At 36.3% G+C, this 72,089-nt stretch overlaps 1 protein-coding gene across 1 annotated transcript; it reads left to right on the plus strand.

The window, feature by feature from the left end:
* Positions 1-11,010: 11,010 nt before the first annotated feature.
* Positions 11,011-57,997, plus strand: TMEM26 (transmembrane protein 26). Its single transcript, XM_054436619.2, has 6 exons — positions 11,011-11,595; positions 28,097-28,175; positions 33,004-33,117; positions 35,226-35,446; positions 51,074-51,150; positions 53,881-57,997. The coding sequence occupies exons 1-6, from the start codon at positions 11,405-11,407 to the stop codon at positions 54,303-54,305; spliced, it is 1,107 nt and encodes a 368-aa protein (XP_054292594.1). The 5' UTR covers positions 11,011-11,404; the 3' UTR covers positions 54,306-57,997.
* Positions 57,998-72,089: the final 14,092 nt, after the last annotated feature.

Here is a 72,089-nt window from a genome sequence, read left to right on the forward strand (position 1 = left end):
GGAATGTCTGGATTATGTTTAATTTAATTGGTGTGTGGATGGTGTGGAGAACTATGTTTAATCTCAATTGTTGCAGTTAGCAATAAGAATTATAACTCTTCTGCATCAAATTTGCAAAACATTTCCAGTGTGTCCCTCAGCATTTGAAGCCTTTATGGTCAGAAATACAGACATTTCTGCTCCTTTTTGTAATTTTTCTTACAAATTCTGCAGTTTGTGGGAATTGCCACTGCAAAAAAGAGTGACTTGAAAGGGAACAAGAAATCAGACAGACTATGCGCCAAGAGAAGAAAATGGGCCAGATTATCTACCTTCCTCACCATCCCTTGCTTGTCTTCCTCCCACCAGTATGGGCATAATTAATCCTTCTGGGGATGTTTTTTTTCAATTCCTGCTCAAATTACATAGAAGAAACCAGAGTTCTCTGATTAAGTAAGCAGAAGGTTTTATATTTCCCTTTGTCACTGAGTCATAAAAAGAAACAAAACAAAACACATTCAGCTCAATCGAAATCTAACCAATCGCATAGCTTTATTAAACATAGCATCAACAGAAAGAAAATATGTAGTCTTTGCCCAGAAAGGATGGATGCCAAGAACAGAGTAATTTTTTGGCTTTGTCTTTGATATCTGTAAATTTTATTCTTTGTGCAAGTCACTACGTTCCTGAATAGCTGTTGATATTAAACATTGGGGGAAACTTACAAATGGACAGTGAAATCCACTAGGGATTACCAGATGTTAACTAGTCACACTCCACAAGGGCCCTACTCACATCTGTTTTTGACCTCCAGGGTGCATAAAATACTTTCTTTTCTCTTCCATTATTCTATCTCCTTATTTTTCTGGCCAAGTGTATATTGGATGCAAAACTGGTTCAGACCAAAACTTGGCATGTGAACTCTTGATTTGGCTGCAGTTAGGTTACCACCAATTTGCAAAATAAAGTATGAATAATAATCCACGCTGTAAGAGTGCAAAGTAAAATAAATCTTTACTTTACCATCTTATCTGGGAATGTAAATCAATCTGGCATGTAAGTCAACCTTAATTTCTGTGTAAAAGTTCCAGATGTAGTTATGATTCTATTTTATAAATATAACCAACATATTCGCTATAATGAGAACTAAAGACTCCATAGATCTCATGAATGACCCTTTCCTTATAAACATAATCCAAGCCTGGGGGCATGGAATTCAAGTGTATTTGCTTGATAACTTTGCCTCTATACAGTCTCTTCTAATCTCTTTGCTCCTGTCCCTTACTCACTTCAACTTCTTTCCCCCTCCTTATTTTCTGCCAGGTATGTGCCTCCTCCTTACTTGCAGGAATTAGATTAGCTATTTGGGGAGCAATCAGGACCAAAAAGGGAATTGTCTTTTGTGTCTGCAGTCGTGATTGGGGATGTTAACCTCCATCATTTTTGTCTTTCAACGTAGGCATAAATATTAGACATCTGAATATTTCAAACTTGATACATTATGAAAGACTGTAGTCACACTCGACCCTCACTGATGCTGTGTCTACCTGGCACCAGGATGTCGTTAGCCATCTGTCCACTGTGTGCAGGCCTTGCACAGACTTGCAAGACTATAGAGCCTTTAGCCACAGTGAAAGCTGGGGAAAGAAAACCATTGGCTCTCATTTATTAGGTACTCACTCGCTATGGTACAGGCACATTACCTTCTTTGGTGCCACAGTAGCATGTTAGGTAGTGCTCTTACAAAGGAGAAAAGGGAGGCATAAAAGGTTTAGGTTCTTTCCTGTAGGGACATAGTGCTGACAGCCTGATGCTAAGGCCTGTGCCCTCACCTTGTGCTGCTACTCTCCCTGCCATATTAGAGAGGAGCTTTTTCAACCATTCCTCCCATTTTGCAATTTTTGGTCACCAAACAAAATGCATTGCCATGGTATCTCCTTTCCTTGGCATGTTTTTTTTTAATATTTTTATTTCAATAGCTTTGGGGGTACAAGTAGTTTTTGGTTACTTGGATAGATTGTATCCTGTTGAAATCTGAGATTTTAGTGCACCTGTCACCTGAGTAGAGTACATTATACCCAATATGTAGTTTCTTTATCCCTTGACTCCCCTCCACTCCCCTCTTTGAGTCTCCATAGACCATTATATCACCCTGTATGCCTTTGCATACCCACAGCTTAGCTCCCACTTGTAAGTGAGAACATACAGTATTTCATTTTCCATTTCTGAGTTATTTCACTTAGAATAATGGCCTCCAGCTCCATCCAAGTTGCTGCAAAAGATATCACTTAGTTCTTTGTATGGCTAAGTAGTATTCCATGGTGTATACATACCACATTTACTTTATCCACTCATTGGTCAGTGGGCACTTAGATTGTTTCCATATCTTTGCAATTATGAATTGTTCCTTGTCATGCTTTTATCTCTTACTGCTTTGCAATTCTGCACTTCAACATCTGTACCTCCACCATCCCAGGATGTATTCACTTGGCACCCAGTTGAGCTCCTACCATTTTGTAAGTGTCATCCTCTTTTGAAGTTGGTGCCATCTTCTTTAATAGCCTATGACTCTCTTAACCTTCCAGTTATCTCCTTTTTTTCACTCAGATGCTTGGCACATGAATTAGGATCCTTTTCTACCAAATTTACTTTTAAGATATTTTACCTTCCCTAGTCGTTCTAGAGACATCCAATTTCTTGCTGCCTCTATTTTCTTCTAGTCGGTTGACTTCCTCCATTTTCTTTTTTGTTCTACTCCTCCTAGACTTTACAGCTGATCTCAGAAAAGTTGATACCAACATCCTTGGTTCCTTTAGATCTTCATACTCTGTTGACCTTGCCCAAGAAAACTGAATCCTATAAGAATGCCACAGTCCACTTTCTCCATACTTGGACAACTGAAGGTTGCTAGAGGAAATTGCATACCCCTACACGATGGTATTAATACAAGCTTAGAATTATTCATTAGCCTTTTGTTTACCTTTGCTTAGATTCTACTCTTTATCTTCAAAGACAAGCTTAAATCCTCACCACTCTCCTCCAGTTCCCCACCCAATGCCCACCCTTCACTATCAGCACATGGTCTCATATCCTATTACTATGATGACTGAGATCATCAGGCCCGACCTATATCATTTTCCTCTCTCACTTTAGTCATTCCCTTATCTAAACCCTCACCCTTCCTTCCTCCCTGCAATCTTGGAGGACAAGACATCCCTTCTCTTGCCTGGAATCCCTTCCCCCTTTCCTTCCATTTGGTGAACTCTCTCCTCATCTTTTAAGGCATGGCAAGTTGTCATTCTTCCTAGAAGGGTTATTTAAAGCCAGTCCCATAATTGGGTTAGGTGACTCCTTGGAGCTTTACACACACACACACACACACACACACATGCACACACTCATAATTGAAGGTTTTCTGGCAGACACACACACACACTCATTTTTTTTCTAGTATTTTGGGTATAATAAAAATATCTCTTATTTCACATTCTTAAAGCTGCTAAAAATGAAATAGACTGTGACTTTGGAAAAGTCACCTGCCCCTTCTGGGCCTCAGTTTGTAAAGTGAGAAGATTGGACTAGATAAGCTCTGTGGACCTCTTAGCACTGAGATAATGATTTTTATTGATGACAACAATCATAGAACAGACTATTTTCATGGAAGGCAGCAGAAAGATAATTGATTATGGTACTTGAAAAGTATTGTTAAAATGTCACATAATTCCTTTATCTGACATTTCTGAAGTCTATTTCTAAATGTATAATCTGCTTTGAAATAAAATTAAAGAACCAAATAAAATGTTATATTTACCTATCAACTTTTAAAAAATAAACCTTTAAATTTTACAATAGTTAGATTTGCATGAAATATTTGCAAAAATAGTACAGAGTTCCTATGTACTCTTCATTTATTTTTCTTACTAACATCTTACATTATCACATAATTTTGTCACAAATATGGAACCAACATTGGTATATTATTACCAACTAAACTCTTGGCCTTATTCGGATTTCATTATTTTTTGTTACTAATGTCCTTCTCATGTCCCAGAATCCCATTCAAGAGACCACATTACGTTGAGTCATCATGTCTCCTCAGTTTCCTCTGGTCTTTGAGAGTTTCTCAGTCTTTGCTTGTTTTTCATCGCTTTGACGGTTTTGAGGAGTATTGGTAGGTTATTCTGCAAAATGTCCCTCAATTTGTCTTTGTGTAATGTTTTTCTCATGTTAAACAAGGGCTATGAGATTTTGGGAGGAAGATCACAGAGGTAAAGTGCCATTTTCATAACGTCACACCAAAGGAGCCTGCTATCAACGTGACTTATCACTGGTGATGTTAACCTTGACCTCAATGTACAAAGCATTTTCATAATCATTAACTCATGTGATTCTTTAAATGATCATGAAATGGACAAGCTTGGCATCCTTAGCTCCATTATACACAGGGGGATCTTGAGGCTGGGATGGAATTAAGGTGTTGGGACTGCCACCCCACTGGTTCCTTTATAGCACCTGACCACCTCTTCTAAATTATACATAAACAAAGGAATATTTTGCAGTGCTTTCCATGTCAACTCACTCTAGAGCTGCTGTGGCTAGGAATGTTCGTGATTTAGCAATTCATGTTATCTTCATCCTGTAACTGTAACCTTAGGCTTATTTGAACAAATTTAGATCATCACAGAAGATGATCAAATGTTTCTACTGATCAGTGTTCTCCCTTCTTTGTGATGGAGTGAGGCATTGAGCTCACACAAATGACATTTACTAGCCCCATCATTTACAAGCAGCTGGCCTTAGAATACTCAGCTATGGTCCCAGCTGGGGAATTATACCTTTCTGTTTTTGGTGTTGTTTACCCAATCCTCACTTATATCTTTATTTATTTATTCAACAAATATTTACTGAGTACCTGCTTTATTCCAGACATTTTTCTGAGCACTTTTGAAGTATCAGTTAATTTAATCCTAATAATAGACATGAAGGTCTATCATTATTTGTTTTTATAAATGAAAACCAAAATTCAAAGAAATTAAGTAACTTTCCAACTGTCACATAAGAAGTGGAGCCAACTCTTGAAGAAGGTGGCCTCATCAAGATCCTCCACCTGCACTTTGGATTCCTATTCCTTGCTAGCTGTTGAAGTGTCTGAAAACTGATCACTACCATTGACTTATATTAGTTTCTAAAGATGAGTAATTATGATGGTTATTACTAGCTTAATAAAGATCTATTTTCCTTCCTGTTATATTATAATGTGAAATAATTACAATTCCTTTTCTGTTTAATACACACATTTTGAACAGTAAAGCAAACTGTGAGTTTTCTCTTTCAAATTGGGAACTGGGAGTTAAGATTTCACCTTTGAAATGGAAGAAAAGATTTTGAAAATCCAAAAAGATACAATAAAAGCAGTATTAGAAAGCGTGAGGGGGTGAACCTCCTTTTGGAAGAAATCCAGGAAGACAGAATACAGACAGGATTGGGTCAATGGAAAAACCAGTGCAGAGGAAAACAGACTGAGATAGCCAAGGTGGGCACAGTTCCTTCTGTGAGCACTCCTTAAGAAGCTGAAGTCACAACCTGCAAGTACAAAGAGGAGTAATGCTTGAGGTGTTTGTTCAACACATATATTGAGAACAATTGAAATGTCTGGAGATCATTTCTGCTTCTTTACTTAGAGGCTGTCACTAGTGATATTTACCCCCAAGCTAAAACCTGAGAGGTGTTCTTTAAAGAAAAGTTGTTGGGTGGGCTGTGAGGCTTCTAGTAAGGGTGTGGGTAGAATCAGAGCATTTTTATGGGTAGATATGGGTCTTCACAGTAGCCAGAACTAGGGCATGGAGTAGAAGAGAGAAGTCAAGGCAGCTCTACCAAGGACTGAATGAGATGCACTAAGAACCAGCTCCAAGAGGAGCCTTCCTTGCCTTGACACCCCTGCCTGCTCCTCTTCATTGTACCCATTAGGGAAACTGACCTGACAAGTGTTTCTTGCCCAAATATCCAGGACCACAGCCAGCTCTTCCATTTAATAGATAAACAGCAACTCATACACCTATTTCAAATATGTTCTGTAACCAGCCCAGTCCTTGGTTTGTAAATATAAATGAACAACAAAAGATCATCAGAGTATTTGAGAACCATCATGTTATAAAACCCTAGATGTAAAGGATGGAACTGAGCAACCAACCAAGTAAAAACAGAAATAACTCAGGAAGACAAAAAGGTATTGCATCCACCAGACAAGAATAAACTGCTCTAAAAAACATCTCCATTAATAAGTAAGGTTTATTACAAAATAAGTTGACCAAGAAGAAGAAAAATCACTTATAGAGCTCAACAATGAAATGAAATAATCTGAAGACTAACTTAGACATATGGAAGATAAAGGCAAGAAACATACAAGAACATAGATGAAAAAGACAAAGATGAAAAATATAAGATATTCCAGAAGGAGAAAACAGAAACAATGAAGGAGAAAAAAAGATCAAAGACATGATAAAAGGAGATTTAACTCTCTACCGAAAGACGCAAGACTACTGTGTTGAGTAGGGTATATGAAAGAAATGTGCACTATCTAGATGCAGTCAAATGATAAACATTCCAAGGTAAAAAAAATTCTAAAAATTTCTGGAGATTTAAAAAAATACTTACCTACACAAAGAAGACAATGAGACATAAAACATACTTCTTTTTTTTTTTACTGTAATATAACAACACATATTTATTGTTTGATCTATTTTCCCCTACAATCTGACTCACTTTTAAATTCTTTTATTATTATTATTATTATCATACTTTAGGTTTTATGGTACATGTGTGCAATGTGCAGGTAAGTTACATATGTATACATGTGCCATGCTGGTGCGCTGCACCCACTAACTCGTCATCTAGCATTAGGTATATCTCCCAATGCTATCCCTCCCCCCTCCCCCCACCCCACAACAGTCCCCGAAGTGTGATGTTCCCCTTCCTGTATCAGTAACATTGCATTCTAGAAAATAATGGAATCTGAAAATATCTGCAAATACATTGAGTAATAATTATATATTTTAAATATTGTTTGTTGATTTTCAATTTTTAGAACAAACCATTTGAGAAGACACAGTATGCAGGCTTAATTATAGCTGGAGAATAGAATGTTACAGACAACAATTTTAACAAATTTGGGTGGTACAGGTGGAATGAGGAAGGAAGAAGGTATTGCAGGATAATGGATTCCCCAGATTTCAAACTGAAAAATCAAGTTCTGTAAATTGGTAAATCAGGAAATAGAGGAATATAAAGTGTAATTTTAAAGGTATAATTTTAATCATCAGAAAAAAAATGAAGATGTTAATTGTGAATGATTCCTCTGGGGAATAGATATATAATCTTGTAGTATATTATGTTTCTTCATGCATTGTATTACACACACACACACACACACACACACACACACACACACATTTATGTATACAAGTAATGCCTGAATAGGATTAAATGGAGCCAAGGGAGGAATGAAGATTGCCAGGAGACTGCAGCTTCTGTGACCAGTCTGCAGCTTTGGTGGCCTCTGGATGCAGATGTGACTTTGTATCGCATCCCTGTTGGGAGACCATAACTGGGTGCACAATTGCATGCACGCACAATGTTTCAATAATATTAGGGAGGGGCATCTTTGGCATCATAGGTGTAGGATGTGTGCATGTCATCCCACAGCTGCATGGTACTCCACCTATCAATGTACCTGCCATGCCCATTCCTCCCCTGCTTAAACTCTGCTGCCCAGAATCTTATGTTGAAGGATGAACAAAACAACACTAAACTGGTATTTGCATAGGATAGCCGATGACTGGATTTCAGTCAGTGGCCTGCTCCGTGGTCTATAGTGTGACCCTGATGCTTAGAGTTAAAGGAAGTCAGTTGAATTCCTTATCTCAGCAATTAGAATTCAGAGTGGAGAAATCTGGCTGGAAGACAAGAGTGTCAGAGAGTTGCTGTGCAAAGGTCTGGAAACTGCAACCTTGAGATCCTTGCTGCCACCCAAGTCCACAGCTGTCCCCAGCTCCCAGTTCCCAAGGCCCTGTCTTCATCTACCTCCTATTCTTCAGTCCCAGAGATTCCATCTTCATTTTTAGACCACACATTCCTTTCCAATAACAACTCCTTTTACGTGAGCGAATTGAGAAAGTCTCTTCCTTGTAGCCAAAATCACCCAAATTGAAAGAAAATCCTGACAACTATGTTCAGTTTGCATTCAGAAGGGAAGGGAGACCTGTTGATAGCTGCCTCCTGGGATAGTGGAACAATCTGGCTGCATTTTAGTGCAACCCCAGCCTGTACAAGACCTGGGTGCATCAACTGAGATTGCTTTTTTTTCAAGAAGAGTAAATTTTTAAAATTGCTTATTTTTTCTTCCTGTTTAAATATTGGGCTATTTGCCTGACAGTTTTAAGACATTTCTGAAAGCTTCCAGTCTTTAAAATGGACTTAGGAGAAAATTAAGAAGAAAAATCAACCTTAATTCTCTTTAATGACAATTTTGTTTTTCAGATCCAGAGACGACAGAATCTAATTTGTTTCTGAACCTTCAAAATAGGGAACAAGAAATGATTGGAAGATGTCAGACTGACTGCCTTCCCTTTTTTAAAGCTCTCCTAGAGATCCTTTCCTAGTAGGCTTGAGAAAGACAGAAGTTGCTGGATGCGGCGGCTCACCGCACTTTGGGAGGCAGAGGTGGACAGATCACTTGCGGTCAGGGGTTCGAGACCAGCCTGGCCAATATGGTAAAACCCCTTCTCTACTAAAAATACAAAAATTAGTCGGGCATAATGGCGTCCTCCTGTAATCTTGGGAGCCAGAGGCACAAAATCGCTTGAACTTGGGAGGCGGAGGCTGCAGTGAGCAGAGATCACGCCACTGCACTCCATTCTGGGTAACAGAGCTGGACTCCGTCTCAAAAAAAAAGAAAAGAGAGAGAAAGAGAAAAACAACCCCTGACCGCAAGCAAGTGGTCTGGCACCATCATCCAAGCATTGGTATCCTCCTCTTGAACATACAAGTTTTACAAAACATCAGGTAAGGCCACTCTGAGATCATGGTTGATCAAATAGGACTGCTCCAAAATTATGTCTGAACGTGAATATTGTACAAACCACAAACATCCCTTTCTATATTAGATTTATCAACATACCCAACATAAAATTAACCCCGCTTCCTAATAGCATTCCATCTAGAGTAAAGCCCCACTTCTGTAAGCCCCAAAATCACCTAAGTCAAGCCCAAATCATGTCTAATAAGTTATCGCCAATGCTTTTTAACCTTTCATACTTTCATACTGAGACACCCCACAGTGGCCCATGGAGTGTGCCCCCTCCCTAAAAAAGTAATAAACTCAACTTGCTCAGTTCCAGATGTGTTCATCTGGGGTTTTTTGACAGGAATGTCATGTTGCTCCACTCCAATCTTGTTATTATTTGTCTCAGATCACCAAAGAGCAGCTCCCCTGGCGTAACTTTCTTGGTCCTCCCAATAATCACTGATGTCTACCAAGCATTTACCACTTGCCAGGCCCTTCATATGGATTAACTCATTTGATCCCCACAATGACCCTCTGAGTAGATAGGTTTAGTACCAAATTTACAGAAGGACAAAAGGCACAATACTACTAAGTGACTTAGTGAGCCGTCTAAGTTGGCTGGTTGGTGGGTGCAGGGCTTTAACCCCCACGGCACACTGCTTCCTTCCACGGCATTCGTCTGCCACACTATGATCTTCCGCTTCACTGAATGGCGTGTGGTCACTGTGTCATCAGCCAACATTGAAGGACACTATAAACTAGAATAAACTGCACCAGGAAATCATTGCTGGGTTTCCTGTAAGATGTGGGAGAATGCTGACCCACAGGAGAAAACAAAAATTCTCTCAGCTCTCAGTATCGGAAATAACTTCTAAGCTTCTTGTGAGCAGTTAGATATTTCTCACCTAATGGAGACATTAATCATATAATTCGCAATTTTTCAACTTGATTTTAAGAAAAGTATGACATGATTTTAACTTGACTAAACCTAACCAGGAAATATATTCCCTTTGCACTTTTCTTTCAATGTTACTAATGTGGTCAAGGGAGCATTCCTGCTTGGTATTATAGTAATATGACTAATTAATTCTATATCTCCCTCTGTAACAAAGAAAGAGGGAGTTTGCGGCACAGAGCTTTGGAAGGCACTAATTAATATCTAGAGAGATTTCAATAACTTAGTTCATCATATTTTAGCTATTTTTGTAATTACCTTCCAACTATAGCCAATTTTACAGGCTTTCCATTTACAAATGATACAAAGTTTCTTTTTAAAATAAATTTATTTGAGTAAAAATTTGAGGACATTTAAAGAAAAATGTTAAGTCAATAGTAGTACAGGTGGTAGGACACCAAACAAGGAAACAAAAATCATGAAGGTGTTTTGGGAAACCCCGACTTCATTTCTTGTGTTGGATGCTGGAAAGAGGAGAGTTTAATTCATGGTCATTGATCTCCAGAGCACAGGTCCTTGAATTTGAGAGTGCATGCATTTTACCTTCTAATCGCATTCCTGGTTTTATCATCCCTCTCCTCCTCCACTTTCCCCTCTGCCGTCTTATCTTGCTACCCTGTATTTTTTCAGGAAAAAAAAATAACCAACAGGGGTGGGGTGCGGTGGGGGATGGCACAATAAGGAATCTTCGAGTAGTAAAAGTGACCAGGGCTACCCACTGGCCCAGGGAGGTGCGCTAAACTCGCAGAAAGCCCGGAGGGTCTGACTGCCTCTGATCATAGGAAGTTTTAATTCTTCAAGCTGGGCAGTAACGGGGTTTCTAAAATTGCTTGGATTCTTTGGCCCTCCTGCGTCGCGACTTCGGGTCACCATGACAGCGTGAAACGTGTGAGTGAATTAAAGTACTTCGGTGGAAAAGTAAGGAGGAGCTGCCAGAGATGCGCTCCTCCTCCGCCTTTCTGGCTGTGCTGCACCTTGACCTTCAGTCCTCCTCCCTCCTCTTTCCGCCCCCTCGTGATGGGGAAGTTCTTGGGGACCTCACGGAGGCCCGGGGGCGGGGATACCGGACAGGGATGGAGACTGGCCCTGAGATTGGGAGGGGGATGGGCAGCGCCGGAGGATAACGTCCTGGAGCCAGGGCAGCGCAGCCCCAGACTCCCTGGAAAACCCAGCAGTCTGGAAAAGCTGGGTTTGGACTCGCCCCTCTTTGAAGAGTTCTCAGGAAGTTTGGGGGAGGGGCGAGCCGCGCACCAGTTCTACCGGCATCGGGCGCTGAGGGTGAGAAGGGACCATAAGCAGCAGCAGGTCTCAGTGCTTGTCATATTCCTGCTCACGGGTGGGCTCCGGGCACGCCCGGCAGGGTCCTGGGGGCGCAGGCAAGGGGCCGTAGGCAGAGTGCTCGGGCCAGCATGGAGGGACTGGTCTTCCTTAACGCCCTGGCCACTCGGCTGCTGTTCGTGCTGCACTCGCTGGTCGGGGTCTGGCGAGTGACCGAGGTGAAGAAGGAGCCGCGGTATTGGCTGCTCGCGCTGCTCAACCTCTTGCTCTTCCTGGAGACTGCGCTCACCCTCAAGTTCAAGCGCGGCAGAGGCTACAAATGGTGAGAGTGCCCTGGGAAAGCGAGGGCGCACGGGGCCCTAGGGTATTGTCCCCCACCGCACTCGCGGGCAGCCCTAGAACCCATCTTCCCGCAACCCGCAGATTCTACTCGAATTTGGACCCCGTTTGTCCTCGCTGATTGCTTGGAAGGCGCGAGATGCTTGCGCATCTCTTGGGCACGCCAGGGCTACCCTAGGGTCCCAGTGCAACGCTGGGAAGGCTCGATCCGTGAGCCTAGGCAAGAGTCACCCAGTCTCAGGTTTGGAAACTTGGAAGATGAGTAAAGAGAGGAAGCGCTGGTCTGTTTTGCTGAATGTGCCCCCAAATAGGGGAGTCTTGGGACAAGGAGGTTGCCATATAGTGTGCCTTCTGAAACTGGGGTGTGTGAGTGTGCGCGGGTTACTCTGCGTGCGTGCACGTGTGGGAATGTCCTTCGCTGGGCATCAGTGACCTTCGCAAGAGCTGAGCACACTGGCCACCCTCCTAAGACGAGAAGACCCTCGCTGCACGTCTGTGGTTTCGTCCGCTTCCCTTCCCTCCAGCCGCTGGCGTCGCGAGCTCTCTGGCACAGCGCCAGCTTCAGGTGTCTGGGTTTGCTGGCTTTGGGGCTTGGCTAACGGCCTGCCTATCTTGCAAGGAACGGGTTGTAACGCTGGTGAAGGGACCAGCAGGTAGTGGTTCAGTCCTAACCTCTGTGTGCAATAACTACAAGCCACGTGTGGTGCTTATTTCCTCCCCGAAAGGCTTGAATGGCAATCAAATAATTGAGAAAAAGATTCTCTTGCCATTGACCAAGAGCCTCCCCCAACCCCCGAGGAATCCATCTGGAAGTTCATCCAGAAACTTCTCCAAGTTAGGCCTCTTTCTGTATTAATTCTTAAAATAGGATGTGTTTTCATATATATATATCAATACATTAAAAATATCTCATGCTATGAGAAAGGAGAAAATGGTATTAGGCAATTTACAATCACATACACAATGGCATTATAGTCATTGTGTTCAAAAAAATGAAACAACCCCTCTACAGTTTTACACACTAAACTACAAAAGGCTTTGTATTGCCTGACAGTTCACGGAAGAAAACATGTTGCCTCTGAAGATGATGTGAATCTTGCTTACATTTTCTACCGTTGAAAAATTTCTAGAATTATCAATGCTCAAATTATTCAAGAACAATCCTAATTTAATACGACCAGAATGGGAATGTGACTACCCCTGGCTCCACCTCCCCACCCCCATGAAGAATTTATTAAGCGTGAGACATTTGAGGTACTTTCCAGTGTGCCTTTTGGAAATCTCCAAGAAAAATGGTGTTAGTTTCCCAAATAAGCCTCAGGGTTAAAGAAACAAAAGGGGAGAAAAGTGTTTGTTCACTCAGCAGGTCATATAACATTGATTTAACTTTGACTGAGTAGGTTTAATAAGCCAGAGTGGAAATATCTTTGGTCACAGAAAGATGAAGTCTGAGGCTGAAAACTGTTCCATGGAAAATAGTCCTGCCACCAACCGCCAGAGATTCTAGGAGACCTTCAGCCTCAGAAGAGGGGCCTGCTCTCCCCCTCCAAGAGTAGACCAGGGGACTTAACTCGCATTAAGTTAAACACTCCTGTTGTGTGTAAATACTATAGCCAATGGAACTTCACCTTCACGTCTACATCTTTGTTTACTGCTGATTGGGACTGACATGTAACTTACAACTGAGAGTGGAAAAATGGTTGGGATAAAAATGAGTGATGGTCAATAAGTCAAGTTATACAGAGAACTGGGGATATACTAGTGTTTAGAGTATGCACCTCAAAATCAGACAGATAATGGGGTAAAATCTGGGTTTTCCTGCTTGCTTTCAGACCTTGAGCAAGCTACTTAATGTCTCAGCCTCAATTTCTTACCTGTGAATACTTACCTCATAGGTGATTAGAGAATTACATAAAATAATATATGTTGATTGGTGATGAATAAAAAAGCAATGATCTTTTCTAGATCCAAAGATTTTTCTTTATTTTCTTCTTATTAAAAATATTCTTGTATCAACTAGGCATATTTTACATCTGCACAAGTCAGACAAATTTACTTGAATGACTAGCCAATAAACCATTGGTTCCAGGCAAAAATTTCAAAAAAAAAATTCTCACCTTTATTTTGGAAGAACAGACCCATTATGTATATTGTGCATTATAACACGAATTCAAGGAAAATCTTGCTGGCATAGTATCTACACTCGTATTTGAAAATAAGCAAAGAAAAAAGTTGATTGATTTGACTTAGTATAAAATTTCAGCAACAAATGAGTCTTAGTAAATGGTCTAAATAGGAATATGATTAATAATGCTTTATTCTATTGATGTTACCAAATACAACTGAGTATAGAAATATGTTCATTCTTGTGGTGGAAAAAGCCCACACACTACTCTGTCATAAATGTGAGAAAAAAAGTCAGAACATGGGCTGCTAAAACATGTAGGAAATTATCCTTGAAATAATATGGTAACAATGAAAAAACGTTCAATTTGGGGAACATTCCCTTTCTAGGTGAAGTATTCTGCATAAAGCAAGGTATAATTTTTGTTTTTGAGTGTTAAGAAAAAATTTCCATTCGAAAATCTAGGCTGATGGAATTAAATAGAGATGAAGTAAACATTATGGCAACATCTATACCTCTGTATAGAAAAATATTAATATGCATTAATCCATATATAGATAAACCTTTGTTCCATTGCTTTATAGTCTTATATTTTGGAATCTACCCTATAGAACTAAAGGTACCCATATGTGAAGACATGAGCAAAAATATTAATATCCATCTTGTTTGTGGAAAGTAAAGCTGAAAGCATACTGATTATCCATCAGAGGAATAGTTAAGAATTGTGAAATATTCATACTATAGGCTATTTTGCTGACATTAAAAATAATGAGCTAGATCTTAACCACTAAACTCGAGGAATGTCCATGATATATTATCAGGACACTAAAGTTATAGAGTTGTGTATATTATGGTTACATTTTTTAAAAATGTAAAAGAATTGCCCTTTGTATCAATTGAAAGCATTGTTTCTACAAGTTGAAATGAGGAGCAAAGGAGGAGGAGAAAGGGAAGGGGAAAAGGAAAAAAAAAACTTCCATATTGAAAATAAATAAAGAGGAATAGATTAGAACAGACTGAATGATTGACTAAACATGAATGATGGACTAAAATATATACATATATAAGGTGGAAAAGTTCTTTTCTTTGAAAATCAGATCCACGAAACTCCTTTGGACTGCTCTGGGCTACTTCGAGTATTGTTCTTTTAATTTAAATTTACACTTGGACCCAAACGAGTCCAATCTATAGAAATTGTGGAACAATAAATAGAGCTATAAGGGAAAATGTGAACTAAATATTTTGAAACATAGCAAACATATGACACTTATCCAGTGAATGTTTCTTTAGCTATCCTTTGGAAGAAACATGGAACTGGAATTGCTGAGCTCAGCTGTCCAGGGACAAGCAACATTACGTCAACACTACTAACTCGCCAGTTGGAGAGGTTTAATTTGTTGGAATCCTATAGAATAGAGAGGGTGAGCCAACAACACGTCCCCCGTTAAGCTAAAAAAAAATGTGTACTCCTGGAGTTTGCTTTTTTTCACCTAATATTTATCTGTTTCACCTGCATATTTAATTACACTTCTGTAAGATGAAAATGAATATCACTTGGCTTAAGCTTTTCTTGATTTTATTTTCTATTGTCTGGGCAACAATCCAATGGATCTCTGAATTACCATTTAGGTAAAGTCAAATAAAAGGCAACATTTCAGCTGCTTTCAAGCCAATAAAATATTCCTCAGGGACAGAAAAAAGTTACTAAGATTGTGACAAGTTTGAAGCCTGTTCACTCAAAAGCAGGCATTATCTGAGAATAAGTAGAAAGCTAAGTTGAACTTACTGGCAAAAGTGTGCAATTTTAAGCCCTGAGTTTTCTTCCCCAGATAAATCCAAGGAAAATATCATTTGTGAGTTAATAAATAATAACTCACCTATTTGGTCACCTTGCTTTGTTATCTCTCATTTCCTTTTACTTTATTAAGTTCAATGAGACAAGTATTTTTGAATTGCTTAATAAGCAAGCATGATATGATACTATGCTAAACATTGTGTAACCAGACCAAAAAAAAAAAAAAAAACCCAAAAAACAGAAAACAAACACGGTTGACACTTTAAAAGGTAGCATTTTGATACAGTACTCAAATGTGCTGGAATCAGAATAATTATGAATATTTAGCATTTCCTATCTTCCAGAATCTTCCAAGTGTTCCACACAGACGGTCCCATTTGATCCTTTCAAAAACTGTAGTTTATTTTGTTTCTCTGTTTTCTCCCATTTTTAGATGAGAAAACTGAGGCACAGAGTTATTAAGTCATCTCTTTTGGGACCAGTTAGTTGTCAGTTGAGAGAGAAGAGTGAAGACTCCAGGCTCCCAATCTTACTCACTCCAGCAGTTCAGGGGAGAAAGGATATGCTGCAGAATACTGGGTTGGGAACAGGGAACTTGACAGCATTTGAGCTGTCGCAGGAAGAATGGGTGAGAGCTGCATCCGGAGAGAGGTGTGCGAAGGCCATGTAGGGAGGGAACCTCCTCGGTGGGCAGGTGAATTAGGCAACCTTGAGTAGTTTCCTCTGAAGAAGGCACAGAGTCTTTTCACTCTTCTTTCAACGACAGTGTATGGAACATCTACTGTATTGTGTCAGGCATTATTCAAGTACTGAGAATATGGAAGTGAATAAACAGGCAAAATTCTGCCCTCGCAAACCTCACATTTTAGTTAAGGGGCTCAGAAAATAAAGATGTAAGTAATTAATAAACAGATGAATGAATAGGTAACAGAAAACAATTGAACAAACGAGTGATCAGAACTCTGAAGGCCCCAGTGGTTTGGGTGACAGAGTGAGGGGAGTGTGCAGGGGAAGGTGCCACTGGATGGTCAGAGAGGCCTAGTTGGGGAAGTGACCTTTGAGCTAAGGCCTTAGAGAAGAGAGGGAGCCAGCCAGGCATGGGGAGGATAAGAAAAAGGGACAATCGTCATGAGCCTTGAAATATTTCTGACATACCCTCAAATGACCGATTAATACTGTTTTTCTACTATTCCCTTTTTCTTATTATTCCAGTATCCCTAGACTCCATGTTAAAAACTCTTCCGAATTTCTTTAACTTTATGATACCTCATTTTAAGCACTGTGTATTTGAAATTATCTGGATGGCTCACAGCTGAAAACAGAAAAGACAAGTTAGGAAACAGAAAGGATTCTATCCTAAATCGATCTCAAATTCAAACCAATTTTGTAAAAAATTCACTGAAATCTGTTTAGATCATTCAATTGCATTTGAAAAGTTCAGCAGTGAAATTGAAAACCTAGACTTGACAGATGCATACTGTGTGAAATTTGATCTTGATGTATAAGTTTTAAGCAATGAGGGAGAACTTTGTATGATGTAATTCTGTAGTATGTGATAGTATGTGCTTTCCTCCATCAAAAATGTTTATGAAAATGCCAGAGAGAAGGTTTGGAAATAAAACTCTTCCTCCCCACTCCCCACCCCAATGTTTTTGGACCCCACAGAGGATGAGATAGAGGAATTTGAAAGGAGACCCTGTGACTTCCATATGGCCAACTTGGGCACTGGAAATTCTCCCAGAAGATAAACAATTTCTCTCCCTCTTCACACTTTGTGTCCAAGTTTCCTGAAATCTCTCTTTAGCTTTTTATCTGAGGTTTTATACTACAGGTGTACCTCATTTTATTGTGTTTGCACATAGTGCATTTTTTTAAGGTTTGTTGTAGCCCTGATGGGAGCAAGTCTTCATGCTGTTTTTCCAACATGTGTGTTCACTCTGTGTCTCTGTGTCAGCATTTTCTTTTTTAGCAATAAAGCATTTTTAATTATTATTATTATTTTTTGAGATGGAGTCTCGCTCTGTCACCAGGCTGGAGTGCAGTGGTGCTCACTGCAACCTCTGCCTCCCGGGTTCAAGCAATTCCCCTGCCTTAGCCTCCTGAGTAGCTGGGACTACAGGTGCATGCCACCACGCCTGGTTAATTTTTTGTATTTTAGTAGAGACGGGGTTTCACCATGTTGGCCAGGATGGTCTCAATCTCCTGACCTCGTGATCAGCCCACCTCAGCCTCCCAAAGTCCTGGGATTACAGGCTTGAGCCACCGCGCCTGGCCCAGTATGTACATTTTTTAAGACATAATACTGTTGCACACTTAATAGACTACAGTATAGTGTAAATATAACTTTTATATGGACTGGGAAACCAAAAGTTTTGTGTGATCTGGTTTATTGAGATATCTGAAACCAAGGTATGCTTGTATTTGTTATCTTCCTGTATGTTTGTGGGAATGTGTGTTTTATATCCTGAGTCTTGAACTCACTGCAGAAGGGTGACTTAAATGTGCATCATTTTGGGAAGCACACACTGAATGTTATTAGCAAATGACTTTGTTTTTAGTAATCCAAGTCATGGTTTAGGAAGAAGAGTCTTCTTCAAGAATTAGTACCATGCTTTACTTCCAAGAAGAAGTCATATTTCCTTCTTTCGCCTCACAGAAGACTTCAGACCAATGTAATAATTATGTCTGCAAGTAGAATGGGAGCTCCAAGAAATGGAACCTCTGAATGATGGCCATGCTTTCTTTATGATCATGTTCAACTGAGACATTTAGAACTGAAAATTAAGTTTACTGATACAATTTTTTCACTTCTTGTACTTGACTGGAAGAAAAACAAAGTACAAATTAGCATGGGCAGCTCCTATAAGTCAGTATAAATATATTCCTACTTTTAAATTTCATGCATTTCTTCTCATGGAAGTGACATTATGCATACAGCATCAGGACAAATCTGAATAGCTTAACTTTTTTTCCAACAGTAGAAAAATTCACGTTTACATCAAGGTTTATTCTCCCCATGTGTATGTTCCCCACTACTCTGGAAGTTCCTGTAAAGTCTTGGTACTAGGACAAAAAGGCCTTTGGTATATAAAATGTTTTGTTAAAAATAACAGTTTCTTTCCTTTTTTTAAAAAAAATTTAATGTAGGCACTTTATGAAACGTACTTTTTTGGAAAGTCATATTGAAAATATATTAAGAATGTAAGGTTTGTTAATGTAGCATGCCAGGGTGAATGCCAATTTTGTTACTTTTCTCTGAACATAAACCTATTACCTATAGTTATTTAAGGAGATGGGTTATATTTTATCTTTATTTTGTCTGACTGACCTCAGAGAGGTAGATAATGTACAACTGACTTAATGTTATCCACTTATTAGAATAAAAATCAGTCATCCTTAAGCACGTAAAGAGGTTCTCTAACATCAGTGCTGCTGTAGCCCTGGATGAGGAGGTGGGGTTGTTCCTGTAGTGTTCCTTTGCTTTCTTATTTCCCAGATTGAGCTTCCTGTCCCATACACATTTTAATGTACCTGAAATAGCCTCAAAATAAATTGGCTTGTGCCATTCTCAGACAGTCTCTTAATACTAGTGATGACGATGATGATGAAGGTGATGATGGTGATGATGATAGTGGAGGTGGCACCACTTATCAATTATTGAATACTGACAATGCTTCAGCCTGCTTTCTTTCCCTTATCTCGTGTAATCCTTACAATGACCCTATAAATTAGTTGCCATCTTAATTACCATTTTAGGGTGAATACGCTGATGCACACCAACACTAAATCATTTATCCAAGGTCACAACTGATAATAATAGATAATGAAAACAATGCCTAGCATCTGGTGAGCACTCACGTTTATTGAGCCAGGCATTGGCATTGCACACATCAGCTCATTCAATCCTCACAATAGCCCTGGTAGTGCCTTTATGCCTCTGCTTGCAGATGGGGAAGCTACAGCTTAGAGGTCTGGAGAAGGATGCTTCTTCCTAAGATGGAAAGCTTGGTAATCCTGTGTTGAGTCCTCCCCTTACTCCATCAACCTATTTGTTATTTTTTGTATTCAGTAACTACATTACCACATAATTTTTAGGGTCAAGGATTTTCTGTAGTAGAGAAAGGGTCAAAGTTCTGTTGGTGTTTTTTGTTTTTTGTTTTTTCTTTTTTTTTAATTATGTAGGTAAAACTCAAGTGACCAGCTAAAGGAAGACTGTGATGATTTTGCTTAGAACACAATGTAGGGAAGTCCACACTACATACAAGAGTGTCTGGCTCAGACATACTCTTGCACAAACAAACATTCTTGTAAAACCAAAACAGGACGTAAAAGGGAGAAAAGGGGGAAAATTCTAGACTATTTTAACTTTTGTCCTAAAGAACCAATCTCCTCTACAGAACAGAAATAAGTACTATCATCTTTATTTGGAATGAAATAAACTAAAGCCTTACACAAATAACAATTATAATGCATTTTATTTTCTCAGAGAGCATTAAAGTTCCTGTAGTCGGCAGCAATGTAAGTTCATTTGTTCATTAAATAAGCATTTATTGTACGAGATGCTGTCATGGTGGTTTTATAAAAAAATAGAAAATATATATAGTTATATGAAAACAGTATAAAATGACATTTAGAGAACCAAATAATTTTTCACAAATTAAGTCCGAGAGTGTGGAAAGCCTGCAGAATCAAGATACAATCATTAAGGTGGGCTTGTTGACAAGGAACATTTCAGAGGTAAATGATTTCTGAGGTACTAGTGGTTATGAGTGCAGAAAAGAAAGATGTGCTTTTCAGGTTGAAAGAATATCATGATGGTGACAGTTAGGATTTCAATTGGAACAATTCATTTAGGAGGATGCCATGTTTTTCTTTTCTTCTGAAATATTTTATGAGAAAGATAGCATGTAGATCCTCAAATGGATTCATATTTTGTTGCTATAACTAGTTTAGTAATAGTGAAACATATTGCTGGAGTTTGTGAACAACTTCAATTGTAATAAAGCTTGTGCTTGCTTTAGGCCTACTCTTGGAAAATTTTAGATTGAGTGAGGTATATGGGGTACTAATTTTGCTATCAGTTTATATCATTATTTGGGAATATGACTTTTTAAAAATTGCAACAACAAACAATGAAAATTATAATTAAGAGTCACATTCAGTAGTATCTTCTCTTTACAAAATCTGAATATAGACAATCTTCAAGGGCTTTGGAAATACAAAGAAAGATTTCATTGCAATGGATTTTCTCAACCCATTTGAAGTTCCTCCTTGTCTCTTCTGTCATTATTTGTCTGGTCTATCCTTAAGATCACTGAATAAACAAACCTATCCACTGATCTTGGCACTTTTTTTTTTTTTGAGATGGAGTCTCCCTCAGTTGCCCAGGCTGGAGTGCAGTGGCCCGATCTCCGCTCACTGCTAGCTCTGCCTCCCAGGTTCACACCATTCTCCTGCCTCAGCCTCCCGAGTAGGGACTACAGGCGCACGCCGCCATGCCCGGCTAATTTTTTTTTTTTTTTTTGGTATTTTTAGTAGAGATGGGGTTTCACCGTGTTAGCCAGGATGGTCTCAATCTCCTGACCTTGTGATCCACCCGCCTCGGCCTCTCAAAAGGCTGAGATTACAGGCGTGACACACTGCACCGGGCCTGATCTTGGCACCTTTTAAAACATTCTCATTTATATTCAATTTTCCATTTTGAGGGGAATTCTCATTAGCTCTTGGCCATTTAGTTGTGGCTTTCTTGCCAGGGGACAGGCACATGCAAAGGGCTTTGGGAAGGGACGTAGTGATGAGGGACATGCTAGTTAAAAAGATTAATGGGTGGTGGCTGGGATCACACTGGTGACTTCCCAGGCATTCAGAGGCTTTGTGTTCCACAAAAACAATGGGTTCACTTTGAGGTGTTGAAGAGAGGTAGAGGAAATACTGAGGTTGTTATATTGGTCATCATATTCCCCTTACACACTAACAGAAAGCCTTTGCCAAGCAGCCTTGATGGAAATCGTACATGTTAAGGCCCACTTAGACAAATGAGTCTACATGTAAGAAGGACAGACAACCTTTGCATTGTTAGACAGGTTTAGGGACTTACAAAAGAATATCATGACCTAGTTTTTTGATTTCCATGAAAATAAACTTTTATAAAGTGCTCCAGAAATTTTACTGAGGACATGCAAAATCTCACTTAACATGAGATTTTGAAAGTTGGGTCTAGTATTCTTACAACTTCACTCTGCTTTTGTAGAGGAGAAAATGTTGAGAAATGAAATACAAATAAAATCTGGATTCAATTGAAGTACATTTTGAATATTATTTTTGCTTCACTTAAATATTATCCATTTTCAGATATATACATATGATCAGAAGACAGAGAAAAACTAAACAGGGTAGTGATATGGCTAATTTTTCTTCTATAGGCTTACTTATACTGTTGTTTGTTTATAAAAACGAATGGATGTTATTTTTTTCAGTAAGAAAACATTAATAATTGTCATTTTTAGAAAGAGAAAAATGGAATCCTAATTCTAGACTAATGGTGAGTCAAAGTAAATAAAATCTACTGCAGGGCTAAATTGCTAAATGTCATGACATATCATTTTGTAGAAAACATTATAATTTGTTGAAATGACAACTTTGTGTGGTAAATAATATTTTACTTTTGGATGAAATGAACTGACAAAAGCAATGAGCAACACTTTTAAAAAGCTTGGAGCAGTGTCTAATATGTAGCAAGACCTATATATATACATATTTCATAAACAAATAAAACAAAACAAATGAATTTTTAAATAAACAAGTAAATATATAAAGAAAAAAATCCTTTGAGATGGTGCTCCTGCTTGTGTACTTGGGAGAGAATTGGTAGGTAGGCTAAGAGCTATGGAATTAAAACAAAAAAACACAACTTCATGGAAAAAGATTTTAAGAGGGCTTTATATGAAAATATAGTTGAGCAAAGTAATTTGGCATTAAAGAATTCATGTTGGACAACTTTGGTATTCTGACAGGTAATTGGGATTCTAATAAATCTGAGTTTCTAAGGGCAGATAGCTAACTGGTAATAGGGTATTGTCCATTGTAAAAATTTTTCACTTGGACATGTCTTAGTCATTGAATCATATACTTATCAGCTTTTTATTAGTCCAATATATTGTATGTTTATAAACAGTTATCCAGAAACCTGATATAAATGATTTGTGAGTTGGCCAGATCTTTCCATGGTATTAGTCATCATACAAGGTACTCCACATCTCATTACTCCTAATGCCATCACGACAAAGACTAAAATAAAACCTGGTTTATTAATTTTTAAACTTCACACTCTTCTTTGTTCTAAAAATGAATTGCACTGACAACACATGATCAAGAATACTGCAAACCCTCAAAATAGTAATTAATGGCAATGATATCACGCTAAAATATTAAATCTTTCATAGGAGCAGAACATATAAAATTAGTTTTCTTCTGTAAAACTTCCAATAAAAATCAATTTATGATGATATTTCAAGAAGAAATTTTTAGTCAAACCATCAACAGAGTGTCAAGAAAGTAGAAACTGTAAATCAACCAGAGCCTTATCGAATCACTAAATGTTTATGGTGAGCTCATCATATGCCAGATACTCTGGAAGGAGCAGAGAGTATATGGTCAGCCCTTCATATATGCAGGCTCCACATCTGTGGATTCAACCAACAGCAGATCAAAAATATATGGGAAACAAAACACAATAAAATACAACAATGTGACACTAAAACATAATACAAATAAAAAACAATACCATACAGCAATTATCTACATAACATTTACAGCTATATCAGGTATTATAAGTAATGTAGAGATGATTTAAAGCATAGGGAGGATGTGCATAGGTTATACGCAAATACTACACTATCTTATATAAAGAAGTTAGGCATTTGTAGTGTTTGCTACCTGCAGGGTTTCTAGAACCAATCCCCCCCCAGATACTAAGGGATGACTGCAATTTTGAGCAGACAGGCACAGTTCTGGTGCTTGCATTATTTAGAATTGCTTGGAGTCAACACTTAAATGATATCAAATACACACATATACATATGCACATATGTAATTATAAATATTGAAAATCTATGGCATAAAAGTGACCAGAGAGGGCTAATTTAGACTTGAAGAACAAGGAAAGTTTTCTAATGTCCCATGTAACTGATATGAAATAATCAGGTTAAAAGTAGGAGAGAGGGGGTATTTCTAAAGAGAGGAATACATATGTGAGGGCTTCAGTTGGGATAGCACTTTGCTTTTTTTTTTTTTTTTTTTGAGAACTGGAAGAAGAACACTGTTATATGAACACGGTTGGAAGAATGGCAAGCAAGACAGCCCAAGAGGTGAGCAGGGCCCTGAGTGGGCAGCATCTTGTAGGTAGCGATGGGCAAATGCTCCATGCAAACCATGGCAGTGTGACAGTAATTGCCTCAACATTGATGGTGAAGTTAAGAATAATGATGTTTGTGTTCAACAGTACAAGAAGGGCCCTTGATCCTAGGAGTTTTATATAGGTTTAGTTTTTGTTGTCTTTTTTTTGCTTTTTTTGAGACAGTCTCACTAAATTGCCCAGGTTGGAGTGCGGTGGTGTGATCTTAGCTCACTGCAACCTCCACCTCCTGGGTTCAAGCAATTCTCCTGCCTCAGCCTATGGAGTACCTGGGATTACAGGTGCAAGCCACCATGCCCTATTAATTTTTGTATTTTTAGTAGAGATGGGGGTTCACCATGTTGGCCAGGCTGGTCCCGAACTCCTGACCTCAAGTGATCTGCCCGCCTTGGCCTCCCAAAGTGCTGGGATTACAGGCATGAGCCACTGTGCACGGCCTTATACAGGTTTAGTTTTGAGAATCATGGTTTAAAAATATAAGTCATTATCAATTATATAAAGAAACAGTCTCCTAATTGGGTGTCCTCTAAGAGTCCTTCATTAGCATAAATAACAAGTATGTAGCTGTGAGTACATTTTCAGAGCTGAGTCTAGGAAAAGCAGCAAGTACATTTATTGAGCACCTAAGGTGTCAATCTCATGGCATACATTGTCTTATTTAATCCTCATAACTACACTATGAGATGGGTATTATTTTCCCCATTTTACAGATGAGGACATTCAGTTTCAGGGAAGATCGTGAATTTCCAAAGATCAGTGCATGGAAAAGGCCGGATTCAAATTTGGGTCTTCTAAGTTTCTGAAATTTATACAGGGTCTTACTAACATATAATAATTCAAGGGTCATAGCTGGAAGAGGTTACTTGATACCGGACCTCTTGAAATGAAAGCTCCTTGTAGATATCAACAGTCTCTATTCACTTTATTTGCTCAGTCCTTCCTTCCTTCATAAATTCAGGCATTCAAATATTTAAGCATTTGCTTAATAAGCATTAATTGGAGACTTAGTAAGACACTGTGATTCCACTGGGGAGAAAAGAAAATGAAGGAGTGGGAAGAGGAAAGAGATATAAGGAATATATAAGACCCAGGACCTTTCTTCATGGAACTTACATTAGGAAAGCGAAGTCTTCTATACACATAACTATAAAACAGTACAGCATGTGTTGGGCCACAAGAGAAATACAGGTTAAGATTAATTCCTGCTGTGCCTTTAAAATACAAGTAGAATGTTGGTGGATAGACGTGCAAGAGAAGGACATTCCAAAATAAGCTTTCATAATTTTGGGAGATATTTGCTGTAAAACCATTGCAGAACCTCTCTCCTTAGATTAACCAAACTAAAAGAGCAGAGAGCACTTTTGTTCTTACCAGAGACATGTGGTTAGTTAAACAAGGCTGAGGATTGAGTTGAATATAATTAATTCTTGGGCCCTCAATATGATTCCTTTTTCCTTACCCCTTTCTTCATTAGGTCAAAAATCTAATGAAGAGGACTGAAGTGAGAGGAACTTTCCAAAGCTTTTTGTTTGTTTTATTTAAAATACGCAGTCGGTTGTTAACTACTGAGTTGCTCAGCTTGATAGGATGTGGTAAGGGAAGAGGAAGGAAAAGTGGAGATAAGATCAGATAATGAAGTCTTCGAATATCAGATTATGGAGTTTAGATTTTCCGTTAGGCAACACAAAACATCTTGAATCTTGAAGTTTGTTTGTTTATATAACCAGTTTCCCAATTAGAGGAAATACGTTGAAACAGGATAGTACTTTTTTCCAATTATAGAAATAAATCTTACGCATAGAAGATGTTAAGGGTATTGTTTGTTTTATTTTTAACCTCTTTCAAGAGCTATTGTATGTTCAGGCTATGGTTTCCCTAGATTATTATTGTTACATTATTGTTAGGGAGGGGTTAGTCTCAAAATTAATCCAAAGAGACTCAATGAAATTGCAATCCAGACAACATTTCATGTCTCCAAACAAAAATATGCATATTCCTACTGTCCCTCTGACCTAGAATTCACTTTCTTTCCCAATTTCACAAGGGAAATATTATCTCCTGATGTTTCCTTTGATATGTGAGGTCAAAAAGTTAATTGTTCTTTTTTTTTTTAAGAGCATGCTAAACATGGGCTTTTGATATCTCTCTACAGCTTCACCATCCTCCAAGTCAGATTTTAATAATATCATGACCCATAACCTTTTGTTTCAAAATTGGCTTTTGCAGGAAATCAAAGGTGGGGGAGTATCTATATTAAATATTGATTTTTTAAGAGACCTCTCTTTCTCTTGCCCTTTCTCCCTTCCTCTCTCTAGGAATTGAAAAAATATATTAGTGAAAGGGTTAATAGCCTTTAAAAAAATCATTCTAAATTTTCTCTTTTCATTTCACTTTTCTCTCCTGAATTATAATAACATACTTTGGGTAACATTTCATCTCGAATAATTCTATTTGTTGAGCAATTAACATGTCTATTTTCTAGGTCATTTCAAACTATTGCGGTGTGTTAAAAGCATTTTAATAAAATTATAGTGACATAATTTTGACTTTGAGATGTTCTGCAATGCAAGAGTCCTCTAAAATAAAGTTCAATTTGTTTTTTTGTTTGTTTGTTTTTTCTTGAGACGGAGTCTTGCTCTGTTGCCCAGGCTGGAGTGCAGTAGCTGATCTCAGCTCACTGCAGCCTCTGCCTCCTGGGTTCAAGCAATTCTCCTGCCTCAGCCACCTGAATAGGTGGGATTACAGGCCCAGACCACCCTGCCTGGTTAATTTTTTGTATTTTTAGTAGCGATGGGTTTTCACCATGTTGGTCAGGCTGGTCTCGAACTCCTAACCTCAAGTGATCCACCTGCCTCGGCCTCCCAAAGTGCTGGGATTACAGGCCTGAGCCACTGTGCCCAGACCAATTTGAAGAAATAAATGTAGAAAGTATGTTATTTTTCTTATTTCAGCATTTTAAGGACATATTTGTGTTGTACCATGTCTGATAATAATACTAGTAATATCTACCTATTATTGAATGCTCACCACTGCCAGGCACTGCTTTACGGGAAGTAAATTAAAAACCCTGTGAGATAAATGTAACTGCTGAATTGTCTCCTCTTCCAGATTCTAGACTGAAGTCCTAACCCCAAATGTGACAATATTTGGAGATTAATTTGGTCATTAAGGTTAAATAAGGTCTTAAAGGTAGAGTCCTAATCCAATAAAACTGGAGGCTTTATAAGAAGAAGAAGAGACGGATATCTGAGAACACATGGAGAAGGCACTGTCTACGTGTCAGGAAGGAAGCCCTCACCAGAATCTCACTCTTCTGGCTCCTTAATCTCAGACCCCCAGCCTCCAGAGCTACGAGAAAATTAATGTCTGTAGTTTAAGTCGCATAGTCTATGGTATTTTGTACAGCAGCCTGAGTTGACTGATACAGTGACATTTTTGTGGATAGGAAACAAACTGAGAGGTCAGTGGCAAAACTGGCATTTGAACCTGAGTGTTGGATCACAGAAGTCCACCCTTCGGATTCGTCTCTGAATTTTGAATGAGAAAACAGTGAATATAGATAACTTAAAAAAAATGCCAAAGGCTTATACTGTTGGTTGTTGGTGTTTTTATTTTATAGGTTTAGCAAACCACACACAAAGCCAATGGGTTACTCTCATTCCTAGTCCTTATCATCTGATTTTTGTGTTCTAGCACCATATTATTGTTTGAGCTCTCAGAGTTCCCGGTTAACGTTGAAAAATGTAGCCATATCTTGAAATTGTAATGTCTAATAAATCCAAGATTTACTCCTGCTGTATTTGCTTTTTGTAAAACATATTAAATACAAAATATCCGGTGTTGTGCCTGAAACTAATTGGCAGTGTCCCATTAAACCATATCAAAATTAATTTCTATTAATTGGATTAGAAATTCAGCGAGAATGACAGCTGCTAGTGCCTTTTACAGTTACTTTGTTTCTTTATAATCCATATGGCAGGAATCACATAATGCTTTTTTTCTTCATTGAAATAAACACTTTGAGGGTACACAAAAAGGTTTGACTCAATGTGGTCAGAGTATGTGCATTTTTTTTCATTCTTCCTCTTAAATTTTTTTTTGAAAAATTAGCTTAAATTAGCTAAACTGTTTTTTCTTCTCTCTTTTCACAGGTTTTCACCAGCCATATTTTTATATCTGATTAGCATCGTTCCATCATTATGGCTTCTTGAATTGCACCATGAGACCCAGGTACTTCTTTTTGGAAAGTAGGAATTTACCTATTCAGCAATAAGCTACTTTCACAGTATGATCCAGTTTATTTTCGGAATGCACTTTTCTAAGAAACTGGAGTTATCAAGAATTGAATAAATAAGAGGCTATCAGCAAAAGGAAGTGCCATGATTTGCCAAAAAAACAAACTCCAGTAAAAAAAATTCATTTATGTAAGATTTAGGATTATATAGTGAATTAACATTTTGTGTTAGAAATCTTATTACTAAGACTTCCCCTGTCCTCCACCCTACAGGATGGTAGAGTTTACAAGGGGGTGTGGAAATTTGATTTTAACCCTTCCAGCTTCAGTGAGTTTCTATGTTGTGCTAAGAATGGGCACGCCTCAATGATCTGGCATCCTGTAAAGTGACACTTATAGGAATTTCAAAAACAAAAACAAAACCCTTATCTGTACTCAGCTATATAAATACAATTAAACTTATAGGAGCCATTTCAAATAGTCTCTTTTAAAATGCAGGTTATGCAGATTACAGGAGATTAATTTTTGGGAGTCCCACGGGCTGCCTTAGTGAAATAGAAATTCTTTTCTAGAGCCCTGAAATTAAGATTAAAGGGGAGGAGTTGTGGGACCCACCATGTGGAAGGTGAGCTTATATGTATTAGAAGACCACATTGTCCTAGAAATAAAATAGTAACTTCCGGCCGGGTGTGGTGGCTCATGCCTGTAATCCCGGCACTTTGGGAGGCCGAGGCGGGTGGATCACAAGGTCAAGAGATGGAGACCATCCTGGCCAACATGGTGAAACCCTGTATCTACCAAAAATACAAGAATTATCTGGGCGTGGTGGCACGCTTGTGTAGCTTCAGCTACTGTGGAGGCCAAGGCAGGAGAATCACTTGAACCTGGGAGGTGGAGGTTGCAGTGAGTCGAGATTGCACCACTGCATTGCAGCCTGGCAACAGAGCGAAACTCCCTCCCCAAAAAAAGTAGCTTCCAATAAGAGTCCCTAATTTATTACAGAAATTTTTAATACAACTATTTTCTACACAGACAACTCTAATAAGCAGTCTCTAGGTTGGGTGCAGTCATATACTGCTGTTGATGTTCCTGTACAACTCTGGAGAGGCCAAGTTACTGAAGTCCATCAGATTCCAGCTTTGAGTTCATAGTTCAGGTTACAGGACTACGTTACAGAGAAATGTAGTTATGACCTAATAATATTTTGGTACCTTCACTGATAAACTACTTTAGAAAAGATCTGTGAGAATTTGGACTTACATAGATTTCTTTGTTATAGTTGGTCACTTTATAGCAAGGTTAAGCCTCCAATATGTAACCCTATCTGCCTCCAATGTATAACCTTATCTGTAAAAGGCTTGCTCCAAATTATAGGCAAACAAAGGGGAATTTAGTTCCGTGGACTACTTTTGAAGAATTCCACAAGCAAGTACCAAGAATGTAGGGATGAATAAAACATTTTTCTCCCTTCAATCTCCTGCTAAAAATCACTAAAGTCATATAGGCTATCCCTATGTCTGTAGCAAAAGTGTTTTTGTAACTATATATCTTTGGTTCAAGTTATCATGGCTTTTAAAAACTATACTGTAAGGAGTTAGGGGACTGTTTCAAATCTCTTTACTACTTACTGCTTTCAAGGGTATGAAAATAAGCTCTGGTGATTTGAATCAATTGTTTCTTTCATATCCAATTCTATGACATGGCTATCATACACAATAACCATTCATTTCCCTAAATGCTTTTATAATGTAAATTTGTTGCACAATTAATTGATATACGGGTCAAATCCCGTTACAACAAATAACGTGCAACCAAAAGTTCCCTTTTTAATAAAAAAAGATTTTTGAGCCCCGAGCAGTAGCTCTCTAATTTTCATACTACAAAAGAAATTGAACCTTTAGTAGTAATGGATTTGACTCATATTGACACTGAGAATTAAAATGAATGCCAGAGATTGAAATTGGGCAGACTGAGCAGAAATGAAAGTAGAAAAATAGTAAGAGAGAAAAAAAGTATTGGAATTGCAGTTAAAGAAGGAAGAAATGGCAGAATAAAGGGAGTTACAGCAATTCTTCTAGTCTACTCATTTAGAACATTTTGGGAGTGATAATAATCACTTTTCTTCAGGTAGTCTCCTGTACTTTCACAAATGTTTTCACATATATGGACCCAGCAACTCCATAAGTTAGGCATGATACATACATTTCTATTTTAAAGACGAGGATCCTGAGACTCAGAAAGGTTCAGTAATTTTCCTAAGTTGATACAGTGAATACACAGTAATGCTGGGGCTTAGAACCTAATGGATACCTAGTTCATTAAACCATATTGCCCTTCTCAGCTATGTGTTCTGTGTTTTAGAGGAGTTTGCATCAGAATTATCTGAGTTGTTCATTGTAGAAAAGAGTAATTTAATTTTCTTTCACATTTTCCATTTACTCTGTATACTATATGTCCTAACCTATGACTTGGCATTAGGAAAACATCCTGACCTATTTCATGAGACGTTTCTCCTAGATGACTAATTTCTTACCTTCATTCCTGAATCTGGTTGGGTCTACATGTATGGGAACAAAACATTTATGACAATGATTGTGACCTTAGTCCTTAGGTCCATTTATGAAGTGGCAAGATTAAAGTAGTGGAAATATTCTGGTCATCTTGTTGTCACAGTCTTGTTGGACCCAAAGGAATATTTTTGAAGCTAATAAGGGTTTAATAGACACAGTCTATTTTTAAAAAAGGCATGTTGGTACCCAGATAATCTATGTGAACTCACCTATACAAGGCAGAATGTAAACAATATAATCCCCCAAATAATACAAGTCAGGCTAGGTTTTAAGAGTGAAGTCACTTGTTTACTGCAGTCCAAATGTAGAGGTCACTTGGAGGAAAATCTCATAAATCTATAACAAATAGAATAACAAGAGTGGAGAGCAACTCAGATAAGTCTTAATACCATAATATGGACAATGAAGCTATTTGCTTCCAAGTTATCTTCTACTGCACTAAAGCATGGCCTTTTTTCTTAAATAACAAGATGTTTATGTATTTTAGTGGTAAGAATGTCAAAAACATATTAAGGTCACCATTTTTAATACATAGTCTGTTTTCATACCTACAAAATGGTCAAAATGTATTTCCTATTGAAATAAATCTTAAATAAAGTCACCAACATGCTTTGCAATGAAAATTTGTTGCTTGGTTAAAGATTTAACCAAGATAAAAACTTCATTATCTTTTCTTGGAGCCTTAGCTGCACACATATACACACACAAAGTGTGCAAACAACTGTATTTTTGCTCCTACAGATATGGAATATGGCCATTTTTCTTAATTATTCTTGTCATTTCAACCATAATACTAGTCATTTGGGAAGAGTAGAAAAAAACAACTTCTTGCAGACTTTCTTTTCTGCTTTTTCAAGTAGCTTATAGAATAGTCGATGATGTATCCAGAATAATTAAGAAAAATACACTTCTTACAGCTTTAATTTTTTTTAAAAAATAAGTCCTCTCTAAATACAAATGTGTGATCGTGGATGTGTGGTGGTTGTAGTGGCGGTGGTGGTGCACATGTATGTGTTTCAAAATATGTTAGCACTGCAGATGTTTGAAAAACCTTCAACTTTTTTTTAAACCAGTTTGTAAAATTTTCACTGGGTACAGCTACATTTTCAAGTGCCACCCCTTTCTTCTCTTATATAATTTTTCCTTTTCTTACTTTACCTCGGATTCCCAGCATCTGGTGGATAAATATCATGCACAATTCACTTGCAGAAATTCTCATACAAAATGACGAAACAAAAAAGGAAAAATGCCATTTTTCATGTCTATTGTTGAATTTTCCATAAACCTAAATTGGCTTTTACACTCACTAAAATGTATGTTTTTGTGGGTGAACATGCTAATTTTTTAGGTTGTTACAGTACTTGACAGTCAGGATTAAAAATGATTGGATTATTTACTTAAGCAATATGATATTTTAGATAAAGAGGCTTCTGGATAAGAAACAAACTCTTAAAATACTATATACACACACATACACACACACAGACACACACTGTGGAATACCACACAGCCATAAAAATAGCAAAATCATGTCCTTTGCAATAACATGAATGAAGCTGGAGGCCAGTATTCTAAGCAAACTAACACAGGAACAGAAAATCAGATACCACATGTTCTCACTTATAAGTGGGAGCTAAAAACTGAATACACATGGACACAAAGATAGGAACAACAGACACCAGTGACTACTTGAGAGGGGTGGGACGGAGGGAAGTGTGAATTGGAAGGCTGCTTTTCAGGTACTATGCTCACTACCTGGGTGATGGAATTCTTCACACACCAAGCCTCAGCAACATGCCAGTTACCCATGTAACAAACCTGCACATGAACCCCCAAAACCTAAAATAAAAGTATAAAAAGAAAAAAAAAACCACCATAATTTCCTTGACCAGGATCATATATGTTTTATTGTTGTCACTGGTTATTTGTTTGGTTTTAAATTCTTGCAGGGTTTAAGAAAGGAATCTCAGTTACCAATCTATAAATTCTACAGCTCTCTGCAATGACTCAGAGCATTTGCATCCTCATCGACTTACGGAAAAATAAGATTTGTATAGTTGACACTCTTTTCATATTGATTAAAAAGTGGTTTTCAATCTCAGGCCTATATTCCGATTTTTGGAAATGTTTATATATATGCTGTATAAACTCTGCATATCTGCTCATAATCTCTTGAACAGATTTAAGTCATTTTGATCTCTACCATATTGTGCTAATTTTTTGCCATAATTGCCTTCCTTGACCCTGTTGTTAGTATTGCAGTATCCAGGCTGAAGGAACATCACAGAATACCAGCAGAAAAGAAGCCTTCAATCAAACATTGGCATCCAGTGAACAAACCAGTAGAGCTGATGATCTCATTGAGACGGTGAGAGCTTTTCCACTGTATATGAAAGGATCTAGCAAATGGTGGACTTGGTATAATCCTCAATTACCTGCTATACATGCTTCCCAGCTAATTCTTTCCTGAAGAAAGTTATCCATTGTTTGGCTTAGGAATTCACAAAATAATTATATTTTTAAATTATTAAACATTTAATATGCATAAGTATATACATTGATACATTTTATATATATTAATACATATATTTAACCTGCATCATTAAGGAACACTTAAAGAGGTTAATATGTGCACAATGAGAGACGTATACATTTATGAAGCAATGATATAATTAAAAAATTGGGATATGATAATTTTAAGATTTATTTTTTAGAGGAATTTTAGATTTACAGCAATAATTGAGAGGAAGGTACAGAAATTTCCCATATACTCTGTACTAATGTACAGCCTCCCCATCCATCAATACCCTGCACCAGAGTGGTGCGTTTGTTAACACTGATAAACCTACATGACATTTTTGGGGATAGCAATAAAAGTGGCATTTTGTTTTTAATTTCAAATTTCACTTATTCTTTGCTAGTATATAGGAAAGAGATTAACTTTTGTATATCAACCTTTTATCCCACAACCTTGCTATAAATGTTTACTAGTTTCAGGAGGTTTTTTTTTGTTTTTTTTTGTTTGTTTGTTTGTTTGTTTTTTTTTTCAGTTCTTTGGGATTTTCTACCTAGACAATTATGTCAACTGTGAACAGAGGCAGTTTTATTTCTTCTGTCCCAATCCCTACACCTTTTATTTTATTTTCTCGTCTTATTGAATTATCTAGGAACTCCACCATATGTATTTTGTAGATGTTTATTAATAACATAGAGAAGATTTCTGACCAAAACAGAATCCCTTCCTTTTTCTTCATAAGGCTGTTATTTGGCAAACTGACCATGACCTATTTAAAAAGGAAAAGGCCCCTATCACCAAAATGTATTTTCAATAATAAGATGTACTATTAGTTCTGTGAGGTTTAATGGAATGAACCTTGGGTTCTAATTCAAGCTCCAATCACAATTTATATCAGTCTGGACAAATCACTTAGTTTCTCTCTCAGTTTTTCATCTGACAATCAAAAATATTAATCTTTATTCTACTAATGTGCTTCCTGTATAAATTAAATATGATGTACATAAAATTTCATAGTACTAATATAAGAAAGCGTACAGATGGAATATTCTTGATTTTCATGTATGGATTCAATCAGGATAGCATCATGCCTTGTCTTTTATCCGTCCTTGTGCATTTGATATCAGCAAGTGATGGAGAGGGGTAAATAAATTTTGCACAAACACAGTTAAGTCACTTGCATAAATAAGTTGGAATCATTATCCACTTGAGACCTAAGTCCTTGTAGGGGCAATAGTATACTTTGAGACTTATTTAGAAGGTAATTGGGCAAGTTGTCATCCAGAATACATTGGTGGGATGTAAGTTTTTCTTAGTCTAAGAATAATGGCAGTGTAAAATTTGCTTGCTGGCTTATGGATTATTGAATAATATGTTAAGTACTCAGAATAAAAATAATAATTTTACAGTTATTCTCTTTCTTTACATTTAGGTAATCAATAAGCATTATTACATTTTTATGTTTAGCTATAATAGAGTTTTAAAGCAAAAAAACAAAGGGAAGATTTGTACAATGCTAAAAATATTTCAAGATTAGTACATTCAGGTTTAAAAATTTATTAAAGAAAAATATAGGAAGTTTTTGTGATATTAATGTGGGTTTTATAAAACTTTGCTATGTGTTATTTTTCATTACACAGTATAATAAAATGAGACATGATCTTTAAAACATTGTAAAATTGGTTCTTTAAATACCATATGGTACAATCCCACTTGTAAGTTTAAGGCTTAAATTACTTGCTAGTTATAGGCACCCCCATCTTAAGGACCATATTAGCTTTTTATTTTTTTCAGAGTGTTCAGCTGAAAGGCATTTTACTTTCTTTAGTAAGTAAAGAATAACTCCTGAAAATTACTGTCTACAAAAGCAAACTCTTGGTTGAAAGCACAGTGAAGAAAATATTTCTCTCTCAGGTGGTGTCTCATAATCCTTCTGTCTGTATGACATTTCTGTTAAACAGGCCAAAGTTTTTGTGAATAACTTATCTACAGTATGTGAGAAAGTTTGGACATTGGGACTCCATCAGACATTCCTGTTAATGCTAATAATTGGAAGATGGCTTCTACCCATTGGAGGCGGGATCACTCGAGATCAACTCTCTCAACTTCTTCTTATGTTTGTGGGGACGGCAGCTGACATACTGGAATTCACAAGTGAGACCCTAGAAGAACAAAATGTGAGGTGAGCATTCCTTGCAACAAAAACACCTTGTTTTCAGGGTTAAGACCATGCACCTGTCTCTTTGTTCTGTGACTTGTATTTCACATGAATAAGAATTTTTAGTATATTTTATGTGCAACGTTAGGATCAGAGAATTTGCTGCTATTTACATATTAGAAACCAGCACAGTCTTTATGTTTTTTAAGAAATACACAAAGGAGATTTCTGCTAGAGAAAGAGACACAATATTCTCTGTGGGAGAGAACAGAAAAGCTCTGCATGTTTTCATGACCACAGGTTAGATAGAGTCATGGTTCTCTGAAAACCTTCTGAAGTGGAGTGACCATCCCCAGCTCCTCTTTTCCATTCCCAATTGTCAGAAGCATAGCCAATCATAAAATCCTCTCCTAGAACACAGCATAGCTACAGTTTAAGAGAGTGCTGAGAGAAGACATGGAGAAGTCTCTCCCTATCCATTTGGGGATTTGCATTCCCTGGTGTAAATGGAGAATGGGGCAGATGAGGTTTTATTTAACTAAATTTTATTTTTAGTCAGTTTTGTTCGAAGTGCCCAAAGGCTTTCTGGTGTAGAGGCCTATAAATTAAAACTTATTGAGTTGGTACTTTTTTTTTGCCACAAGCAAATAAATTCAGAATCCATAATCACATCTGTTTATGGAACGACTTTCTTACCGTTAGGGATTTAAGTCTCAGTGCCTGAATATACTTTAATCTTGGGTTTTTTTGCACTATGCCATAAAAATAAATTGGAATGAAGCTGGCTTTTAATGCTACAGTTTACTTTATGCTGTGCTTCTCAAACAACAAAACATAAAGCTCAACAAAATACACTAACTTACCAAGTAAATTTAATATCCCAATTATAGCACAAATTATATTTATAACCATGAGCTACCTTTATATGATAATTTCCTGTTTCATCTATACTAATTTTTCTTATAGCTTATTAAGTTGACATATTCTTTTAAAAATCCAATATAAATTGATTCATTATATTCAAAGTGTTGATTTTAGTTCTGTAGTTTTAACGTCTTAAGTATGATCAGTGCTTTACATTGTAAAATGTATTTTCAAATAGAATACAATGTTGTTACAAGAAAAACATCAAGAAATCATGACAGAGCACATAAAAGTGACAGGGACATCACAATAGAAAGATAATCAACTCCACCTATATAGAAATAAACATGACATGCAAAACATTTAGGGAGTTGGGAGGGAACATAGGATAGTAGAAGAGGTAGTAAGAAGGGATATGTTTTGTGGGGCCAGTCATAAAATTGTAAGAAATGCCTAACTCAGTTATCTTAATGGACTGTTAGTCCCATCCAGAAGTGACACCAAGGAGCAATTTATAGATCTGTGTTTTCCAATAAAGGTTGAATATTAAATAATTTCATGAATAAAAGTAGAATTGCCCAGCAAAACAAACAAAAAACCCAAATGAACAAAAAAACCCAAATCTTGAAAACCATAAGGAATTTTTTCACTCACCCACTACTGATTGGTTATCTAATATGTGTCAAGCACTGAGCTAGGCAGAGATTGGGGCACAAATTGTGAGCAAGTATTAGTAGAAGGACACACAATCCTATCTCAATCAAGACTGTTTCAATTCAGCAAGAATTTAGAGAGCACTTAATGTTTCAAGACACCATAAATACTCCAAATTTCTTCTATCACCTACAAATTAATCTGAATGCTTTATAAATATGTATTTTTATAATTTTAAACTTGTATCATATCCCAGGAAAGCTGATGTTTAATGGAGCCCAATAGATTATGTTATAGTTTTTATTGGTTAATGTTTTTAAAATTTGTTTTCAAATTTCATTGTCTCAGGTTGAAGTCATTTTCATTTTTAATATTACCACATTGTAACAGTAGCCTTCTGTAATTCCCATTCAAGTCCTATGTGCCTCTATTACTCAAATATCCACTCTCCCAAAAACCCTCCCAAAGTCAAAGCCCAGGAAGAATATAAAATTTTTCTCTCTCCTAAAAATTAGCTTCCATGTTCTGATTTCCTGTTTTGGTTCTCGCCTATACTGCAAGAATAGACACTGCAAATATCTATCTTTTCAAAGAAGGAGACCCTTAATCCTTTCCCACTGGGACATAAGCCTTCCCTTTTCGGCTCAAGAGGATAATCATGGAGAATAATCTTAATACATAAGTAAGAGATATTTATATCTAACAGAAGAAAGGATCACTTCATTGTAGTCTACTCAGCATTGCCTATTATTATGACATTTTACTTTTTCTAATGTTTTATTTCATAGTTTAGGCTGATAGATTTAGGAGAAAGCCTGCAATGATATCTACATCACAAAAATGTCTAAATCTCTTCCCTATTTTCTAGCTAATATGTCAAATTCTATTTTTTATTAAATAAATTTCCTTCCTTTGGCTCACATTAAAGTTCATCTACCTAAGTTTTATGGATTTACATAGGTTTGTAAAGCTTCTGATTCTGCAACTTTTTCTTAACAGCTTTACGAAGTTATGGTTTAAATAACATAAAGTTCAACTGTAATTCTATAGTTTAATGATATTTAGTAATTATAGATTTGTTTATCCATAACCACAATCCAGGTTTAAAACATTCCTATCACTCCAAAAAGATTACTGTGGCAGTTTGCAGTCAGTCTTCACTCTTAACAGGCAACCACTGATGTCGTTTATGTCTCTGTGGATTGTTCTTTCCTAGAAATTTCATGGAACTTGAATTATAAAATGTGTACTCTTTTACGTGTGGCTTTTTAATGTAATGTAATGTTTCTGGGATTCATCCGTGTTGTTTCATGTTTAGCTCCTCTTTAGTTGCTAATGTTCCATTAAACGCATATACCACATTTTGTTTATCCATTCAGTAGTAGATGTACATGTGGATAACTTCCAGCTTTTTCATATTAAGAATGATGTTGCTAAGAGGATTCACTGACAGTCTTTTGCCTGGCTGTTTTCATTTCTCTTTGGTAGACACCTAAGAGTGGAATGGCTGGTTATATGTTAAGTATAGCATTAATTTTTTAAAAATCTGCTGAGATGTTTCTAAAGTAGCTGTATTAATTTATATTCCCACCAGCAATGTATGAGGATTCCATTTTCTCTGCATCCTTATCAACAATCCTTTTCCCTGTAGTCTTTTTTGTTATACCCTTCTGATGGTTGTAGAGAGGTATCTCACCAGGACATTAATTTGCAGTTCTTTAATGACTAATGTTGCTGAGCATCTTTTCATGGAAATATTAGCTATTCATATATCTTCTTTGGTGATGTGTCTGTTTAAATTTTTCTTCATGTTTTATTGGATTGTCTTTTTACTATTGAGTTGTAAGAATTCTTTATATTTCCTTGATACAAGTCCTTTATCAAATATCTAAATATAAATATTTCCTCCCTGTGTTCAGCTTGTTTTTTAATTTTTTAATGTTTATCTTTTGAAAAACATGTTTTTAAAATTTTGAAGAAGTTCAAATCTATCAATATGTTCTTTCACATTTTTGGTGTCATATCTAGGAACTACTTTCCTAACCCTAAATGAGAAATATAATTTCTTTTGTTTTCTTATTGATATGGTTTTGCTGTGTCCCTGCCCAAATCTCATCTTGAATTGTAACTCCCACAATTCCCAGGTGTCATGGGAGGAAGCTGGTGGGAGGTGATTGAATTATGGGAGCAGGTCTTTCCTGCACTGCTCTTGTGATAGTGAATGAGTCTCACAAGATCTGATGGTTTTAAAAATGGAGGTTTCCCTGCACAAGCTCTCTTTGCCTGCTGTCAGCTACGTAAGATGTGACTTGCTCCTCTTTGCCTTCCCCCATGATTGTGAGGGCTCCCCAGCCATGTGGAACTGTAAGTCCATTAGACTCTTTTTCCTGTATAAATTACCCAGTGTCGGGTGTGTCTTTATCAGCAGCATGAAAATGAACTAGCACACTTATGGAATGTTTTAGTTCTTACATTTATTTCTGTTATCTGTTTTTACATAATTTTTGTGTACAGTGGGAGGTAAGTTTCCAAGTTTATTTTTTATTTTTGGCACTGCCCCATTTCAGCTGGGACCAATTTTCCCAATACCATTTGTTGAAAGGAGTCTTTATTTATTATATTGCCTTAGCATCTTTATCAAAAAATCAATGGATCACAGATGTAAAGCTTTTTCTCCGGACTTTCTGTTGTGTTCCATTGTTTTATTTGTTTGTCATTATACCAATACCACACTATCATGATTATGTAGCTATAGTGTGTTTTGAAATTGGATATTGTAAGTCTTCCAAAATTGTTCTTTTAAAATTTGTTTTAGCTATTGTAGGTGCTTTGCATTTTTATATAATTGTTATAATTCTCTTTTCAAGTTATAAAAAAGAGTAAAAAATTAAAAAAAAGTACTATGCTCTTGGTAGAGAATAAATTGAATCTAAAGATCAATTTGGGAAGAACTGTCATCTTAACAATATTAAATTTTCCAATCTGTGAGCACAAAATATCTCATCCTTTGTTTAGGTGTTCCTTAATTTCTCTCAGCAAAGTTTTATAATTTTCAGAGTGCAAGGCTTGTACTGCTTTTCTTAATTATTTCGTAAGTATTTTATTCTTTTTGATGCGCTTACTAGTGGAATTATTTTTTTAATTTTATTTTCACATTTTTCATTGCTATAATAGAAACGCAGTTTACTTCTGTATGATGATCTACTACCACAGCCATGCTCAACTTGCTAATTAGTTTGATCCCTTAAGTTTTCTCCTTACAGTATCATGCTGCTTGTGAACAGACTGTTTTGATTATTTCTAATCTGTATGCCTTTATTTTTCTTGCCTTATTGCACTGGCAAGAACTTCTTTCAATTCAAATAGAAGTAGTAAGAGTAGACATTTCAATCTCAAAAGATAAGCATTCTGTCTTGCTGTATTAAAGATGATGTTACTTGTGGGTTTTGTATAGATGCCCTTTACCAGTTTGAAGAAATTCCCTTTTATTTCTAGATTATTGGGAATTATTTTTTTGTGGGTGTTAAATTTTGTAAATCCTTTTCCTGCTTTTATTGACATAATTATGTGTTGATTGTCTTTTATTCTATTAAAACAATGTATTACACTAATTAATTTTCAGATATTAAACCAACCTTGACTTCCTGAGATAAATTCTACTTTATTATAACATATAATCTTTTTTTATCTTTTGAGACAGGGTCTTGCCCTTTAGCCCAGGTCTAGGCACCACCCAGTGTGATCACCACTGCATTGACCTCCTGGACTCAAGTGATCTTCCCACCTCAGCCTCCCAAGCAGCTGGGACCACAGGCACATGCCCCCTGCTGGCTAATTTATTTTATTTTTTGTAGAGATAGGATCTCCCTATGTTTCCCAGTCTGCCCTTGAACTCCTGGTTTCAGTCCCCCTGCCTAAACCTCTCAAAATGCTAGGATTATAGGTGTGAGCCACTGTGCTCAGTCTGTAATATTTTTTACATGTTATTGGATTCAGTTTGCTAACATTTGCTTATGAGGCATATTGATCTGTAGTATTATTTTCTAATGATATCTTTTTCTGTCTTTGGTAATGCTGACTTCATCAAATACCTCAAGAAGTATTCCTTCTTTATTTTCTGAAAGATTTTACATAGGTTTGGTCTTATTTCTTCTTTAAATATTTTATAGAATTCAGCTAGGGAGCCATCTGGACCAAGTTTATTTTGTGGGAAGATTTTTTAAATTATCAATTTAATATCATTACTTTTTATAGGTCTATTTAGATATTCTATTTCTTCTTAAATCAGTTTTGATTACATTTTCCTTTCTAGGAATTTTTCTATTTTATGTAAGTTGGATTTTTGTCATAAAGTTGTCCATAATATTCACGATACATGTGTTAATTTCTGTGGAGTGAGTTGTGGTACCCTCCTTTTTCATTCTTGAGTTTAGCAATTTCTGCCTTTTCTCTTGTATTTTTAGCGGGTGAGGAGATAGGCTGATGTTTACTTTTTTGGTTTGATCAGGTTTATTGATTTTGTTGATATTTAAACATAACCAGCCTTTGGTTTTATTGATTTTCTCTATTGTTATTCTGTTTTCCACCTCATTGGTTTCTGTTCTGATGTTTAATTTTTCCTTCTTTATGCTTGCTTTGGATTTAATTTGCTCTTCTTTTTTTTTCTAATTTCTTCAGATGGAAACTTTCATTACAGACCTTTCATATTTTCTATTATATTTGAGACCTTTCATCTCCTCTATTATAGACATCTAAAGTATGAATTTTCCTGTAAGCACTGCTTTGCTTGCATCTCAGAAATTTGATATGTCTTTTTTTGTTACTTAATGCAGTTCAAAATATTTTCCAATTTCTTCTGTCATTTTTTTTGACATGGGTTGTTTAGAAATTGACTGTTTAACTTCCGAATATATAGGGATCTCTTAGACTTTTTTCTGGTGTTGTTTTCTGCTTTAATTCTATTTTCATCTGAGGATCTACTTTAAATTGTTTAAGTTTTTTTAAATTTATGGAGACTTACTTTGTGGTCTATTATATGGCCTATCTGGAGATCCATGTGTACTTGAGATGAATGTGTCTTTAATTCATGTTGGGTGGGGTGTTCTATAAAATGTTAGTTACATCACCTTGGTTGATAGTGTTGTTTAAGTCTTCTGTATCCTTACTGATTTTGTGTCTAGTTGTTCTATTGATTCCTGAAAGTAGAACACTGAAATCTTTCATTCTAATTGTTGGAATGTCTGTTTCTCTTTTAAATACTGTCAGTTTTTGCTTCATATATTTTGGGGCTCTGTATGTAGGTGTGGAAAATTGAATTGTTAACATCTTTCCATGTAGTAACATTTTATCATGACTGATCACTTTTTCTTTAGTAATATTTCTTTTCTGAAAGTCAATTTTGTCTCCTACAAATATAGGCACTCCAGCTTTCTTATGTTGGCATAGAGATATCTTTTTTTATTCTTTTACTTTCAAATTGTATGTATATATATGTCTACATTCTGTCCCTTATAAACAGCTTATAGCTGGATCTTGCATTTTCCTCCCAGTTAAGTACAGTTTTTGTCTTTTGATTTAAGTGTATATTAGTTTACCAGGGCTATTATAGCAAAATACCACAAACGTGGTGGCTTAAAACAACAGAAATTTCTTCTCTCACAGTTCCAGATGCTAGGAATCCAAAATGAAGATGCTGGTTCCTATTGGAGGTTCTGAAGAGGAATCTGCTTCATGCTTGTCTCCTAGTTTCTGGTGGCGGCTAGCAACTCCTGGTGTCCCTTTGTTTGTTGATATATCACTCCAGTTTCTCCCTCTTTCTTCACATGGCATTCACCGCAGTGTGTCTGTCTGTGTCTCCAAATTTTCCTTTTCTTATAAGGACACTAGTCATTGGATTAGGGCCCACCCTAATCCATATGACCTCATCTTAACTTGATTACATCTACGAAGACCCTATTTCTAAATAAGGTCACAATCTGAGACTTGGGTAGACATGGAATTTTAAGGGACGCTATTCAAGCTGGTACACTGTGTTTAGACCATTAATATTTAATGTAATTATTGATATGGTTAGAATTATAGCTGCCATTTTGCTATTTGTTTTTCTCTATGTCTCACGTCCTTTTTAGTTCTGTGTTACCCCTTTACTCTTTTGTTTTTTTGGTGGGGGTGGTTATATGAGCATTTTTAAGTCAATGATGTTAATTTCTCCATACATTTTTTGAATTATTTTATTAGTGGATGTTTTAGGGGTTACAATATACATTTTAAAATTTCACACTCTATTATAGGGTAAAACTAACTTAATTCTGATAAAGCCTAACAATGTGGCTCCATTTGGTCATAGCACTGTTGCCCCACTTGCTCCATTACTGATAACTCTGTTTCCTCCTCTTCCTTTTTGCTGTTATTTTTATACATATATTATATCTTTGTATGTTATAAATCAAATAATCCAGTGTTATAATTATTATTCTATATAATCTTTTAAGGTTTTAAAAAGATATTAGAAAATATCTATATGACTGCATATTTATATATTCTTTTGATTTCCCACACATTTATCATTTTCATGCACTTCATTTCTCCATGTGGATTTCAGTTACTATGTGGTGTAATTTCCTTTCAACCTGAAAGACTATATTTAGTGTTTCTCCTAAGGCAAATCTGTAGTAAAAAATACTCCAAGTTTTTTTTTTTTTAATCTGGAAATGTTCTTATTTTGCCTTCATGTTTAAAGGATAGTTTTGCTATATAAAGAATTATTGGTTGGCAGGTTTTTCATATATATATAATTTGAGGAAAAACATAGTTTACAGGTGTAAGAAGATCAACAAAGCCGTATAATAAGTAAAAACAAAGATCCACCATTTTACATATTTATACAAATATATAATTTCACTGTCTACTGACCTTCATTGTTTCTGACCAGAATTAGCCATTATAGTTGACCTTTGAACAACATGAGTTTGAACTGTGTGGGTCGATGTATATGCAGATTTTTAAAAAATAAAACTTACATTGGGTGTGCCTGCCTCTCTGGCCTCTCCTTTCACCTCCTCCACCTCTTCCACCTCTTCTACCCCAGAGATAGCAAGACCAACCAGCCTCTCCTGTTCTTTCTCCTTCTCAGCCAACTCAATGTGAGGATAATGAGGATGCAGACCTTTATGATGATTCACTTCCACTAATGAATAGTAAATACATTTTTTCTCCCTTATGATTTTCTAAATAACATTTTCTTTTCTCTAGCTTACTTTATTATAAAAATACACTGTGTAATACATATAACATATAAAATATGTGTTAATTGACTTTACGTTATTGATACAACTTCCAGTCAGCAGTACACTATTAGTAGTTAAGTTTTGGAAAAGTCAAAATTATACACAGATTTTCAACTGTGTGTGGGGAGGTCAGTTCCCTTAACTAACCCCCACTTTGCTCGAAGGTCAACTGTACTTATTTGTTGTTACTCTGTACATGATGACTCAATTTTCTCTTGATGTTTTAAAGATTTTCTTTTCCTCTTTGGCTTTTAGTAGTTTGAGATGTGTCTAAGTGTGGATCTTTGCTTTTACTTATTCTGGGCTTTGTTGATCTTCTTACACCTGTAAATTTTGTTTTTTTCCTCAAAATTTTCATCCATTATTTCTCTAAATATTTTGTCCTCTCTTTTCTATCTTTCTTCTTCTGGGTCTCCTGTTAAAAATATATATGACTGTGTTCCACAGGTCTCTGAAGCTCTGCTGTTTTTTCTTCAATCTTTTTTTACTCTGTGTCTTTCAGATTAGATTTTTATTGATCTATCTTCTAGGTCACTGATTATTTTTTCTGCCATCTCAAATCCAGATGTAGAGTCCAATTGTAGAGTTCATCTATTGAATTTTTCACTTCAGTTTGCATATTTTCAATTCTAGAGTTTCTATTTAATCATTTTCAGAGTTTCTGTATCTTTATTTACTCACTTATTGAGTCATTGCCGTGAGACTTTTCTTTAACCAATCAAACTTAGTTTTCTTTCATTCTTTGAACATATTTATAATAGTTGCTTTGAAATATTTTTCTGCTAAATCCAATATCTGGACCTCAGTAGAGACAGTTTCTACTGACCTGTTTTCCCTCTTGATTGTAAGTTAGATATTTCTGGATTTTTTCTTTCTTTTTTTTTTTTTTTTATATATGTGTGTCAGTGTGTGTGTGTCTACATGTTCCTCCAGAGCTGTCTTCATTATCCAGCTTCTATGCATGGTCTGTGACTTTGGCCTATATTTTTCTTTTTTTTTTTTCTTTTTATTATTATTATTATTATTATTATTATTATTATTACACTTTAGGCTCTATGGTACTGCACGTTGCGCACATGTACCACGGATTTTTTCTTTTATATATCACATACTTCCTTTGTTGAGAACTGGGCATTTTGGATAATGTATTATAACCATATGTTATCTTCAGGCTCCCCCACCACTGCCACCACTTGAGACTTCTCATTTTGTTGCATCTGTTTTCTTAATTGGAGGAATGTATCTCTCCTTGGGTTGTAGTCACTGATGTCTCAGATTTTTAAAAAATTCCTAGTTTTATTTTTAGTTCGATGTCTTAGTTGTCACACCTATAGCTACGTAGTTTTTGGTCAGTCAATAACTTGGGCAGATTGGAATCAAATACTGTGAGCCCTTATGACTTCTGCTCTTTGATGATCTGTGCATGGAGTGGATAGTACATTTAGAGTTCAAGATGTTTTCACGTCTGCCTTAGCTTTTGATTCCCACGGGCCCTCTTTGGCCTTCCCTGAACATGCCTGCAGTTTCTTAGTCAGCCAAGCCTACAGGAGTACTCATCTAGCCTTTCTATAGCTCTCATTTTAAGAATCTCTCTATTAAATTTAAAGTTAGTTCATTACTCACTCCAGTTGGGATTGCAGTCTCAAAGTAGCAAGCTACAGATTTTTTAAATATTTCTAATCAAGTTTGTTACTTCTATTGACCACAGCGCTGAGTGTGAGATTTCATACTCCACTCCAAAGCTGTCACTGGTAAAATTACCACTTTAACTGATCAATATGGTCTTACCATTCCCACAACTTGAATCAACTTAGACAGGGTTTTTTTCTTTTTTCTTTTTTTTTTTTTTTTTTTTTTTTTGCTGACTATAGGTCCCTAATTTATCTTTTCATAGAGCATTTACTTGAGAAATTTGATATCATAAATTCTGTTTCTGCCCCTTTGAAATGTAAATTTCCCAGCCTCTTGCCAGTTTGCAAACCAACAATATCTTTCTCAAGGAGCTGGGAGCCATCTATTTAAAATGCAGTCTTAAAGAAAGATGGAGCTCCTATCTCCCAGCCTCTGTGAGAGGGTAGGATCCTAACTTTGAAAAGTGCCAGTTACCAAACACAAGTGGCCTAATCAAATTGACCAACCTCCATCCTAACAGTCTCTAGTACTTTTCCAGTAGGTCACGCTAGTTCTTGAAAACTCTGCTACTTTTTGTTTTAGCAGAGTTGAGTTTAATCTTTCTCCTGTATTGCAATAGTCTTGAATAAATTCTTCCTCATCTGTTTAACTTCATTTAGTACAATTAAAAAAAAAATAGCCAAGCTGGGGATAGGGGAATGAATATCTGTGGGTAAGAATGCTTCAGATTCCCACTGTTCTTACCTGAAGCTTGGCCAGCTTTTCATGAATAAATGTTACTCAATTTGTTGTTTGACTTTGGTTGATTTTCACAGCCCTGATCATTGTTTTTGACAATTTTTGACAATTTTTTTAGTGTTATACATGTTTGTTGGGGAAAGGATTTGCTGACCTTTTCATTTCACGACAGCCACCTTCCAACATTTTCACAAGACAGAATTTCAACATCATTGCCACGGAGAGTTCCCTGGCCATTTACACCTTTGGAGATCATTTTGTGCAGTCTTTTTTTCCCTCCAACATATTAATAGATCATGTATTAAAAAGAATTCTATTCTCACAGCATTAGTAACATTTCCCTGTGAATACTTGACCATACAAAGGAGACTCTTCTTATGTTTACATTGTGTCTTATCTTTATTTTGCAGAGTTGAGGCTAATCTCTCTTTCACCTGGAAGAAATGGTGAAATATTTCTTCCAGAATAGGTTAATACTTCATTTTTTTCTTCCTTTCTATTATTTTTCCTTTTCTGATGGTATTTGTCATTTTTTTAAAAAAAAACAACTAGATGAATTCTATCCACTGATTCTGTCTTTTCTACAGGAATATTTACACTTCCAAAAAGAAATAACTAAGCAAATTGGTAAAATATGACTTTTTATTTTTATTTTTAACCACCAGATTGAGTGTGCTGATATACCAAATGCCAGTCTTTTGTCTTACATTTTTTTCAAATAGAAAAGTGATACTAATGTCAATAATTAAACTTCCCAAGATTTTTTTGTCTCTCTCTGAATCAAGTTCATTGTGTACTTACATGCTTCTCAGTTGACATTTCTGAAGGCAGATTACACACACGGGACAGTGGTGAATAAATCCACACAAAATTCCTTTGCAGATCTTGAGTGTTTGCCATTAATCTCCATGATTTATTTACATTCTAACATTTAACCTTCCTGAGAATTTTTACTGTCTGATCTAATAATTCATATTTGCCTGCTTTAAAAATTTTCTGACCTAGTTTTCCAAAATTTTGTTTGATAATTTCACTAGTATGTTTTTCAACACCCACATTCTTCCATATTTTGTGTGTGCATAGATAATATATGCATATGCAAAAAATGTGCATCTATTATTGTATGGTTAAAGTTGGATTTATGTAGGGCTAGTGTTAGTATATCATTTATCCCTATTCTGTAGGATGATATACAAAGATTTTAAGAAGCATGTTGACATACTAGTAAAATTACTACTGCTACAATTATGTAATGTTTATTTATGACTTGTTGTGTGCTAAGAAGTCTTAAATGCTTTAAATTAGTAAGTTATTTTGCATTTACATTCACACTATGAGGTAAATTTTTTTATTATCCCAATTTTATAAGCAAAGACATGTCAGGCAAGGAAAATAAAGTCTCAAGATGACATGAAACCAAAAATAACTAATTCGTAGTGATCTACCATAATAGCTTGTGTCACATGCTGTTCTAAGAGCTTTATGTGTTTAACATGTTTAAATAATATACTTAATAAAATTATTATATAATCCGATAATTATTATTATTGTCTTCCTCATAATGTAAATGGGTAAACTAAAGCATACAGATGTTAAACTACTTATGCATATTCATATAACTAATAACTGATCAATCTGGAATCAGAGTCTCACATCCTATTTCCTTAGTGAGAGCTGGAGCTGGTGTTAGAATTCTGGTCACTTGGCACCAAAGCTCCCTGCTTTGCCACTGCTTTCTACTACCTTGCAGGCAAATTGCACATAGTTTTTGGTAGAATTATTGAAGTTTGGGATTAGATGAAACTTCAAAAGATCTTGTGAAAAATTTCTTTTGCATCTATTGAAAAAACCTTGCGAAAATATCCTCAACAACTTTTTCTACAGGCTCTGTTGGAAAAATTCCACTAATAGAAGTCATACTAACCCCAAGTGGCAACTTGTTCTATTTTGAGGTAATATTATTAGAAACTACTTTCCTCTATTGTGATGAAATTTGAATTCTCACAGGTGCAACTGAAGTCCTTTGAGCCTGAATTGGCCATCTCAAGTCAAAAGAAATGTTTCATTCTTTTTCCACATTATAGTCCTTAAACATATGAAATAAAACTTCTAAGGAATTATCTCTAGTTTTCAGTTTCTTGAACTATCTCACATAGATCATGATTCTGAATGCTTTATCATTCTAGTTCTTCCCCTTTGGTACAAGAAACTTTATAAATGTTTCTCCTAATATATGAAGCACCACACATAATATTTCAGGTATGTTCTGAACATTGTAGAATAGAGCAGACCTAAAAGTTTCCGTTTCATTCATGGAAATAATATAATGTAATGGCCAAAGGAGTAAATGCTGAAATCAGCTGTCTAGTTTTGATTTCTGCTCTCAACACTCATAACTACATCATTTTGAACAAATTTCCTCAACTCTCTTTTACCTCCTTGATAAAATAGAGATAAGAATTTTGTCTACTTTGTTGAGCTGGTATGAGGATTAAGTGTGATCATAGAGTTAAGCATTTAGAAAACTGCCTGGCATGAATGTCTGAAATCAGAAACTGTCCATAACATTATTTAAAAATTCAGGCACTTATTGAAGATCTGTTGTATATAGACATTGACTGTGTAAAGAGGGAAAAGTTACAGTCTGCATTCCCAAGGCATTTCCACTTAAAATTTTAGACTTTATATTTCTTGTGAAGCAACCTATGATTTTATTTGATTTTGGTAAATCATAAATCATGTCATACTGTGGACTCATAATTAGATAATAATTAGGGAAAACCTTTGAGCCCTTTTTTGTGGCTACTGCTGTGAAATGCTCTCTCTTCTATCCAATTCTATTCTAATCTAGGTCATCCAGTTACTTCTTTTGGAATCCTGATTGTGTCTTCCAGGGTACTGGTTTTCTATCCATGCTCCATGCCATATGTGCCTATGAGAAGCCTTCCATCAATGTCAACCAAGTCATGTAAAATGTGAAGTAGAAAAGAATCAAAAGCGCAGCCTTCAACAACCCATTGGAGAGTCCCCCCTGTGGGGAGCCATTTACACAGGAATCCACCTAACAGTATTCACACCTGGAATATTTCTTAATTTTGTTAATGAGGATACTATGGGAGACTTTTTCAGAAGCCTTGTTTAAATCTGAATGTCTGTCATCAATTTACATAACATTACCTGCTTGATAATCCTAACTATATTTTTTAAGAGGAGGAACTAAGTTTAGTTGAGTGCAATTTTTCTCAGAGGACCTGTGCTGATGCTTCGTAATAACTGTGTTCTTCTAAAAGGGCTCTCAGAAATCTTTTAAAGGATCATTTATATAATCTAACTAGAGATTAATAGTAAATGTGACTTTTGTACTTTACGACATATTTCTGCTTCATTTTGAAAGCTGAGACTTCATTTTTTAATCACCAACCTTGTCTCCACCATTAACTGCCAAGACAGATAATGATGGTTTAGAAATCTCATTTACAAATTCTCTCAGAGTTTTGAGATTTAATTTTGTATTTAATGCCTCTACACCTGAAGCGTTTAAAGATATCCCTTACAATCACCTCATTTCTTTTGGTTTCAATTACTCCTCCTTGATGCTTTTCAGACCTCTTCAATCTGAAAATCTCTTTTGACAGAAGATGGAAACAAAATCTATTATTATGCCACCAGGCTTAAATTGATAACTTCCTTTCTATCTTTGCTAAAAATAAATGTGACCCTGTTTAATATCCTTTGCATTTCTGTAACCTCTGTTCTTTCTGATTTTAGCCTTCATGACCATTTTCCTAGATCTAGGACATTTGTATATTTGTCTGAGTATGGACCCTTCTTTTGTGCATTTAACCATTCCTTCCATAAATATATGTTGTATCCATCAAGCACTGTTCTAGGCACTAAGGATACAGTGGTGAATGAAATAGGCTTATTCCTTGCCTTACGTCCTACTATCTGGTATAAATCTTTGTTTATTGGATTTATCTCCTTACCTTTTTCCTATCTAATGACAATTTTATTTCATTGTTGAGTTTTTAATCTTTGAGCATCATTTAGCTCTTTTGAAATGTCTTTTCAATTAGATCCCTGGTTTCTTAGAATAATTATTAATCCCCCCACTGACATTCCTTGAAATCAGCCATTTGAATATCCATGTCAATATCTATATTTTCTCCCCTATCATTTTTCTCCCATAATGTTCCCATAATTTTGTAAAACTAAAGACAACAATATGGGACCAAGAGGCTTTGTCATAATTCATGCATATGTTGGGCTTTAAGTCTCAGATTATTTATTTTTCACTTCTTCATTATTCCATTATTATCATGTAAGGATTTTTTTCATTGATTTATTAAATCACCAAGATATTTTGGCCACAAGAGGTTTATTAGGAATATACTAAAAAAATGGGCTGAGAAGACTTTTCTCTTCTGCATGTGATCATACTTTTTATTACAAATTTAACATTTTGTCTGTATTCTAGGAATAGCCCTGCACTAGTCTATGCCATCCTTGTTATATGGACTTGGAGCATGCTGCAGTTTCCACTTGACCTGGCAGGTAAGTATCCTGATGTTTGTGCAAAGAAACAGAAAATTACACCTCTTGATTATAAACTATGCTAAAACTAAGAAGGCAAGTGAAAGGATTATCATGTCTGTATCCCAATGTTAGTTCTAGTTCAGCTTAGAAGGAAAGTAGCTTGAAACTTAATAAGCCAAGAAGAGTGGATCCACTGTGGTACATGGTGAGCTTAAGATAGTAGAGCAGGTAATTGCATGGGGTTATATTTACTTCAAACAGCAGTTCCATCAGTTATGATTTATAAGACCTCCTGTAAACCAGATAATACATCTGTGTCTCAGCTTTCTTTCATCCATGAAATAGGGATGATAATCATAGTCACTAGGGTTGAAGATTCTTGTCATGACTCAGTAATACACAGTTTGCTTAGCAAGTTGCTGCCATAAAAGTTTTATCTCTTATTATTTGTAAGAAGTAATTTTCATTCTTTTTTCAGACCCATGTATTAGAACTTCAGAAGGCATAGGAGCAGTTAAAATTGTCCTCATTGGAGGTCCTTGGAATCCTATTGGTCTTACTTTAATAAAACATCAACCACTAAGATTTTGCAAGAAGTAATCTGTTTCCCAGGCATTTTATACTAGCAATAATCTAGGGCTGCATTGTCCAACAGGGGACCCACCAACCACACATGGCTCTTTAAATTGAAATTAATTAAAAATTTAAAACATTGAAAGTCCAATTCCTCAGTCATACTAGCCACCTTTCAAGTGCTCAGTTGCCACAAATGGCTACCATATTGGACAGCAGTAATATGGAACACTTTTACCATCACAGAAAGTTCAATTGAGCAGTGTTCATCTGGAGTCATCTGAAAACTTCTTGGAACCCTAGAATTTTGATTTGAGAATTCTCCTGGATGTCACTTTACTCCAAAGAAATTCTAGAAATTAATAATTATGTTTTCCTTAGCCTGACGTGTTTATTTATTACACCTTAATTGCTGGCCTCAGGATTATAATTAATCCTTAGGACAGAGATATTTAACTTTTTCTCCATCTTTTTTGGTTCACTTTTGTAGGCTCAGAGGTCTGAGGCCATTTTAAACATAGCATCCACTTTTTGGAATTATTAACAATTTGGAATAGATGGAAAAACTTGCTGTGGCTTTTAAGAAATACCAAAAATGGAATCACTGATTAATAATTACAAACAAATGTATGCTAACATGCACACACACACACACACACACACACACACACACACACACAGATTTTCTCATAATGTGCCCTGGAAGGTATGCTATACTCATTGGTCAAGCTGGTGTCCACTTACAGAATATTAGGTGCCATCACATTAGGTATTGAGTTAATACCTTTAGAAGGTCCTTTGGGAGCCATTTCCTGGCCCTCATTTCTTAGGAAAGGCTACCATTGATATACTTTGGTTTCTCTTTTGTCTTTCACTCTGCCGATCCTCACCCTCCCATATCTTATGGTTTATTGCCTTGCTAAGAAAATTTGTATTTAAGAAAGACATTTTGTAAACTTTCAGGGGTGATAATGTTATGCAGCTGTTTGAAAAACAAAGACCAAATGTTACTTCTGACTAAATCATTATTGTATTTTCCAACAAATAGTACATTATATTTATCCATATCAAAGCAGCTTCATAATATTTGCAGGCTCCAGTAGACGAAGGCATTCTTTGTTTGAAAACTCCAAATGGAAAGCTTCATTATTATAAAAGGATTATTTTCCGCCCTTGACCCTGAATTAAATTTACATTTGAGAAATTAAGACAAAAGTTCTTCTGTTGATTGGACCTCCTTTTGTTTAACTAGAAAATCAGTAATTATATCCATTCATTATTGTAAACTGTGAAACAAACACAAGAAATTAGGACAAAATAAAATAACAATGGCATTTATTCAGGCTTTTTCCCTCCATCATTTGAAAAATGTGTTCAATATGAATTAAGTTTGAATTTGAATATAAGCACTTGAATTTTCACAGCACAATTTGCACACATGCTTGAGTGTGTAAACCAACAAACAGGCAGGTCCTAAAAAGAGTATATAGAATGATCAGAGCCACGTACACTTTGCTCCGTTTCTCAAGCTTATCAATCAAGCAAATCATTCGTGATCCTAAGGGGAAGACTGAGGGAAAAAGTGGACAGAAGGCAAGGCTGTTATTCTAATGGAAACAAAATGAGCCAATGAATAGGGACCCCTCTCCTCACTGATATGATTGTTATCCCAGTTTTCAAAGGAAGAAACTGTGGCCCAGGAAGTCTTAGTGACCCCGCCAGCAACTCACTGCTGGAAAATGTGGCAGTCATGCTTCCTGACTTGAGGCCTTGAGCACGCAACTGTGAGGCTTCCTTGTGGACCCCAGGATCACAATGGTGGCTTCCTTTATTTTTTATTCCCCCCATGGTGCAGCCTCAGCCTCACAAGGAGCTTGGGCTATAAGCACTTGTGACCATGACTGGCTCCTAGAATCTATTTAATTGTGCTTTGCCCAGGGTGAGAACTAGATGATCTTACATTTTCTATGTGGATGTGAGTCACAGGGCAGGGTGCTTTCATTTGTTCCACCCAGAATTAAATTACTGGATCATTCCATTTGATTTCCATTCTATAATTAAATCACAGAATTATTACTAACACAGTCCCCATTGTTAATGACTTGTCCCCATGTCATTGTCTTATATGTCTACACTTCCAAGAGAGATAGTAACTAGTCTGTCTTGTGTTTTCAGTACAGAACGTTGTGTGCCCTGTGTCTGTGGCAGAGAGGGGATTCCCCAGCCTGTTCTTTTGCCAGTACAGTGCCGATCTGTGGAACATCGGAATCAGCGTCTTCATACAAGATGGCCCCTTCCTTGTCGTGCGTCTCATACTGATGACCTATTTCAAAGTGATCAATCAGATGCTGGTGTTCTTTGCCGCGAAGAACTTCCTCGTGGTGGTGTTGCAACTCTACCGCTTGGTGGTGCTGGCATTGGCAGTCCGTGCTTCGTTGAGAAGTCAGTCAGAAGGCCCGAAAGGAGAACATGGTTGCCGGGGACAGACCTCTGAGAGTGGGCCCTCTCTGCGGGACTGGCAGAACGAGTCTAAGGAGGGCCTGGCTATTCCTTTGCGGGGCTCCCCAGTCACCTCCGTCGACTCCCACCACACCCCTTAGTTATTGATTGACAGTGGTCTGCGACTAGAACCTGACTCCCTGGTTCTTCTTATAGGGAGGATCCTTTTTCTCCCCCAACCTTGGCATATAATAATTATCAAAAGAACAACATAAAAAGGTGATCTTAAGCCAAAGCTGAGGAATTTTCTTTTTTCAACTGAATAGAAGGAACTTTGATTAGCGACTATTGCTACAACTTCTGTGTGATGGTATCAGATGTTATAGTTGTTCAACGACTAAGTGATTTGTTTGTCTTGAACTGTTTGAAAAGCTGTGGAAGGGGTTACAGTGACATGCCCTCGAAAGATTTGGTGCAGACCAACTGTCGCGGCTGTTACCTGGAAATAGAGAAGCTTTGAACTTTGGCTCCATTGTCAGACTATTTCGTCTGATCTTTTCTGCAATGTCCCTCTGACATCAAAAAATGTACATTCAGTGAATGCAGAACAAATGAAGGGAAAAGTGCCTTTAAAATTACCTCATTGTGGGCTGGAAGCAGCGAAAATCTCTGCCCAGCTTCCGTATCATAGAGAGCCCTATTCAACGCTGCACAGGCCTTCCCAGGAAAATCATTTTTCTGGGCTGATGTTGTATTCTTCCATGGCGCATATATTCTTACAGAAATTTTATTGCTTTTGGCTTGGGTGCTACAAAATTCACAGCAAGCCATTTTGGTTACATATCTACTGGTTGCAAGGCAGGAAATATTGGTGAAGTGCTGGCAAAGTCACAATTTCTACTCTGAACATGATTTGCAGTGTTCATCAGTATTTTTATGAACCCTACTTTACCATTTTCTATATTGCCAAGTTGAATCATGTGGGCTGATGCAGGGAAGCTCTGAAGCAGTGAATAAAGGTGTTTCGGGCCCTGTAAGTGTTTCCATGGTTTCTGGTGTCTGCCAGCAGTAGTGAACAAAGCTGCAGCTTCTCTGAACCGCCACTACTGGAGGTGGCTTTTGGTCTCAGGGAACATGGTGATGGAGGGTTGCATCAGCTCCACCCACGGCCAACAGCCCTTGTTGAGTGACAGGAGTCGGAATGTGCTACCCCGTTGTGGGAATCAGGCAATTCGCTTTATTTTCTTGCATTAAGACTTCATTTTCCCAGTATTGAAATAGCCATACTTTTCCTTTACATACCTCTATACTTTCCAGATGGAGGTGATTCAGAACCTTTTAAAGTGATTTTTGCCTTTAAAGATACAGTGTGAAAATTTGCTAGGGTGTATAGCAGTAATTACAGAAGGCAAACAGTTCCAAAACTGTTCTTTTAGGTTCAAAACCTAATTCCCTCGGATTAGTATACTTGAGAATTCAAAGGGACATTTAAAGTGGGGTATGCCCTTAATTTGGTATGACTTATTGACAACCAGTTGGGACAAATTTATCTGTAACTCTCCGGGTGACATGATACCGATTCGAAACATTTTACACAAACTTTTATAGACAAATTCTGTTTTTATACAGAGTCATGCATATTTTCTCATAAATGGCTTCTTCAGCACCATTGTTATATGTTTTTATTTCTTTCTTCCTTGTGCTTCTAATTTTAACAATATAATGACTATAAAATGACACATGGAACTAATGGAATACATTTATGATTTTCCATAATAATTTTATGAAAGTTAAGATCAAGAAATTATATTTATATGAAGTAAATCACTTGACAACTTTTAAGGGCATGTTATTTAAAGTGCTCAGCAGTTGAAAGCAAAATAATAACTGCTATTTATAAAAATGCCTCAGCAGAATCTGTTTTTATGTTGACTGCTTTATGTTGAATATTTTCTTCCACAACATGTATGTGCTGCTTATTATTGCAGATTTGCTCATGGCATACTTTTCATGTTTTAATTTTTTTCTTCCAGCAAAACAAACACTGAGGTCCTAAAAATAGATAAAGTATAAAGTAGTACGGCTGTTGCAAGGATATTTTTAAATGCTTTCAAATCTGAGACTTGGCTTGGCTTCGTGAATGAGTTTCTAGTGTTTAAATTAAAGTATTTTGTAATTAGCACTCCTCGTGGGCTTGAGAAATAAAAAGCCTGTCCAAAGTCTAGCTTTATTTAGAGGGTCAGGAAGTCAAAGAGCACCCAGGACCATCTTGGCAATTAATAGCGGCAAAAATAGACCCAGCTTCTGCAAGATTTTCCAGGAAAATCTTCTTGGGGCAGCATTTGTTAACCTAGCTGCCAGTACTCCCACTCTCTTAGACTGGCTGCTTTTATAATAGGAAAAAAAAATCTGCATTTGCTTAGTTTATTTGAAAAAAAGCTCTAAACCTAGGTTATATATTAGCCATTCCTAAGACTCCTGATTAAATATTACAAATTTGTTCAGTTCATAGTTGTTTTTAGTGTAGACTGCTAAATACTGTAATGTTTCAAAACATCCAAGTGTTTGTTATAAAGTGGCTAGAACATCAATTACCTCCCATGTGTGGATATCCTGGGACTTGTTTACATTTTATTTGTAATAAGATAACTGACTCACAACACCTGTATAATGTGATGCAAGCCATCCTCTCTATCATAACCCCTCCCTGCAACACACAGCAGGTCAATCCCCAACCCCTGAAGAAAGTGGCTTATTTGAGGTTGTTGGTGCTGTTGGTATTATTGCCGTAGTTGTTATTTAATTGCTTGATTAAAGCTCAGTCAAATGTCCTTCCTGAAAACATGTCATTCCACTTGTGAAAGAAAACACAATGTGCATGTTTCAATGATACTGTGCGGAAACACACCTCATGATCATCTTGTGGGTTTCCTTTGCCCTTACTGGATGACTCTCAGAGGACATGACTCGACATAGTAACATTAGTAAACTGTCTTTGTCTTTGATTATTCCTTTAATTTTTATTTGAGCTGTTTCAATAGCATAATGAAATAAAATTTTGAATTGGCCAATAACATGCTTTATAAACTTCCAGTGAAGAGTCTGATACAAATTTACTCTTGGCTCTGTTGTAGTTCCACTAACAAATAGCACTTCAGTCCTTATAGAACCATATAGATATGGCCAAGGAATAGCAGGACTCACTATTATAATATTAATTGTTAACTCATTATTTAATTGAACATTTTCAAAGCTCTGGAAAGGCATGCATTTGTAGGTGCACATGCTTTAAGATTTCTATACATCTTTCAGAGTTGAATGTAATTATGTTTGGCATTTAATTCTTGATAATTCTTAACCAACTTTTCCTGTTAAAAGAGAGAAAGAATTGCAAATGCCAGGCGTCTGTCCACTTTAGCCCTCCTCCAATGCTAAGAAAGAGGGATGGTGACGTATACTACAGAGACGCAAATGAAATACCAAACAGTCTTGCATTACAAGAAAAAAAAGGGGATTTTTTTTTTTTCTAATTTCAGACTTGGCTTTTTACTTAGTGGACATTCTGACTTGCTCTCAGAAACATCTGATTTGGGGCTAAACTAGGCAGCTGGAGGATGTTTACAGCTCTGAGGCTTCAAATAAGTTTCCATATGCAGGGAGTAACTTTAAACAATGTTTGAATAATTAACTGCTACAGTCTTGTATTTTATGTGTACCTATTTCATCCTCTGACTCTTTGTTACTGGAATACCATATAAGAATATTTTCTCTGCAGTATTTATATTTATACTATTTTGCTATGAGTGGCCTTTGTATTTTATTACATGCATTAAATAGTGTGTGCACAACTTTATCTTAATGTGGATTTTTGCTGGCTTTTCATGTCTTTGTTCTCTACTGCAATTCATTTCCTTTATGGTTTTTAAGCTCTGGTTTAAAAAATAAAACTCATCTATTTAGAATATGATTAAACTGGCATTTCAAACCAGTGAGGAAAAGCTGACCAATTTTACAGATGATGTTGGGAAATTTTGCAATCCATCTGGAAAAAATAAAGTTAGATTTTTATCTCCTGCAATATATAGAAATAAATTCCAGATGGATTAAAGATGTAAATGTAAAATGAAAACTATAAATATTAGAAGAAAATATGCAGTCTGTCTTTAGCCTGTGGGGAATGGGAAAGATCTTCTGAAACAAGACATGGAACCCAGAAGCTACAGAAGAATTGACAGATTTTTCCTACATAAAAGCTTAACGTTTCTCAATGGCAAAAGCTATCATAAATACATCACTCTTATTGTCTTTTCTGGAGAAAGGAGTCAGAGAAATCAGACAAGAGAAATGATAGGTATAGAAATTGGAAAGAAGGAGCCAAATTTATCATTTATTCATAGAAGATTGAGTCTTGAACATCCAAGGAAAACATATTAAACCTAAGAAACTTTTAAAAAGAATCTGAAATCACACACAAAAATCAATAGCTTTTCTACATACAAAATCACATAGAATATATACTTGAAGAAGAGATTTCCTTTACAATATAAACTAAATCTATAAAATACATAGGAATAAACTTGGGAAATATATAAGATCTATGTGAAGAGAACTTAAAAATGATTGTGAGGGCCATACATGAATAATTTAACAAACAGAAAAACATTATTTTATGGGGATTGGTAAGAAGACTTGATTTTTTTTTAAAGTTGCAATTTTCCCTAAACTGATCTATAAATAGATCAAGTAGCACAATCTTCATCATGCTATCAAAAATATATTAATTTTTTTGTGACTTTACAAGTTGATTCTAAAGATTTCATGATAAAATAAGCATGAAAGAATAGTTAGAAAATACCAAAAGAAGTTGAAAAATGAGAGAGATATTTAAATATATTTAAATATATTATACAACTATAATAACCAAGAGAATTTGGTTCTGGAATATGAATAAGCAGGCCAAAAAGCTGAAAAGAATAAATTTAATAAATAGACGGAGTTACCCAAGGGATTCTGATATGTGATAAATCATTGGGTGGGGTAAAATATTATAAATGGTTTAGGTTTTGGAAAATATTAAATTGGATCCTTACCTAAATCCTTATGTCCAAAACATTTCCAGTAGAGCAAATAATTAAACATTTAAAATAAAATAAACACAGAAAACTTTGTTTTTATAATTGTGATGGTGAGAATGCTTTTTGAGCAAGATATGAGACACCATAGAAGATTCATAAATTTCAGCTCATAAAATTAAAAAGTTTAGCATTGTAAAAATACCATAAGCAAATTCAAAAGTTGAACAATGAACCGAGTTAATTTGTTTGCAACAAATATAACAAAACATTAGTTTTCTTAATGAACAAACAGTTCTTACAAACAAGAAAAAAAATCACTGAAAAAATGAGCAAAAGACGTAAGTATATGATTCACTGCAAAAGGAATAGTTGAAGAAATGCAAATCAAACCACAATGAAATACCATTTTTCAAATGCAGACTCAACTACAGGGTAACCATTTTTCACTTACTTGGTTGGCAAAGACCCGAAAGTTCTTTAGAATGCTGTATTAGAGGGAAACAAGGGAAGTAGGCATTCTTATTCATAGTTAGTGAGGGTGTAAATTGGTACAACTCCTTTGTAAGACAATTTGGCAACATCAGTCAGAACAAAACACATTTATCGTCTGACCTAGCAACTCCACTTCTAAGAATGTATCCTGCAGATATGTGTGTGCAAAAATGTGCATATAAGACTGTTCAGTATTTTCCATAGTTGCAGCATAACGTCCATCAATAGAGTCATGGTTAAATAATGTAACCTCTATACTACATAATACCATGTCATTTTTTAAAAGAATGAAATAGAGCCATACTGTTGATAGGAAACAATAGCTTAAATATTCTGTTAAGTAAAAATAGGAATACAAAACAAGTTAGTATGTTACTCTTTTTGTAAATGTTATCCGTACCTTCACAAGTGGCTAATAAACATGAAATGGTGCTCAAGTTTCTAATGATCATGGATATTCCCTCCTGTGTAAAACTACTTTTATCTATTTGATAGCTTGAATTTTTAAAATTACGTATCATTTTTGTAATGTTAAAAGTAATTATGACAAAGGAAACCTCACCAATTTGTGAGTTTTACTTCGGCCTACTGCTATGTACAGATGTTTTGATATCACTTTGCAAATAAAATAAAAGCACATCATTTATTTCCACCCAAGAAAATAAAGACCTTCTCATTATAACTAAGGATGATCTTGAGAAGTTTTAAATAAATCAAGGCCTTAAACCATGTCAAATTCTGCTTGCCTTATGAAGTGTCTAATACTAGGGAAATGAAATAATGCATAGATACAGAAGAGCACTGAAAAATCCAACTGACCAAAAAGATTCACTGGGTCTTTCTTGATGAGTACCATGGAGACTACTTTGAAGCTGCCAGTCTAACACTTCCACACTCCTGACATTTATGGAGTCACCAAAACAAACCATCAAGAAATTTCACTTTGAATGACACAGTCATGCTGATTTCCCCAGAAGAGATTGAGAACTGAAGGAACCCCGACAGAGAAAACTTCAGAAAGAATCTATGCATCTGTTTCCCTGTCTGTATTCACAGCCCATCTAATTTGTGTATGTAAGCTTTTATGATTTTGCCAAGTATTTACTAAATTTATAACTGATTGTGGTAAGTGATCAAATGGATCATATGCAAATCTGATCGACTTATTGAGGAAAGCAAACATTTCTAAACCAGCCATATGTCAAATATCATATAGTCTTTGTATCCAAACTAAGAATTTTGGGCAAGGAAAATTGGATCTACAAGACAAAATATGTTTTCTGTATGGATGCTGGTGTTCAGCTTCTGCCAAATGCATAGCTGAAGAATTCAGATGGTTGTGGCTCTGGGATCTTGGGGGTTGCTTCTACCTTCTGGCAAAGAATATTTCTCTCTATTATGCAAGAGTCCCCATATGACCTACGTGGCAGTGAACAGCTGGGTCAAATGCTATAATTATTTCATTGGATCTTTTGGTTTCAACTAATTCCTATAACTAGTGATTTTTATTGGTATCTGTAACCCCAAACTCTTTTACTTCCTGTACTCTATGCCCGGATTTGCATCTCCTCTGGATATTCTGCAAGTATTACAGACTCAATTTTATATATATATACATATATATGTGTATATATATACACACACATATACACACACATATATAATTATATGTGTAATTAGATTGGAGTAGATTGGGGGTTGAGTGTGGTAAGAAATATATAATTATATTCATATATAATTATATATATTTTTATATATTATATATATAATTATATAATGTATAATTATATATAATTTTATGTGTGTGTGTGTGTGTATATATATATATATATAAAATTATATATGTCTTACCACCCTCAACCCCCAATCTACTCCTTTTCTGTGTTCCAAACAATAACTAGTAGCATCTCCAGCCACTTAGGCACCCATGCCAAAACCAGATGTTTCCTAGGTCCTTGTTTCTTTTTTCTTATACCTTCTTCCTAAGTAATCCCTAAATTCTGTCAGTTATGCTGCTTATACTTCCTCTCAGTCTTTATCCTACATTCTCTATTCCAACTGCTACTATCTTAATTTGGTGTCACGTCATTTTTTTCCTCAGTGATTGCAATTATTTCCTAACTGGTCTTCCAACCTCCTGGTTTAATCCTCCATAGTGCATTCCAAACTGCATTCAGTGCTGGCTGTTCTAAAACGCACATTTGATCACATCTCTTCTATTCAAAACACTTTCATGATGCCTCACTGCCCACAAGATTAAACCTAAAGTCCCTCAAAAATCATTCAAGAACTTTCACAATTTGCCCCAACCCAATTCTTCAACTTTGTTTCCCATTACTGCGGTCTGCTCCCCAACACACATAACTGCCACCATAAGACCATAATAAACTACTTGTGTTCCCCTAAACATGCCATTATCCTTTACATTGCTGTGTTTACAAGCATAATTCTTTTTTCAGTGATGCTACCTCTCCATTACTGATGGCATAATTTCTCCATCCAGAGTTGATAGCTAGGGAAGAAAGAACAATCCCAGAAAGAAAAATTGTTCTGCGTCCTCTGGGAACTCCAGGTGAGTAAGTGTAGATATCCCTTGTCCTGAGAGCAGAGACATCCTTCAGTCCTGGGTCTCTAATTTGTGGGTTTCCTTTGAAGCAGCAATCCTAAGGATGCCAGGTAAGGCAATGTGGATATAGAGCTGTGGGATTCATCACTTACCATGAATCTTGACTAAAGTCAGCAAGAGAAGCAACTGGCCAATGGTCTCCAGAAGTTTTATCCTATTATTGAATCTGGCTGAACTATGCAATTTAATCTGTGTTTACTAATCCAACAGCTTATAAGTACATTATAAATATATTGTCTTATCCCTTCCCCTTCCAGAGATTCTCCTTTCTAGCAATATCTCCCACTCACTACTTACCATCTTTTTGGCAAAATCCCTCATAAAAGGTTCAGAAGGCTTATGAAAAATATTACACCCTTCTGCTTCCAGAACTGAATGTCTCCCCTCTATTACTGTGCATTTATAGCACTCATACTTGTCTCATCTCTATCCCTGTGCTTACCATAATGTATTGGAAATATTCGCTGCTATGTCCGTCTCTCCCATCAGACTGTGAGCTGTCTGAGGGCGCAGGTCATGTTTTATACTCTGCTATAATAACCACAGAACTCCAGATGCATTGAAATTTTGTCTATTCCCAGAATTCACCAACCTTCTTTCTTCTGTGGGACTTTGTATTTGCGGGTGCTGCTTCCTGAGATGCCCGTATCCCACCCCAACCCCACCCTAGAGAAGCTCCTTCTCATTTTGATTCCAGATGGAATGCAAGGTCCTCCTAGGGGCTGACACACATAGTAGTTGCCTCCACTCCTATGGTTATATGAGAACCATCATCTCCTGGTTCCTCATTATTGGCTCCTTCCATGTGCAGAGGTCTGTTTACTCCTTTACTCTCTAAATTTACAAGCCCTATCTTGTTCATTTGGACTCATCTGTCTCTCTGACTCCACTCTCATGAATGCCCTATTAAATCTGCATTTCCAGCCTTGTTCTAAGCTTCTCTTCAACATTTCCATGCAGAAGCACTTCTGGCACTTCCAACTTAATATGCTCACATTTGGATTCCAAACTTCTCTTCCCCCACATCTATTTCTCTTCTTGATAGCTCAATTTCTCTTAATTGAAACATCACCCATCCAGTCACTTGGGCTCAGACTAAAGAGTTATCTTTGACTGACTCTCAAAGTCATTTGCTGCATCCTATACTCTGTTTCATGTAATGAATACAGTTTTATTGCTTTCTCTGATTATACAAATCATATGTGATCAATGTAGTAATTTCAAACATACAAAAGGATAAAATACATACAGAGGGTAAAACATACAGAGGGTAAAAATCACATGAACTCCCACCTTATTACAATTCATTATTAACACTTTAAAGGTTATTCTTTTGTGAACCCTTTAACATAGATAGATAGACAGATAGATAGATAGATAGATAGATAGATAGATAGATAGATAGATATAAATGGAATAATACACTTGTTCATTCTTTAAAAATGAAAAAAAGTTTTGAAAAAGTTCCCAAAACTTTGGCTTAATATAAATATGTATTTTGAACAACTTCAGCTCTCAATCTTGTCAGTATCACCTCTATGAAGGCATATATAACCTCACTTGGAGAAATGAGAGATTTTTCAGGCCTTTTGTGAATTTGAAGCCTAGACCAAATGGTGCCCCTGTGGTAAACTCTGGAATTGAAACCTCATTTTATTATTTTTTCTGTAATCCATGGAGACTCTCAGGGTACATGAGGAATAATATTTTTGCTCTATGAATGATCAATGATGTCAACAAATATCTTTTAATATCTATCATATGCAAACTATTGCTAGCTATGTGAGGGATACAGAAATGAATAAGACATTTTACTTGCTTTAGAGAAAATTTTTATAACAGTGGCCTTTAAAAAATGTTGCTATAGCCTCCATAAACTTCACTCCCTGCCACCTATCTTCATGCCTGTGAAGGGCTCATTTGGGTTCTCTATGAGTTTTGTGTGGAAGCTGCAGTCCCTAGCCTTGCTCCGACAAGCACTTTGAAATATAAGAGGAAATGCAAAAAAGAAAGTAGATCTTGGAGGGCTGATTTAAAAGAAATCAGAATTGTTTGTTTTCTGAAAACACACCTTTGCAGCTTGATGGCCCTTGATCACTGTGGGGTGGGCACCATAGGATCCCCCAAACATGGCAAGAGCTCATCTTAGACTTAACAGCAGTTTTGGCTATGATTTGCTGTCTTCTTTTCAAAGGATGCAGCTCTTCTGGAGAGGTTTCTGTCTGAACTCAGCCACATTTCTATGCTCAAAGTGGTAAAGCACCATTCATGTGAAAGCCCCACGGAAGACTTAAAAGCACTTTACAGGCCTTCAGAATAATTTAAAGTATATCCCTGGTAGATATCCAGGGCAGAAGATGCTCATTTGTCATATGTCAAAAAGCACTGAGGTTTATTTTTACAGAATCACTGGCTAACAGGAAGAATACTTGGGGCCATTACTCTCTAGCAATTTTAATTACAGCAACACAATGTTAGAAAGAAGATATACTTGGCCCATACTTGAGGATTATAATCTCTTTTCTTAACTCTTTCAAATCCTTTTTGAAAGATTTAAAATTGTATTTAGTGATAGTGATAAATGGCATAAAAGCCATAGAGAAAATGCTAGTTTGGGGAACATGTCAGTCATTTTTAAGAACAGATGTCCACCACCACTTCTCTCTTCTGGGAAGCAGCCCATTAAGCTGTGTGCTGCTGAATCAGATATGACAAAAAAGTTCATTCAGTCTGGTTTATTTTGGCTTGGGAGTCAACATCATGAGAGGCAATGGCTGATATTTCTGGATCTGCTGTTGCTTCTACTTTAGAGACTGTTGAATCAGACTTCATTGAACTTGCAGACATCTCTGGTTCTGCTGCACACACATGCTGCTTCATAGCCTGAGTGCTGGTAATCTATATAGCATCTTGAAAATTTGTGTTTTAAAATTGCACACCTACCTGCACAGATGTAAAATCAGCACCGACCAAAATAAGCTCACCCTTGAATTTCTGCATTCTATGTTCTTACATAGAAGACTAAACATCCAGGCACTGATCCATTTATTATACCATGGCATCTCTGGGGTGACAGACACATCAAAGCTCCAGTCCCTCGAAAGGGATAACGCTCAGAAAATACTTGAGCAGCTATTAGATAATTCACCCTCATCTTACGGCTTTTCTAAAACTTAATAAAAATCCTATTTTCAATTAGAATCTTCCAAAAAAAAAAAAATAGACCTTGTTTCTCCAACTTCTTGGATAAGCTAAAGCAAACATTGACTATCATAACTTCTATTTTTTCAGCTTCAAGTTCCTCAAAAATGCTGTTTCACTTAGTGTCATGCTGTGGACTTCCTTTCAGAGGTTGCCTGTACAAGGATTTTACTCATAGACTCTGCTCTTTATTTGTACTTAGAGTCACATACTCCTGGAGCCTTTGGGGTCTCCTTATCTCCTTGAAAGCAAAGAAATGAAAGCTGAGGAAAGGGTCAGCCTAGTTGTATTCTAGCGATGGCATGCTCAAGATCAGAATTACCTGTACATAAAAGCAAAATACAAACAAAATCTACAACAAAACAAAAAATTAAGCATCTTTAGTTTTCTGCTAATAGCACATAATACCTATAATATCCTTGAAACAATTTTACTTGCCCACCATTTTAAAGTTTATACATTTGCACATCTTTATCTCAGTCTTGACAGCCAATCTAGAGGCAAGTTTTAAAAAAACGAATGAGCAAATGAGCACTCAGAGGGGTCAACAGACTTATAAAATGTCAAGTCTTTGGGTCCAAGGGACTCAAGTCCAAAGATTCAGCTCCCAAGGTAGGAATGCATTATGAAATGGCTTTATTCCAACACAGGGCAGTAGTGACAACAAATCAACTTAAAAATCTAAGTAGATTTTCTTTTCCCATTGGTCTGAAATTTTCTACACTTAGCTTTGACCAGTAAAATAGTCTCATTGTCCCTGGAAGTGGGTACAAACCCACTTCCATAAAATGACAACTCCATTTCTCAGCATAATCAGAATGGGATTGAATTACCACTCTTTCTTTGGGCCCTGAGCTAGTTTGTTGCCAACAGTGTCCATTTCCAGAAATATTCTAACACTCATCAAAAATGAGAAAAGTCATTTGACTACGTCTTCCCAAACAGAAGTTTACACTGTGCATATTCGTTCGAAGAAAAACAATTGCCCTTGTTTCTGTGGTACTAGAATTATTTATGTCAGAGTGTTTTCTTTTGATTGTCTTCTCTTTCATATTTAGTAGAGCTGGAAAAAAGAAAACTAATTTATCCTCCTTCCTACACTGAAACCCTTACTACTTTTCAAAAACAATTAAAAGAATACAAGAAAGCCACCATGGCAGGCAATCTCTAGCTTTCTATGACAGAAGACCCTTCAGGTTTCCATGATACAGGTTTCTCCCTTTCTTTCTCTCCGTGGCTCTTCCTCTTTGCATGCAAGCACTTTAGGTCATGGGATATTAATCTGTAGCAAGTAAAAGTGAAACTAAAATGGCATCTTCCTTTCTTTTCTTTCTCTGACTTCTTCATCTGAATAAATTGAAACTACTCTAAACTGGCTTTGTCTATATTTCATGAAAATAAGTTCTTAAGTACTCATTAAATGCCCAGTGCTGGTGATGTCACCTCATCCTGTCTTTTGCTTCCTTAACTTTTGTTCCTCAATTTCTCCTAGATACCTCTTGTCAGAGTGGTATAATTCTTTCTGTAAAACCTGAAATGGTAACCTTGGAAAGTCTGAATTGCATCCAAAAAGAAATCATGACTGCGTGGGGGTGACTTTGACTTTCATGAAAATGAATGCTCCAAAACCATCAACTTTAGAAAATAATTCATTACACATTTTTTGTGGTGAAGACGGGGGATAGAAATGTCTTACATAAAAGCACCTCTTGTATGAGTATCCTGCGTGACCTATCTCTTATGAAAGAAAATGTTAGGACAGTCAGCTATTTGGAAACATTGTATGTGTAAGCTTTTATGCTGACTTTCAGCGAGAACAAGATGAATCATGAATACTTAATTTTTTTCCCCCATGGTTCTGCTTAAATCCTAGTTCAATTGTTTCAGAGTATGCACCTGGGAGACTCTGTATGTAATATGGATTTGGGTGTTAGATCTTCCAAGAATTGTCTAGGTTAGGGGCCAGTGGGAATGTAGCTCCCTGGACTTTTTATCTTAGTCCTCTTTTCTTTCATTATTTGGGCAGATACTTTCATGTCTCTTTCTCTCTCAAGGTAAAAGAACACTTACCACCAGCCCCAGCATTTTGAAGGTTAACAAAATACCTTCGAAGATTTTTTTCTTAATTTTGAACAATTACAGTAAATTACAGAGTATAAGATTCATGTATCTAACATCCAGGTTTAAAAACTCTAATATTTTGTCACATTTGCTTCAGATGTTTTAAAATATGAATACTTAAACATAATGGAGATCAACTGAAATTCCTCTTTGTACTTCTATTCAGTTATATTCCTCTTTCTCCCTGCCTGGAGACACACATTTCACAAATTTGGTATGTATTCTCCCAGTCTACATTTTGATATCTTTATTAATTATATTTAAACAATATGTAATATTTAAGACAATAAATTCTAGTGAACCACTAGTTGTCACTAATCCCCTCTTCTCTTCTGTCCTATCAGAACTTTGGTCTGTGGCCTAGTGAGTTCTAGTCATCCCCTCTCCCAGGCTCTTCTGTCATTAGCTAAAAAGCCAAATGGTGGGTAGAGAAGGACATGGCCAAGTTTTGGTCAAGGAGCTATAAGTAATTTAAAAGGTAGGACTTCTAGTAAAACCATAATTTTCTTGGTAAGATGGGGCAGATTTAGATTCAGTTACATCTTGTGTCTCCTCTCCCTCTTTGGATCTGAGCATGGATGCAATATCTGTCACAAGAATTATCACCTTGTGATCCTGAGGATGAAAGCATAGAAGAAGGTAAAATAAGCCATGATCCTTACAAAAGGGACCCTGGTGGCAGGTTTGAGCCTATACAAAATTGAATTTTTGAGTCCTTTAGCAAAAGTGGACTAATTAAACACACTTACACATTATCATCCTTTGTTCATCTTTTGGACCACCAGACTGGGTAAATTTTATTCCCTCCCTTGCTTTATGGGGACACGATTGATGGCAGCTGGGAGCCAACTTCAGTTGGATCACCTTTAGCTGAAATCTTACAGGAGAAAATTACAACAGCCTGTTTGGTTAAGCCTCTGTTGTTAAATTTCTTTAAATGTAGCCAAATACAATCCTAACTGGTATTGTATTATTTCGCTGTAATGATTTGTACAAAAATGAGGTTGCCTGAACAAGTTGTTCTGCAACTTACTTTTTCCACTCAATGTTATGTTTGACCTTTACCTACCTTGATATGTATCTAGTTCATTTAAAATTCACTTATTCTATTCATTTCTTCTTAAGAGATATTTAGATTGCATCTAAGTTTTTACCATTACCAATGCTATTGCTCTGTGTAGCCCTGCACACTCACATGCACAAGGGTTTCTTTAGGGTGTATGCTGGATGTGGATTTGGATGAATCTCTTTAAGATTCTTAATTTGGGTCCAAGCAGTTGTAGAAATAGGATTATTTATGAATTTAGAGGCAGATGGGTAATAGTAATCTCCAGGACTCTAAACTATTCTATTCATATTTTCTTATTTTCTTACACTATTTGTTAAGCCTCTGGCAAAACTAGAAACAAAAATCAGAAAAAACAAAATCCAGAAACAGCAGTACCTGAGTAACAAACATCTATTTCCACCAGCTTTATGGCAGTTTCTTCTGTTAGTCCCCTTCTGGAAGTGAAACTCTAAACCAAGATTTCCCAACCTTCCAGGGCTTCTCAACCTTGACACTATTAACATTTTGGGTCAGATCATTCTTTGTTATGGGGGCTGCTCTGTGCACTCTAAAATGTTTTACAGCCTCTCTGACCTCCACTCAACTAAATACTAGTTTTACATCTCTTCTCAGTTGTGACATTTAGCAATGACTCCAGGCACTGCCAAATATCTTTGAGGCAGAAGGAGAGGGAGGCACAAAATCACCCATGGATAAGAACCGTTGCTCTACAGTAGCTAATCTTGTGGTATTTGGGGCCAAAATAAATAGAGAATCCCATGAAGGCAATGAGAGATCATGCAATTTTTAAAAATGGTCATTTTAAGGCCATTAAAGAATGCTACTATGGTACTTGGTTTGAGGAAATCTATATTTCCAACCTTTAAGGTGAGGGAATTAATTTAGGATAGTTATAAAACCTTTGTAAAATAAAAATATAATAATAATAATAATTGCATTTAGTCTATGTGGGAATTTTTCTTAATATGATACATATGCCTACCTCTTTAATCTTCACAACTTACTTATGACATAGGTATTATTTTATGTCCATTTTATAGATGAGAAAATCGAGCTACAAGAAGGTTAATGCTTGCTCTTCCTAGAAATTCTCTTTAATTTTCATGACAAGTCTTTAAGGTGTATGCTATTACCACCATTTCATAGATGAATAAATTAAAAGAGAGATTAAGAAACCTGAGGAATATCCCATAGTGTTAAACTGTGAGTCTGTATTCAATGTGCATTAATATGGATACATTCATGAACATGATACAAATTAAAACTGGTACCCACTTATCAATGCTATTTTGCCTTGGAGATATGGATCCCTTAAGAGGAATTTAATTACCTTTTTGTAAGTATAGAAGAACAAGATCTTATAATTTGTCATAGAACACTATGCTTATGTCTAAGTTTACAAATTTCAACTTTCTTACTCTTTCTTCTCCCCAACCCCCACAATCTTTCAAGTAAGTATTTAAATAAGGCAGCTAAACAGATGTGTAAAGCTAACAAAATATAATAAAGCATGGTGTAGGAACATAAAGTGGACTCAGAAATGATAAGGGAAAACTCTGATTATAAGGATCTATAAAAATACTGGCAAGCTGAATCCAGCAGCACATCAAAAAGCTTATCCACCATGATCAAGTTGGCTTCATCCCTGGGATGCAAGTCTGGTTCAACATATGCAAAGCACATAAACAGAACCAATGACAAAAACCACTTGATTATGTCAATAGATGCAGAAAGGTCCTTCGATAAAATTCAACCCCCTTCATGCTAAAAACTCTCAAAAAACTAGGTATTGATGGAACATATCTCAAAATAAAAAGAGCTATTTATATACATATAAACCCACAGCCAATATCATACTGAATAGGCAAAAGCTAGAAACATTCCCTTTGAAAATTGGCACAAGACAGGGATGCCCTCTCTCACCACTCCTATTCAACATAGTATTTATTGGAAGTTCTGGCCAGGGCAATCAGGCAACAGAAAGAAATAAAGATATTTAAATAGGAAGAGAGAAAGTCAAATTGTCTCTGTTTGCAGATGACTTGATTGTATATTTAGAAAACTCCATCGTCTCAGCACAAAATCTCCTTAAGCTGATAAGCAACTTCAGCAACATCTCAAGATAAAAAATCAATGTGTAAAAATCACAAGCATTCCTATACACCAATAATAGACAACCAGAAAGTCAAATCATGAGTGAACTCCCATTCACAACTGCTACAAAGAGAAAAAAAAAAATACCTAGGAATACAACTTACAAGGGAAGTGAAGGACCTCTTCAAGAACTACAGACCACTGCTCAAGGAAATAAAAGACGACACAAACAAATGGAAGAACATTCCATACTCATGAATAGGAAGAATCAATATTGTGAAAATGGCCATACTGCCCAAAGTAATTTATAGATTCCTTGCTCTCCCCATCAAGCTACCATTGACTTTATTCACAAATTAGAAAAAAACTACTTTAAATTTCATATGAAACCAAAAAAGAGCCCATATAGCCAATACAATCCTAAGCAAAAAGAACAAAGCTGGAGGCATCATGCTACCTGATTTCAAACTATACTACAGTAACCAAAACAGCATGGTACTGGTACCAAAACAGATATATAGACCAATGGAACAAAACAGAGGCCTCAGAAATAACGCCACACGTCTACAACCATCTGATCTTTGACAAACCTCACAAAAACAAGCAACGGGGAAAGAGTTTCCTGTTTAATAAATGCTGTTGGGAAAACTGATTAGCCATGTGCAGAAGACTGAAACTGGACCCCTTCCTTACACCTTATACAAAAATCAACTCAAGATGAATTAAAGGCTTAAACATAACACCTAAAACCATAAAAATCCTAGAAGAAAACCTAGGCAATACCATTCAGGACATAGGCATGGGCAAAAACTTCATGACTAAAACACCAAAAGCACTGGCAACAAAAGTCAAAATTGACAAATGGGATCTAATTAAACTAAAGAGCTTCTGCACAGCAAAAGAAACTATCATCAGAGTGAACAGGCAACCTACAGAATGGGAGAAAATTTTTGCAATCTATCCATCTGACAAAGGGCTAATATTCAGAATCTATAAGGAACTTAAACAAATTAACAGGAAAAAACCAAACAACCCCATCAAAAAAGTAGATGAAGGATATGAACAGACACTTCTCAAAAGAAGACATTTATGTGGCCAATAAACATATGAAAAAAAGCTCATCATCACTGATCATTAGAGAAATGCAAATCAAAACCACAATGAGATACCATCTCACACCAGTTAGAATGGTGATCATTAAAATGTCAGGAAACAACAGATGCTGGAGACGATGTGGAGAAATAGGAAAGCTTCTACACTGTTGATG

This window comes from Pongo pygmaeus, chromosome 8 (assembly GCF_028885625.2).
Source record: "Pongo pygmaeus isolate AG05252 chromosome 8, NHGRI_mPonPyg2-v2.0_pri, whole genome shotgun sequence".
In the NCBI taxonomy this organism is placed as follows: Eukaryota; Metazoa; Chordata; class Mammalia; order Primates; family Hominidae; genus Pongo; species Pongo pygmaeus.

Excerpts from the sequence above, each read along its gene's own strand:
- TMEM26 (XM_054436619.2), top strand. The coding sequence starts at position 11,405 with ATGGAGGGACTGGTCTTCCTTAACGCCCTGGCCACTCGGCTGCTGTTC. Across the intron at positions 33,118-35,225 it reads CTGATGATCTCATTGAGACG|GCCAAAGTTTTTGTGAATAA; the intron begins GTGAGAGCTTTT and ends TCTGTTAAACAG. Across the intron at positions 35,447-51,073 it reads CTAGAAGAACAAAATGTGAG|GAATAGCCCTGCACTAGTCT; the intron begins GTGAGCATTCCT and ends TCTGTATTCTAG.